Below are 61830 nucleotides of genomic sequence, written 5' to 3'. Positions count from 1 at the left end.
TTTGAAGCCCTCAAAAGACCATAAAATTTTACAGGAAACTCTTTTCCTGAAGCCAAAAATAAAAAAATACCGTAGCGACTATTTCTGTTTAATATATTAATATATTCTTTTAAAATAATTGCAATAATAGTTCTTATATTTTTAATTCAAATGTTTTGAATCAGATGGTAACTACATGTATTAATTTTTTCTTAATAACTAAAAAATGCGCATCTTAGGATCAGGAGAATAATTTTCATAAAGATTATAGGATTCCTAAGCCCCACGCATTTTGAAAGAAAGAGACAGGAATTGTCAGGATATATTACATATTTCACTAATGGCAACATATACGTGAACCTAAGGTTGGAAAATTAAGCCGAGACCTATTTCCAATAAGGAATGAAACCAGACAACATAACGCAAAAGCAATCATCGCGTTTAATGCAATTAACTTTAGTATTAATGATTCACAACTGGCAAATTAGTTTGATTGTTTCAACGGTTTTGCTGCGGCGGTTTTGTAAGAGCAGTTCAACATACCTATAGGAATTAATTTGTCAGAAATCGACAAAAATCAATAACGATTTTACGAATATGCTCCATTTGCTTTCACACACCTGTATCAAACGTCCATGTTATTTATGTAAATGGGATGTTTTTCTCTGCATTTGAATAAGCCGCGTAAAAATACACCAATCAAAGTACACAATTTAGAAAAATATCGGATGAGAATTAACGTATACTATGCAGAAATTGTTTTAATCTCAGTTCAAATTCTTAAACTCATTGTTTTTTGTTTGTTCCGAGGCAATTTGAATATTAAAATACGTATTTTTAAATATTGCTGCTGAAATCTGTTAGGCGTTAATAAATTTTACGAAGAAGAATGAAAAAACAAAAGAAAAAAATAACTGAGAATGCCATAAATAAATAAATAATTATAGGCAGTATCATAATACTACGTATCTAAGATGTCAATTTTTTCTATAAAACAAGTTGTTACTTGAGATTAAAATAATCTGGTTTAAAGGATTATCTTGTTAAAAATATTTTGAAAAAACATAGAGAATTGAAATATTGGATTGAAATTAATCAGAAGATCGCGATCTGGAAATACATCCTTAAAAAGAGCAGCCTTCGAACTTCAGAAGTCTAAAAGATATTTTCAAAAATGTTAAAAAAACGGAAAGGGAACCTTTTAAAATATTGCCAGTCAAGTCGAATTAAAAAAGAGGCCAGACAAAATTTATACTATTTGATTGCGTATATGTGTAGTATGACGCAGTATATCGGTAGATTTAGTAACTATCTAAAAAATTTACAGTATACAGTAAAATTATAGGGTGAAAATGAGAAACAGATTAAGTTCATCAGTTAATTTGTTACTGACTAAAACACGAAGCAAAAGGAAAATCGATCATGTTTTGAGCGCTCTTAAAAGTTGTAAGCCTTTCTAACATGGGCCTTCTTTATTGGACGCATTTATATTTTTTATCGGTATCGGCAGCCCAAGTAGCAATTTATACCACATAACATGTCAGCTTGATAGAGATGGCTGTATCGGCACTCATGTAAACTAATGGTTCTGCCAAGAAAATCCGGGAGATATTGCTAGAACAATTTTTTTACTATCTATTGTATGATATTATATCTTATAGAGTGTGTGAAATATCGAAGTGACGATACGTTATTATGAAAAATTGCTGCTATTTTATAAACGACATTTCAAAAAGACGCCTACACTCTGTTTTCTGTTATACTTTATACTAAGGCAGAAGTGGGCAATGCTGAATTACAAGAAAATATCTTTTGATGTTCAGACAATGTGATTTTATATATGTATTTTTACTCAGTTTTATTTTGTTTACACTCTAATTCTTCGCCGAATTTAACGAGTGGAGGAAAAAACAGAGAGTAATGACAATAAATGAAGAAGTCATGCTATCGTATTTTTTAAATTTGAAGAAAAAATAAGCAATTTCATCTATGTGGTTGAAGTATTCGATGTTGAAGGCTACTTTAAAGGTCTACAAAAATATAGATACTGGAAAATATAACAAGCTAACTGCTTATTTGAAGAGTGAATCGAGAGGATACAAAGCAAGAAAAGTTGCAGTATTGGAAAGAGCACATATTGAAGAATTTTTGACTGGGACATCCGATAAAGAGTATTTAATGACTAAGGTCTTATTTCTTTACCTTTTACATGTAGTTAGGTATATTGTGAACTTTGACTTATTTTAGGTTGCACTAATAATGGGGGTTGTCGATGTTGCAAATTGATAAATTTGAAAATTAGTGACGTACACGACGTTGGTAGTTACCTACTTGTTTCAGTACCTGACATCAAGACGGCATTTCAAGAAAATGTGCAATTATAGAAGGATTTTGCGTGAATGGTGTTGAAATATGAAGGAAAATATAATTTCTCTGCGTCCAATTCGCCTAATACAAGACATATGCTTTTTAAGGTACATCAATCAAAAATGTACTTCTTGTTGTTATTAACGGAAAGGAGGCTAAATGTGATAAAACAAAAAACGAAATGTCTATTACTATAAATATAAATGTTAATGTTAATAAGTAAATAAATTAAATTTGATTTATTATGTTTATTATTTTTTCATTATTCTACTAGTGAAATAAAGTTACATTATTTATTTTATGTAAGATTTCCTTTTTGGTTTTGGTCTTATTCAAAAAGATGTTTCATACAACTGGACACTTCCATTATTTTTTAATCTTTGATCCAATATACTTCTGTCCACGTTAATGTATGTTAGCTATGTGACAAACGGGATTTTCGGTCGCCTCCCTCATCACACCAACCTCAACAAGCTTGGGGGTGTAGACGTTGCGTTGGCCGATTGTCCTCCATCGAAAGCGAGGCAAGCAACTGAAAATGTCAACGATCTAATTTATTTCGCTTTTCTCCACTTATGATACACCCTCGGTACAGCACGGAATTGGAGGCTTTGAAATAAGCCTACTTGAACCAAATATGTTTTGTAGAGACTTTGAGTATGTTACTCCCGTGTCTAGATCGTTGCCTTTTAGACTTCGCCTTGACTAGCATTGGTTTTAAGAGTTTGGGAGTACCTATGGATTTGTAAACTTCAAGGAGTTTGCTGTATCCATTGGGATCATCAGCGTAGGTTGGACAATGCGTGAGGGGTTGGTGGATTTATTGAAATTCTATTGACTACAATAAATAAGTTTGATGTACGTCACTTGATTGGCCAAGTTCCGCTCCTGGTTAATACATTGCAAGACACTAGAGTAGACGTTCGATCACTTTCATTGATGGACCCGCAGTGATCCTATAGCGGAGTCCGCTTTGAGTACAATCGGCCTATCTGCGTTTTGTATGTCCTTGGATTGTAGTTGCCTGGAATGGGTAATGATGAATAAATATTAGTTGACTTGTGTCGAAAACGAACATAATTTGATATGAGAAGTAGCACAGACACCTTCAAAGATATCCATGAATTTTATGCCTTCAGGTTTATACTGTGGACGAACAAAGAAACTATCTCCCGAAGTCACAGGATTAGGAAACATCTTATAAATTATTAGATTAGCGAAATTATGTAGGGATAAGAATGTAATTTGGTTACATGCAGATTCCACAAGTAATCCACGGATCTGCGTGAAGCGAAGTTTAATTTCTTGATAATTACTGAAGTGCTTGAAAACACTGGGTTGGGTGACAGAGAAGAATACGACGCGGTCGTGTAATATTAACCTCATGCACATTAAACGTACTTTGTCTTTGTTAAATTCTTCATGGTGCTGATAATTCGCTTGAGTTGATTCATTGGGTGTAATTGCAGATACTTTAACCTCAACGTTGATTTAGCAACCTATAAAGGGCTATTACGGCGAATAATTTGTTTTGTTTACGAACAGGGAGAATCGTAAATCTATTTTGATTGCAGTTTCCTCCGATCTTAATTTTAAGATATTAAAATATACTGTGAGGCCTAATTTCGAGTACCACTAGAGAATTATACAAGAATTGATTGAGTTTTATGTCAAATAAAAATAATTTAATAATTATTTTGTAACCATTCGATTTGTAATACAACAGTTTTACTTTCAAATTTCATCGTAGGTATAAGGCAACAAGTGGGAGATATCTAGAAGAAAAAGTAACTTTCAAGAGACTACAGCCCTCTTAGAAAGTATTTTTCCTTGTGTTTTTATACATTTTTTTGTCTTATTTGTAATTGTAGATTGTAAAATATTGTACGATAATTTTAATAAATTCTCTGTGTATACAGGGTGTTCATTTTATTTTTCTATTTAAATAACTTATTTCAATTCAATTCAAGCTCAATTGGTTAAAATTTTAATAAATGCGATAGTTATAAACAAATTAAAACATGGGCACTTTTCTGTTTTTTTTGCAATAACTTTTTTGTTTATTTACCGATTTTAATTTAACAAGTCTCATTTTGTAGATAATTTTACTCCCTCTAAGCTGTCTGTGAGTCACTTTTCGCTAAAAATGATGGTTTTCCCTGCAAAGTGAAAAAACTCTTTACCTCACTTATTTGTTTAAATAGAAAAGTTAGCTAATAAAAGTTTTTGACTCACGAGATGAGAGATGTCTTGTATTATGTTCCTTTAGACAATTTTACAATAATCTAGCGGATAGGACTTTTTTCGAGTAAAAATTTTGTTTGCTTGGTCTATTACATTTATCGGCATGAATAAAGAGTACATAATTTTTTTTATATTGTTTCTCCTTTTAATAATGTTTAAATTTCTGTGATGTCCAGCATGAGAAAAAAGTTATGAACAACTAAATTTTGAGTTCTAGCGGCGCATAATGAAAGTTTTCTCTGACTTGTCCAATAGAGCTTGATCTACTTAGTGGGTGTGCCAAATGTGAGACTAATCGAACTCGAATTAAATAAGTTATTTAAATAGAAAAATTAAAAAAAATAAAATTTGACAAGCTATAACTTGCAAACAATTGACAATTCGAAAAAAATTTCATTACATACTGCTATTATTTTATTCCGTAGAATTACCTCCAGTAGTTTCCTAACGGACTTTCGGAACACCCTGTATAATGCTCAAGTTATATTTTTCATTATAATTTTGTAGTGTCAAAACACGTAATGGGAAAAACAATTGGACACCATGTTAAAAATTTGTGATTATTTAACTCATAACATGTAAAAAATAGATAAAATTCTACTCGATAAGAATAATCTTAGCAGGGAACAAGAATTACTACTCCTGAGACACGTTAAAAAAAGTGATATTCATATATTTCATCAATTTCGACAGTTACTATTATTTTGTCACCAATTTATAAATTATTACAAATAATTTTAGTACTACAACTACAGTATAATCTACTCAAATGAGAATTATTCATTGTACACACGAAATGAAATTGAGTTTTGATATATGATTTTAGAATAAATAAAATGAGTTTTTGCTCTATGTCAAAATTTCGATATATTCGATATATGTATATATTTAATTTTTTTTCAAGATTAGTAGTAGATTTATTCGATATATATGTAAATTGGAAGAAATATATTATTTTTATCAAAGTGTTGACACACAATGTTGGTAATAAAGTCAGAGCAAAATGAGACGGAAGGTTGCAAATGCTTTTCAAAAAGACATTTAATTCGGAGCCATATAGACGATGTCATAATATTGTGACCTGAGGGGTTATTTCTTTAATTATATATCTACCGTTGTGACCAGTATCACAACGAGTCTGGATTTCAAAAGAGTTTATTATTTAATTCTCGAAAGGGAGTTTATAATTATCATTATACTTTAATTAATACGTGGGAACTTAGAAATGTTGTATGTTCAGAGAATGAATTTCAAGCACTTACCCTCTATTGCTTATGTAGAATGTAATCCAGTGGCTGGCTATATACAGGGTGACACTGAAGTTGAGAGAAACAAAAAGAAACAGCAAAACTTTCAGCATGGGTTTTAATAACAATAAATACAAAACAAATAACCAAACTACACAACGGCTCGAAAAACATTATTAATTACTTTCTTTACACGCGACAACGTACCGAGATTCAGGGAATGCGCGATCCATAGCAAAATTTGGAATTACTTTATCCATTATTAAATTGAATTAATTAGCCCGAGACTCTAAAACTAAGTCGACTGCTCAATGTGGAACATAAGGAAGAACTGACTTTTTTCGTAGATCTCTCCTGAATTCGACACTTCGCTTCGACACGCCCATTTCTTTGGTCCAGACGTTTCTATTCTTATCTTACTGGCGGGAACCCTGGATATCGGGACTCTTTGGCATAACTATGCCATGTTAATAGTTATCTAAGTAATTTTGAGACTAAACTTACAAATAACCCCAACCTTCCTCTAGGGACTCCGTGTAGCGATACGGGACGGATTAGTCGATCTTATTTAATATATCCTTATAGCTTGGAAAATCCGCCAAAAAAAAACAGCTATTTGATCTGTTACTTTCTTTTCCAATTACTATCAATTTAACAAATTGATTTGATTCTACTTTGGAACCTCTACGCTCTTCTCGTGATTTCGCGCGTTATTAAAAATATCGATTTTTCTCTTTATACCGGCTCAACACAAGGCCCCGACTCTAAGTGAACTTGTCCAAAAAATATTGCTAAATTTCGTGAAGCCTTCCCCGAAGGACGGTCTTGGCGACGTTAAGCCTACTTGAAAACCAGTAACTTTCCAATAAATTAGTGTTGACTGAAATATTTTAATTTTTGGCCCATCCGTTCCGAGAACTAATAAATAAATTACTACGCGTCTCGGCTTTTGTTACAATGTCACTACTAACTTCTATAATTTTTTTCCCAATGTTCCTAATAACAGAAATATTTTCATCTTACCGAAATTAATGAAGAGTACTTTTTCAAAAGAAAATGTTAATATTATCTAAAAATAATATTTTTAGTTCAAAATCATGTGTAAAACTTTTGAAAAAATATGCAAGTTTGTTTCTACAAACCTTGTAATAGTAGCAAACCAATTTTAACATCAAATCACGCATACTTATTTGTAATTTATTGCGTTAAAAATTTTATCGAAATAAACTTACAAGGTGGATTTAAAGTTAGAACCCAAATCTTAAATTATTACGTATCTACATGTTTGGGGTTCGATCTCCGTTAGGGGCATCATTAGAAAAAAACAAGTGTTAATTGGACGTCTATACTTGAGGGTCCTGAGAGCAGATGCTTACCGCACACCCTGTATTTTTTAACCCTGCAGTTAGTAATAGGCTTTTAACGTAGTAGGCTTATGGGCAATACTTCCTGAAATCTGATTTGAATCTAAAAAGGTACTGATATATCCTCTTAGATGCCAATGCAATCTTTTCTGGATTACAGCAAAGACGTCCGCCTACCGATCCAGCTACAGCGAGCCATGGCAGCCGAAGCCGAGGCAGCCAGAGAAGCTCGTGCTAAGGTAATCGCCGCCGAGGGTGAACAAAAGGCCTCCAGAGCTCTGCGAGAAGCTTCTGAAGTGATCGGCGATTCCCCGGCAGCTTTACAGCTCCGCTATTTGCAGGTACTTTATTACTTTCTTTCAATCCCTGTTGCACTTCTGACTGGCATGCCGGCTTTTGAGATTCTCCGAATACATTCCTGCTACCGCCGCTTTCATTCAATATGGTGTATGTTACTTTATTATACTTGCAAATTTTAGATTTCGTATTCACACATCAGTCTGAACGTGGTTAACTAAAATAAAAAAATAACGTTGACAACATTTTTCCTGCATAAATAAGTTCGTGGTAAACTATTTCTTTCAAATAGAGGAACTTCGAAAAAGAAATTCATGGTTTTCAGATCTGGTCATCTCCACCTCCACCTCTCAGAAATTTTTCATCTAGGAAAATTTAACTTCAAATATTGAAAATACAAAGCTGAATTAATTAATTAATTAATTAATTAATTGTAAGTTGGCTAGCGATAAGAATTTAATTGAATGTTTTCGAAGATCTCAGGTGAAGGTTGTAACATTTGTACCCTTTGACATTGGTATGGATAAAACTGTTCCTGTCTTATCGTGTTCGTTACTTTACAGTGAACCACCCCAACTTGAATTGATATGAATTCATTGTTAGATTATTTTCGACTTATTCCAGATATATGCGATTTTGGATAAAATTATTAGGCCACTCATTATAGCTTTTTTTCGGGGAAAAATACTATTAGAAGTTTTTTTGCGGAATATTGTTTAGAAACGTGTTATAAACAAAATATCAAAAGATCAACTCTAGACTAGTTGGGAAAGTTTGTTGAAACAATGGTCAAAGTTATGGAAAAGTGGTTTTTTGACTCGCGTAAAAAAACTGTTATTCATAGAGAAAAAAGGTTTATATAAAAAAGGTAGGTATTAGATAAATCTGTAAAATAAGACAAGTCTGATTAAATTCCGATAATTTGTTTATGCGCAAGAGCTCAAAAATGGTCGAAAACGGCCGTTTTTTTAAATTGCTAATAATTAATGCAATTTTCATCACAGGCACTTGTAATTCAGGATGTTTGAAGGTCTTTGCATCCTTAATAAGTGGTAAAAATTTCAGCCCGAAAACTTCATTAGTTTGGCGTTGGCGGAATTTGTTATCTAAGATGCTATTTTCAATTGATTTTTCCTAAGCTCAAAGGCGTTGTAGAGTTTCAATCATTCATTGTTTTTGCACCTAAATAGTTGTTTTGACATATGTATTTACTGAGAATTTAATTATTCAAATTTAATTTGTTTAAAAATGACTAGTATATAGTTTAGTTAGTACTATTTTTCTTCGAATTAAAAAAAAATCATTGTTCTAAGTTGAGTAGAAGCTGAGACATTTTTTTTATTTAATCGCAGTGTTCTTAATTGTTAAGAGCCGAAATTTGGAGAGATTATACATTAAGAGCTATATTTTTACGTCCTACATTAACATTAAGGTGAATTCAACTATTTAATTACAAAGAAGAAGATAGCGGCGATGCGTTCTATTACTCGGTCTAGCGAACGAGTGGGAAGAGCGAGGCTAAATAAAAAATTAAATCTCGGGTTGAAATAATGTTAATACAATAGCTTCAATGCTCATGAATTTTCGCGCTACCACAAATTAAAAAAATAATCATCTCGATAGGTTCATTATTAACCGAGATATGGCTAATTTTTCCAGCTCCATCGATTTGAAGCCGCTCGATCATTTTCCTGCGCGCAACCAGGCGCGTAGCGCGCATGCTCCGCCTCGCTCTCCCCACGCGTTCGCTAGACCGAGTAATAGAACGCATCGCCGCTATCTTCTTTTTTGCAATTAAATAGTTGAATTCACCTTAATGTTAATGTAGGACATGAAAATATAGCTCTTAATGTATACTCTCTCCAAATTTCGGCTCTTAATATTAATAATTAAGGTCACTGCGATTAAATAAAAAAAAAAAATATCTAAGCTTCTAATCAACTTACAACAACGATTTTTTTTTAAATTCGAAGAAAACTAAAGTAAAGAGGTTACTATTTTATTTTATAATAATTACCTATCTTAACAATTCAATAAATATTAACATTTTTTCAGTAATTTTTAAACAAATTAAATTTGAAAAATTAAATTCTCAGTAAATGCATATGTTAATACAACTATTTAGGTACATAAACAACTAATGATCGAAACTATACAACGCCTTTGAGCTTGGGAAAAATGAATTGAAAATAGCATCTTCTTAGATAACAAATTCCGCCAACGCCAAACCAAGGAAGCTTTCGGGTTGAAATTGTTACCACTTATGAGTGTAAAAAGTCTCAAAAATCCTGAATTCAAGTGTCTGCGATGAAAATTGCATTAATTATTAGCAATTTAAAAAAACGGCCGTTTTCGACCATTTTTGAGCTCTTGCGCATAAACAAATTATCGGAATTTAATCGGACTTGTCTCATTTTATAGGCTTATTTAATGCCTACCTTTTTTGTGTAAACTTTTTTTGCTATGAATAATAGTTTTTTTACGCGAGTCAAAAAACTACTTTTCCATAACTTTGACCATTGTTTAAACAAAGTTTCCCAACTAGCCTCGAGTTGATCTTTTGATATATTGTTTATAATATGTTTCCGGACAATATTCCGCAGAGAAACTTCTAATAGCATTTTTTTCCCGAAACAGGTTGTTTCATGTTTATAATGACTGGACTACATCTTATATTACGAGTTCCACATCGTGTTAAAAATTCCTAAATTTGGAGAACACTCATCATTTTAGATGATTTAAGAAGCATCCCGTATATTTCCGATTTTGTATCAGACGTACTTATTGGTTTGTTTCACTTTCTTGATGTTTGCTAAAAGTTTTTCTTGGTTCCTTTGTGTCTAAAAGAACCTTCCTAGTGTAATCCTCTATGCTAATACGTCTTCCAGTCCCTTTGGCGATTTAAGCGCGTTATATCTATTCCGCCATCTGTCGCAAATGCAGCCGTTGACCTATAAAAACAATTTCCTGCGTATAAGTAGGGGTCTGGTGAATTTAAATTATGTACGACACTCGTCTTAGAGATATATTCACAGAAGTGTGATATCATCGTTACGAATTTCCATGAAGCAAATATTACAAACAAAAACAAAATCCAATTCACAAAGTGTTAACAGCTATGATTTGATAAATTTTCGGGGATTTCTCACATCGAAGTATATACAAATAAAAAAGACTACTATTTCCTTCTAAGATGCTCCCTAAGAGTAGATTTTTAATAGTTATTCATGAACAGTTGATACAGACATTCATTCTCACGGAGAAGGTAGTTATTTATATGTAAATTTTGAACAAAATCTATTGCTGCTGATGTCAGAGAGATTCTTCTTGCACAGTTACAGTTAGACATACTTTTTCTAACTGAAATAATAATAACAACATTTTAAGATTCTTCTTTCAGCTTTATCTATATACTTTACTGCGAAAGAATCATGCATTCTGTAAAAATCTATCTATTTAAGTTCGGCCTAGAGTGCTATGTTTATACATTTGTTTCATGATGTTTCTTAGGCAATTATTTTTCGTTAGAGTTTTCTTTCATGTTTTTGCTGGTGTATCTTGTTTCATTGCCCTCGATGGTATTTCAAAACTAGATGGTATTTCAAAACTTGGTAATATTTATCATGTCAGCTTTCCGAATTGTGTAACTATCCCATTTCCATCTCGTATTTCTAATTTCTTTGCTTATGTGGTCTTGCTGCGTTCTCCTCCAGAATTCTTCGTTCAGAATCCTGTTTGACTAGAATATTCTCAATATTTTTTCTAGATTTCATATCTATACTTTTAACAAGATAGATGTTTTGCCTTGTTGTAGTTTTCCATGATCCATTCTATCGGAATAATAAATATCTTATTAATCAATTGGGAAGTTTTAACGTCGCAATCTATCCCCCATTATTTAAATTCTAAAGAATGTACAAATCTGAATCTATTCTTTTTAATTTTTCTCACATTCCCAAAAATAATGGTACTTATTGCTCAAACGAGCATAAGGTTCTAAGTACTAGGAAATGTCATTGTTGTCAAATCAAATAATTATATATCAAATTCTTTCATTATCTATAATTTCTTACATTTTAAGACCATTAAATTATGTACTTGTCTAATAGTAATGTGCTCTGATACACGAACTATTTCAAATCGATAAACTTTATTTGTCGTTATACAAAAATGTCAAACATAAATCTATTGTGGCAACTTTTGACATGAAAATAATGCGAATATAATTACCGTCCATTATTTTTTTATTGAAGTTTAACCTAAATGATAGTAAACAGCATTAGAATAGAAATATACTTTTTTGTGTGATTTTATGAGAAATCACCTCTACTATGACCTGTTAGAATATTAACAGATAAAATAACATACACCATATTCCTGCTGAATCTTTCTGCACGTACTCTTATCCTTTTCACATATATTTCTTTTAACATGACAAAGTAGGCAAATTCATTAAATAAAAGGTTTGATGACTTAGTATTGATGACAGTTAGTTGTCTTTGAGTTCTAATTTCATCATTATCAGTTTAACTTAGATCTTATACATAGTCTAGTAATTAGCTCCTGGGTTGAAATTTTGTACATATTTACGTATGGAAACCCTATAAAGAATCGTTAAACCCTATTGATAATTTCTTTTTCCTTAAACTGCGTAGATAAATGCTTCAGCTTTTCTGCAATGTTATTACGTAAAAAGCTAGAACATGAAAGTTCGTTGTGCGCTAAAATCTGTTTTACGTACACAAATAAGTTTGCTCCGCCCACAAGCGCGTATTGGCTACGACAAGGGAAACGCTTCTACCCCAAATCGTCGCATCTACTTCTTATTCTTTCTAGCCGATTGCGTTCTTTTTCAATCTCGCGCAGTCAGAAACTCAAACTTATTTGTGCCTATCTGTACTTTAATTAGTGCTTTAGCATATATCCCTTTAGGCGCATATATTGCGTTATATTGCAAGGAACTACTTTGAAGATACCATTCTTTACGAAATTAGTATATAAACCACTTAGACTAAGAGCCTGCGATACATTTTGCAAATTAAAATTTCGATTACATTGACAGTAACTAACTAATTGCTATATATTTTGTAAATATGACTCTGGTAATAAGCACATTAAAAAATATCTAATTTTGTTACAAGCAAACGGTTCTAGGAACCATACAATGCTTGAATAAACCATTGTTGACACCAATCACTTTAAAAAATCAAAATCAATGTCTTTAAAATTAAAGAATCATGCAGATTAGAGGAAGAAAGTGGCCATGTTATTATGGATGTACGATTGTAATACTAATATTAATAGAGTTCTCCGCATGTAGGATTAATGAAATCAGCTTAAGACACATTATTTTTTACGTACTCATGTCGAGACGGTTTGCAGAAATATTTATTATATTATTTTAAAGAAGCATAATAAGAGTTTAACAAAATTAACTTGTAGTGACCTAAAACCATAAGATAAAAAAGGACAGAGATACTAACCCGATCTCGTATTTCTAATATCTGACAGTCCCACAATCTACCCAGAGTTAAAAATGTGCTAACAGAAGAATGAACTAACAGAATCTACTAAGAACAGAATCTATTAGTTAATAGATTCTGTGGTTAGTCGTAAGAATCTACTTACTAAGAATAACAGAATCTACTACGTAACGAAATCTACTTATAAAATCGAATCTACTAATAGAACTAACGGAACAGATTCTACTAACCGAACATAATCTACTAACAGAACAGAATCTAGTAACAGAACACCATCTTCTAACAGAACAGAACAGAATCTACTAACACAACAGAACGGAACAAAAAAAAAGCAGATATAAACATAAACATAAAACATACCACAGAAATGAGACAACCCCCTACTCCAAAGCCAAAGGTTATGAGGAAGGAGGCTACACTTGAAAAAACTTGGACATACACCCATTATAAATCGACAATGCCACTGTCGAGGCCGGGGATCGAACCCGGACAAGAATAGGAACTCTGGCCGAGAAATGCTTGCCACCATATGCGCGACCGTCTACGCTACCGTAGTGACGAATCTACTAATTAAGATGAATAGAATCTACTAAGAAGGACAGAATCTACTAACTAAGAAGAACAGAGTCTACTAACAATACTACAGACTCTTCTAACTAAGAAGAACTAACAGAATCAGACTAAGTAAGAATCTATTAACTAAGAACCTACTAATAGAATCTACGAACTAAGAATCTACTAACAGAATCTACTAACAGAGTCTACTAACAGAATCTAAGAATCTATTAACAGAACTTTAAACGCAATATTTTGTAAATAACATTACGTTAGAGAAATTGTTGATAATAATTTGTCAATGATAATTTGCATGAGTGTTGAATAACGTATGCAATATAATAAGTATGCAACACATAATAAGGTACCTGTTAGGAATTAGGGTTAGGGCTTACGTCAGAAAGATGGAATGCAATGAGTTAGGTTGCAGGTTTGGGTTCAGCCAGTATATACTTTTTTCACATTGGTTGCCTATGTTTATTTATCAGTTGAATCAAGTATACTCTGAGTTAATTGTAAAAGGTAAAACATTGGTATGTTGATAAACAAATCATTTAACTAATTGATTAATTTCATCTAGTAAATTTTCAACTTTACTAACAGAGTCGTAATTGCGTAGAATCGACTCGTGTTAATAATGTGTCCCAAGCTTAACTGGGTACGGTAAACATACATTTATATTTTAATCTCCAATTTCAGTTACTTGTTTAACGTTACAAAACTCCCAAAGTGTACACATTCCCTGTTTCAGGGATATATACGTTCATATTTGGTAATTCATATCCCTATAGGCTGAAAACATTTAGGTTGAGAGAGCAAAGCGAAGTGCTAAGCAGCGAAAACCAACGATTCTTTTAAAGTTACGGAACATGCGGTGGTGATAGATTATTCTGCTTGCCTTGCTTATTGCTTTGCTTTATATCTCCAGCCGTACTATTTATTTCAAAAGTTTCCAGTCCTCAATGTTAATGAATATTCGACCACGTCATGGCTTAGTCGTGACTGTATCACCATAATTTTTTTACTGCGGTCATATTTCAAGATTATTATCTGTCCTTTATCGATATTAAAATCAAATATAAAAAATATTACTTAAGTCCTGTTTCATTACTAGGGCTCATAATTCAAAGACATTAGGCTAACTGGAGTGAATTCTTAATAAAAGTCGTAATTTCCCGTCAAAGGAAGTTATCTATTTATTTACTTGTTTACTTATTTAATACATATCCAATAGGCACTTGCCTAATTACAAGATACGGTAATTAATATTTATAATTAATAAGTAATAGACGAGCTAGTCATTGACAGTAATTTAAAGTATCCAATGTAGGTATTGTCAAAACACAGTGGAGTGAACATTTATCATTGTTTTTGTAGGAGTCGAGACACACATACTTTTTATTAAATATCACATGCTATAATTTTTTATGTAAAAAAGGATTCTGTCAGGAAAAGGACTTGAAAGTTATTCCTCCCTTAGGACGTGGGTGGAATTTAAAACATCTTATTTTTTCTTTTTCTCAGTATTAAAATTTCGCTGAAAGTTGTCCTTGTAAGATACGAGCTGAATTTTAAACCACTATCTTAAATCCTTATTTAAAGGTATTGACTGAATTACCAAAATATAATAGTACGAAATGTGATACATATTTTAGGTAATTAGTTTTGCTAATGTTGTGAAATACGCCTTTTAATTATAAACCATGACTGAAAAATTAACATATATACAATCTCGTAAAGAATGTTGAAATCAAAGCGAATCGAATCGAATTATTCTCCAGTAAATTGCTTCTAAAGCTAGTTTAATAACCGCGAGAGGTTGTATCAGCATTGTATTATGTATTAGATGTAGCTAAAGCTGTATGCCAGTAGCAAAATGTATTACAGAAACGAGGTACCAAAACTTTGGCTAAGCATTTCACTGATTGGGATCAATTCATACGTGTTAATTAATCATAATTAACTTTTATATATGACAGATACAGTTTTAGGTCAGTACAATAAACTGACTGATTTATGAAATTAAATTAATTCATGTTTGCGGTTTTGGTCGCTCGTTTCAGTTAATAAATATATGTGTTTTAGTGCTGATTCCCAAATTCCATTAGAGCTACAAAGTTACAATGATCCGTGACCTGACAAGAATATTTCAATGTTAATACGGTGGCAGTGAAACTTAAAGCCATAAGCATCATGTGTGAAAGTAAACAATCAAATTATTTATAACATTACTGAAGTAAAAAAAGTGATTCATCACAATGTCGGAAATAGTAAACCAATCCTTTTAGTTCTTTGGACTAACCGTCTTCGCTGTGTCAGCAGACGTAATTAAAATAGTACAATATTTAAGTGTATAGAACTTCTTTAAGAGCAACATCTAATGGAAATACTGTCTCTTTGGGGAAAGATGGACGGTTTTAGAAATGCTTGATGATGAACATGAAAATGTAAGGGTTGTAAGTTTGTTGTGCGTATATTTAAGACAACTAGGTGGAAAACTTTTATTCAAAAAGGAATTTAATATAATTTTGGGATATTTTACTTTTTTCGGAGACTAATCAATTTAATTTAAAAAAGATATCTGGACCTTGTACTCATATACAGGGTTTTTCGATTTAGAGGTCGTTGAATGGTTGAATGAGCAATGGTTAAATATTTTTTATAGACTATAGGAAATTGTAATAGCAGCTTTCCTGTCACAAAGCATTAAATGAGTTTTAATTTTGTGTTTTTCAATTTTTCACTACCAGCAAACAGAAAAATTCTTATGATTTATTTCATCAACTAAAGCTTTAATTTATGAATTTGTTCGTCATTAACTCCGATATATCGAGTTTTTCAAAAAGTATCATAGGAATTCATATCATTGCATCATTATTTTTATCACTTTGTATGTTATTTTAATTTTTTTGCTCATTTACTGTTTTTTGAATTAATGTGAAAAAATAGCAATTTTGTACTTGTGAAATTACTATTTAATTTAAAGTATCATAGGAATTCATATAATTGCATCATTATTTTTATCACTTTGTATGTTATTTTAATTTTTTTGCTCATTTACTGTTTTTTGAATTAATGTGAAAAAATGGCAATTTTGTACTTTAGTAAAAATAATTTACACTTTCCTTGTGAAATTACTATTTAATTTCTTAAGGGCCCCATATTCGTTAAATAGTGTTTTCCGCAAAGACAAATAATTTCAAACATTTAATAACTGAATAATCTAAAGCTTATCAAATAAAAGGAAGACGCCGCAGTAAAACGAATAAACAGGTGCAAAAAACGATCAAACAATCAAGGTTTTAGGTACTGAAATCTTCGAAAATACTAACTTTTTTTTATATATAATTCCATATGTAAATATTCTTATAACATTTACTTGCTTAGTCCTACATATAAAATTGTTTACTTTTATTTATAAGTACTTGAAAATAATTCTTAAAATGTGGGGTTAGAATAACAGCAAACGCATGTTTTACAAACGTTTTTTAGTTATTATTTTATTTGAGTAAATTTAAATGGTAACAATGAATAAACAAAACATCAAGGATTTTATTTTTGTGCTTACTTTTGTTCTACACGTTTTACTTTTAAAGATTTCAGTACCTAAAAACGCCAGAAATTTCACTGTATCTCGGCCAGGAATATGGCCACCTTAAAGCATCATAGGAATTCATATCGTTGCATCATTATTTTTATCACTTTATGAAAAAACCGAAATTTTGGAAATCCGTTTTTGTTTCATTTCAGCCTTGTTTGAGGTGATATTGAAACAAGAACACTTTCTCATGGCAACTTTTTGCCCTCTATCGAATGGCATCATTATTATATGTAACGTTGCGTCTCTCCAGGACCATCATCAACTTAATTTTTATTAAATACAACCCTGCAAAATTTATTACATTTTTGCTAGCTTTCGTGACCCCCAATACTATACTGCCTCAGCTCGAATCGGATTCAAACGTTTTGTCTCGAAAAATTAATCTTCAATGTATTCGTTCCAAATGTATTTACATTTTTTTTTTTAGTTTTCTATGTTTATTGAATTATCGTACACTCCAAGTGTCGTCAGACCTTGTGAAATCCACCTAGTTTTTCTCAAAATGTTGTTTTTCTTATGCCTTTTTGTTTCAAAATGAGGAAGAACAAAACAATCCAGTTGCACACTTTAGCAGTAGAATATGTGATGAGGTGATGGAAACCAAAATTTAATTGATCACTATTCCATTGAAAAATGTTTGCTTTATTAAATTCCGCTTAATAATAGGGACGGAAATCCAATTTATTATCGACTATATTTTTATATTCTGTTTGTTCATATCACGTTTATTAGAATTTCATAAAGGATTTGGAATATAATAGCCGTTGGAATTGATATGGAAATATTCAGTGAAATGTAAATGTGGGCTGCGTAAATTTTTCTAGAAAGGATAAACTTTTTCCCTAATATACTTAATTGTAATTGACCTAATATAAAAACTAACAATTCTATTTTTAATTAAAATTCCACTCATTGTATCGCGAAATCGCGAACATATTGGGCTTAAGACATTCTTTGCAATAAAAAGTAACCAGTCGTGGATCATACATATATACAGAGTTTTCTATTTAAGAATGATTCTTCCGAAGCTCTGTTAATACCAATGATACAAAAAAAAATCGCCTTGAGAAAAAGTCGCACCAATTCAATTTCTTTATATTCTAAAATTATTTTCGATTATACAGGATATTAAACTTCTATCGACACTACCTAATCGTATTTGAAGAGCATTAAATTACATGAACTTGATGTGAAACTTTTGTTCAGCATTGAAGAATAAGGAAACTATGTAATAGACATGATAAATATATTTTTTATTGCAGTATATCAATGAAAAAAATATTTATTACAATATACTGAAGTTACAAAATCAAGCAAAATAAATGAGCAATTTGATTACGAATGGCGGTACCTGATTCTTCCATTTCCATGACACTATTTCTTCAGTTACTACGTCAAAAAACGACATGTACCATCATATCAAATTTTATTTAAACTGGATAAAACAATTCAGTTTCATTTGGGAAAAAACACGTCAATATAGCTAAAAGGACTTATTTTGACTAATTAGAATAGGCCTATATCTACGAAATATTGGAAAATTCATTATATAGAACGGAAGGTAGATACATATGAGGCAAATGGAGAACTAAATTCCATTATTCTCAATTATGTAATTAATGATTTGATTAAATTGCCTATGCATTCTAGAGTTCATACGATTGCTATTAAATGGTTTACATGCTCATAATACCATTTGACGTTTCGTTAAAATATATTGAAACAATGATGGATAGTATCTATGCATAAACTCGACAAATACGCATAATAGTCTATTTAAAACATGTATAACCATTCTAATAATATTTTCCTCTTAACGATGTATATCAGAAATGGCATAAACTGCTTTTTTATATCCAAAAATAACTCGTTTAATGAATTGACCTAAAATTTTTTAAGTTGAATAATTTACTCTGGTAAACGAAATAAAAATAATTTGCTGTTCGTATTCATATTAGTATCACATGTTAATGAACAAAAAATGCGAACGCAATTATTTATCATATTTCCACATCTGCACTGATTGCGGTACAATTGCGTATAAAAAATTGCGCATTAAAATAAATTACATTTTAGCATATTCGTGTGCCAACAGGCGATATATATCACTATAATGATCCCCGAAGTCCCCCGTAGTGCAGAATTTATCTTCCTCAATCAGTTTCATCAGCGCAATATATTCTCACGTGCCGGAATTTCCATGGCAGACTAGATAAGGGATACCTTTGAAACGGACTGCGCATTTTTTTTTTAAATTGCGTTCAGCTTTGTACGGGTATTTCGTTGATACCTTTTAGTCTGGATTAAAAACTTAATCATAAAGATAAAAATGGCGTTCCATTTCATTTCATAGATATTAATTATAAACATTTATTAGAACCGCGTGGAAAATTTTACTTAATTAATATTCCGAGGCTTAAAAAGTACTCTCTTACATTTTTATCTTAATAATGGCAGAGCTAAAAACTATATTTTGCCTTGTGTGATACCAGTGATATTTTCGTATTACCTAAGTCGCTTTCTGTTGTAGGCTGTATTTAATTATATGTCTTCTCTATTCCTCTACTGCGAGAAATACTGAACAATTTACAATTAGATTTTCTTTGTCAAAACATACGTTGAGGCACTACTCTCTAGCAACCGAATACATTATTTTTAATTGCATTATGTGACTATGAAACTTTCTCGATCAAACTTGCTTGCGCTTCAAGTGTACGAATAAGTAATTTCGTTAATTTGAGAAACTAATTTTATTTATTTTAGTTTGCTTTAAATGTCAGCACTGGAATGAATTCATTTATTAAGAGGAAGAGAGAAATGCTTTTCAGTTCGAGGAAGTATAATATGTAGTCACTCTAACTGCAGTCGCTAACTTTGAGACCATTATTCATTTTCCTATTTGAGCCAACTTCCTTATTTGGCAATGAATAGCTTTTATTGTGTGATAATTCGTCGATCCGAAACTAAATGAAAGTGTACATACGTTCCGAATATTATGTGTGGGACAAAAACGAATAAGTTTCGTGAAAAACACCGAGCTTGGTCAGTTTCTGTTTGTTATTAAATTTTATGTTCAATTGTCTTTGAGCTACGAAGTGATATAGTGATAAGTGATTTTTATAGTACAAACCAGACTACCCGTTAGAAATTACGATGTGATTTTGCCTGTAAACCATATTCTACGATCACTACAAGAAGAAATCTTAATTTCAGAAAAATGTAATTTTAAAAGTAACGTTATTAAAATATTTAGATACTTACAATTAATGTTCAAATTGAGCACCACACCACCCTTAAAATGAATAAACTTATGTTCTTTTTTAAATCCATTTATTTCGGTGCCTTTTTCCATAAAAGAATATCATTAAACAATAAATATTATCATGTCTATCTCCCTTAATATCCGTTTTCGGAAAAATATTATAGAGAAAGATAAGGTAGCCCCAAAAATAGTGGAAAACAATTTAAACACACTGTGTGGGTCGGTACAACTCGAGGCATATTTCAAAATGGGTTTAGTTAGAATTAAATATAAACTCAAAGCAATAGATCAAAGTAAAGAACAAATAGGTATCATATATTATTTAATTACAAAATATATAGAGCGTGGCATGTATAATCTATAAAAATTAAACTATTTACTTTATTTTGATTATAAAATTAATGAATCTTTTCTAATTAGAGCTACTTACCTGATTTACTGACCGTGATGTAACATTTTATGTTAGATTGTCGTTTGATTAACATATTAGTTTATTAACCAAACCTGCCTTTAAAAATTTAGGGTTTATGTCGCGTAATTCTAAAGACTTTTAAAACGGAGATATTCTAAATATATTGTATGTAGCATTTGTGCGTTACAAATTACAACATCCATCGATTGTTTCGAGTCTCATTTATCATGTTTTGTAATGTTCAATTAGAGAAAGTAGATACAACGCAGATAGAGACTATTAACATTATTAGTTATAGAATTTATCCTCCTCGTAGTACACTTAAAGAATTATTGCTTTATTGTTTTAATTTTAAGTCTCTATCGTAGGCGAGTTATGTTTCCAATTAGACTCCTTTTTAAAATTATAAATAATACTTTAAATCCAGACTCATTAGTTTCAGAGATTTTATATCACATTCCTACACTTAATTCTAGATATCACTCTGCTTTACAATTACCCACACATCGTACAAATTTAGTAATGGCATCCCCTATATCAAATGATATTTAATTATCAAAAGTATGAAGACCGACCATACATTTTTTTACTATACACACAAATCATATTTGTTTTATTTACCAGTTATTGTTTATATCTGTTGTATGTATTGTATAGTACTTATGTATTTGGACTTAAAGTTAGGTATTTTTTTTAAATTTATTATTTTGAATCCGGAACAAAAACATAATTATGTATATGTGAACGTTTCATGATTGCATAAGTATTTACACCTAGAAACGAATTTCCTTCTCTGTATTCATTATTAACAATAGTTATTCATTGATAAAGTTTGTTATTGTACACCAACGAATACAAAATATTGACGGAGAAAATATTGAAGAAAATGGCGAATGCGCCAGGATGAAATATTTTTGTAGTATTTCTCATTTCAGCAGGCGCTGTACACGTTTCTCCAACAATTTGAATAATTCAGGCGGTAGGAGGCGAGCGCCATTTTATTAAATTAATAGACTGCTGCCATATTCATCATTCATCAAAAGGCACTTCAATCGTGGCATACCTCTAATCAGTTATTGTATTTATGGAGAATATATGTATTCCGAAATTACAATCAGCATGATGTTTCAGTCAAGAAATAGAGTCATGAGCAGTATACAGGGTGTAGTGTGTATAATCTATAAAAATTAAACTACGATTTCCTGATGATATTTGTAATAGAAAAGTCTTATTTATGCAGTCAACTGATTTTGTATTTGTATTGAATTCATTATTCACTTAATTATTAAATATTAAGCATCGTCCATCGACCCATCAATGTTAAAATGTGAAAGATTCCAGACAAAAGTTTTTATTTTGTAATTCCGCGATAGTGACAGTGTAATTTTTATAAAGAAGTAAAAAATAATAATAGCGTGCCGATTACATTAAACACGAGATTCTTATTTCTTACTTTGCTTAATTTTTTAGTTTGTGCACAAACTAGATTTTTGAATCGAAAAAACAATGCATTTACTATTTCCGAACGTGTCGATATGGTGTTAGTGTATGGTGCAACCCCCATGTGCAAATACAATCCTACAGGGGGTTCAGCGGCTGCGTGATACGGGAAGTGTTATTCTTCGAGCAGAAGGACACGGTCAGCAAGTGAACCTTAATGTTGAAGATGCAGTGTTGGAAAATTTTGACGTACAATTAGTACTCTACTACTCGCACAGCAAGTAGGAACCTCATCTCGTACCGTACATCGTATCTTAAGGCGCCAGCTGTTGCACTCCTATCATCTGCAACCAGTTCAACAGATTTTACCCCGGGATTGTGATCGACGAATGCGTTTCTGCAGATGGTTTTTATGGCAATGTGCCAATCAAGCAAGTAGACTTTCCTGCTTATGTTTGTGTAGCAGATGAGGCGACATTTACCTGTAATGAAATGGATTTCCATAATATGCACATATGGGCCTATGAAAATCCTCATACGATTAGGGAAACTCATTTTCAACATCGGTTCTCGGTAAATGTTTGGGCTGGCATAATAGGCGATGCACTTGTGGGTCCCGATTTCTTTGAAGAACGACTAAATGCACCAACATATGCTGACTTTTTGGGGAACCGGTTGCCTGAATTATGTATATGTATCCTCCGCAATGGTTTGGACGCTTTGGTCCTGTGCCGTGACCACGTCAGGCACCCGATCTAACTCTAATGGACTTTTATCTTTGGAGTCTCTTGAAGTCGTTGGTTTATAATACTCCAGTTGCCACGGTGGAAGAATTGCAAAACCGTATACTTGAAGCTGCCGACACAATTAGGGGAATACCTGGAATTTGGGAAAATATTTCCCAAAATTGGGTGCTTCGCTGCCATGCCTGTATCCGCGCTAATGGGGATCAATTTCAACATTTTCTCTAGAAATGGTAAGTTATGTTTCATTTTGTTCCATATTTTAATGGAGTTTGTTTAGTGCACGCAGTTGGTAGCTACAGATGCTTACGGATGTGGTTTTGTTTGCGATCTCTTGGAGTAAAACCAATGCATTTAAGAAAGTAATTACTAATAATTATTATTATAAGAATATATCAGTTTTTTTTAAATATCTATTTTTTCTTAATTTGTACTTTTGCATTGAAAAATTCCCCAAAAAGTGAGAAGTATCTTTCTATAAATTTGTTTACGCGACTCGTCTACAGCACGTAACTCATCGTACGGTACACGGACAGGACCGTTCCAGAGAAAATATTTTGGTCCATAATTGAACTTTACGAAAAAAAAGAACTTTTTCGTATAAGACTGTTTTATTACAAATATCGTTAGGAAGCTGTAGTCTAATTTTTATAGATGGTACACGCCACACCCTATGCATCTGCATTTTGCTATATATTCATGCAATGTACTGAATTTAATATTCTAGCGATAATTAATAATATATCCATGAATAAAATAGTACTGGCATTAAGGTAATACTCATTTAATCATTAAAATGCATTTAAAGGGATGAATTCAGTTGGGTACATCTACTAATTATATAATCAATATCCACAATGGATAGTTATTTTTAACTTTTATATTAAATGCGGATATAACTTTGAAGTTTTACATTTAATAAAACGTTTCCTCGTGCCTTTCCTATCATTACTAAAAGTGCAGCATTAAAATATCCATTTAAGATCATATTTTATTCTACCTCAAGGTTCTAGTAGATGGTTAAAAAACTGTTAAATATTCCTTTTCGTAATATCTGATGTTTATATCCTCTAGAGTAGATCATTATGACCTTTTACATTTTACGGTTCACTTCTTTCCAACTTATACTCCTAAAAGACACATCAATTTAATCCGCATTTTGTCATTTGATATGTTTTGATTTCAAAAGTCTCTCCTACTTCTCGATATTTACGAGTAATATTAAATTAATTTAAAAGGTCGTCTGACATCAAGGTTGTTCTATTAATATTTAAAAATCAACTCAAACTTGTTATATATAAAATTTAAAGAGTATAACGTTAGATATAGGCTACTGTTTAATACCAGAATGCGAAAATGTTTTGAAAAATTGCATATGGGCATCAAACGTTCATCAAATACAAAAAATGAAAAGAAAGCATTAAAGTTTTCTTAATGTAGAAAGACTGGCAGTTAGTGTTTGAAGCTAAGCCATTTCGCTTTGGCGTGAAAGAGATTTTTATCGCCGCTATAAAATTATATACCTTATTAAACCTTTAAATCATATAATATTTTACATTTCCGGGCAATAAAATTTTAAACGTCAAAGAGATTGGAGAGATATAACGGTTATGAAACTATAGGGATAATCTCTTTTATGAGGTATAAGATGCAAAGTTTTATTAGAATGCGAGTCTACTTTTCAATCCTTAAATTCCCCTTCTTTAATATAACAGAGAAAGTAAATTTGTCTTGACATCAGTTTTTGGTCTTTTAATATGAAAATCATAAAACAATAACAACTACTCTCTTCAGTTACTCTTTTCAGTAACCACAACAAGTCCGCCGTCATATTAACATCACAACAGCCCGGTATCTTACTTCAATTTGTTTCAGATCTCGATGAAAGCGTTCACCGTTATCAGAAAAGTAGTTTAGGATCATTAAACATCCCAAACGTTAGTAGTTTCTTATTATTTTTGCTACAATAGTGTCATAGTCATGGCTTCTGTAGTTCCCTAAAAAGTGTTGAACAACGATGCTCTCTCAATACATGCCATTGTCATGAAATGATATTCGTGGAACATTTTTCGTATTTTAGGTCCGTCGAAGATGTCTCCTTTCAATTATGCATCACTCAAGTTCAGAAATTGACTAGTTAATTTATTGGAAATGATTTTCGTTTTTGTTCAGTCTTGACAAATAACATCTTGGGTTAGTCATTTCTCCTGTTGATCATTGTTTCTTTTTGTAGTGATTGTTTCAGTTTCCACTATCCTATGGACACAAGAAGCAGAATACTTGGTAAATCCTGACTGCTGCCCCAAAATGATTCATATGATTCTCAAATCACTACAAACTCGTTGCTTTCTTTTAATGTGGTTGACTGCAATGAAAATACAGGCGAATTTATTTCCATTGTGTACCTAAGGTCTGTACAGTACACTGTTTTCTTTGTTGAAAACTCCTTTCCTTGATTTCTCGATCTTCTACTCTTCAGTTTGGTAGCCAAGAATTCAGCCGCATATTTTGGAAGACCTGCTTTTATAATCAGATCATTCAACTCTGGTACATATTCAATATCATTTCCTTCTGTTTCACTTTCTGTTTCAGTTTCACTCTTTTCCCTTTCAGCTTCAACATTGTTTCTGTTTCCGATCTTTTCTTCTTCAGACTCGACTCTAATGATAAGAATATCATCCACCAAAGAACTGACGTCGATCCTTACACATCAATCACTTCTAGTCTTCTTGCTTGTATCGCTGAAGAAATTTCAAGTTTTAAGTAACCCAACTGGGGTTTCAATAATTTCTGGCTTTTTTACTTGACTACGATTAAATCTACCCAGTGTCAGATTCGTGTTTAGTGTCTTAAAATACATTGCAATAAGACTTGTACTGGTCCAAATAAATTAGTTGATTTAGTGCAAAATTTGTTATGACTGGTTTTCTAGAGTATTTCGTATGTCATGAGTGATTTTTCTGGAATAACTTAACCTTGAGGCGCCAGGAAGACTAACCAGTGTTCAATTTATTAAAATATATAAGATTAAGGCTTTATCTAATACAAATAATAATTTCTTGGGATTTACACAAATCCTGTCAATGCTGGAGTAAAACTAACAATAGATTCGGATTCAAAATACATTTTAGATTCAATTTTGTTGGTTTTCTATGTTATATCCCTTATATTAATCAGTATAAACATGTTATGTAATGCACACTAAAAAATAATATATAAATTAATATTTTAGGATCATGTCTGTAGATATGCGCTTTGTATTTATTATAAACTAAAAAAATATTGAACGTATATTTGGTATCCACAAATCAGTTAAAAATTATTTTAGTAATGTCACAGATTCAAAGTAAAAGTATATTCTTGTTTACTTACTTCTCTTATTTGATGCGTGTTGTTGCATTTGACAAAATATTACATATATGTACCAACAAACTCATGTCGCATGTAAAAAATAGCAAATGGTGCTATATTATGTTCGTTACCACTTTTGGGAAGTATACAGTCAGGTCACGATTCATTTAACGCTGAAATGTGAACGAGTAATCCACATTATCGATGAGTACCTAAATTATCCAGAGATATTAATCGATACTTAACATTCCACTAGACACTCAACACAATATCCACTGAGAAGAATTCGACCATTGTATTTCCTCTACCGATTGACATACTATCTTATTTTATGAAGGCAATGGAAGCAAAGGAATAAGTTTCAATGCTAAAATAGTTCAAAAGTAACTCAAAAAGGTCTGTATCAAACGTAAAGTGACAAGGACCAATCATTTATCGTCGGTGTTTATGAACACATAATAAAAAAAAACATTAAATATCATGCTGATAAAAAATTAATATCTTAAAAGTTAATAAAAGCCTAATAAATAATTTAAATTTGTGTTTTGTATATGAAAATATGATAGATGTAGTGAGTGTAATCTACATTCTATAGCATATATATGGAAATTATCTGTCAAATAGTTTATGATCAACTGTACCGTGGACATTACAAGAATATTAATATTTGTTACTAAGCAGTATGAACGCATCTAAATGTATGTAGTATAAGGAATATACATTTTTTAATTATTTATCGTTATTTGTAAATGTAATATTAATATTAAAAAATGCATAAAAGAATTGTCAAAATCAATGTTTCTATATTTAGAAAACGAATTTAAATAAAAATGGTAAAATAAATTATAAATAAAATAAATTAAAGAATATTTTTAATTGGATTCTTCAATATAAAGTATTTACTTTTAGTAGTGCAGTGTGATTGGTTATTTATATGTAGGTATACAATGTGGTTAAAAGTTTGATATGTGTAGACAATGAATCTTAAAAATTTATAGACCAAACTCGTAGCCACCTTACGTGCACTACTCGCACATATTTCCAGCACAAGATATTGCAGTACACATCTAGCACATTCCTTATTTGATAACTTCGTTAATAACATTATATTGTTATTTTCAAATAAAAATACTCGAAACTAATAACAGGCTGTGGTCATGATAAAGCCATCAAATATTCTGTGTTATGTACAAATAAATGGACCTAAATAATAATATTACAGCGTTAAATATATATACACTAAAATAAATATATTGTTAAATGTAAACAGAATCAATTTTAATACAAGTTACCGCAAATACCCTGGCACTATAATATCAGTTTGGATATGGTAATTCTGGACAACGTATAGAATAAGAAGCTTTATTCGAATTATTTACATAGCTAAAATGTAATTTTAAACGGGACGGAGCCTATTAAAATTACATATTTTTATAGCATCATAGTTCATTAATATTAGGTTCAGATGCAACCATACTTATAACATTTAAATGTAATTTTGAATGTTTTGGTTGAAATGTCATTTTTAATTCACATGTCAGGTCACTGATTGCTGCCTCAAAATTTGAAGGATATATTTTACTTTAGCATGTGTATTATATAGTTTTTGATTTTATAAGTGTGCGGTGTGTAGGTAAAATTTTTGGTCAAACGATACAATAAAAATAATTCTCAAAAACGTCTAGTTTTCAAATTGTTCAAAATTAATAAAAATTCGGTTTAATGCAGGTTTAACGATAATTATACACAGTATAAATAAAGTCTGTGAATAACCAGATACTTAGGTTGCATACTAAATTTTTATGAAATTATTTCAGTTGTTTTCTTGTATTTGTTTTATATCAATCTGTAACACTCTTCAAACTGCACCTTTTTAAGTTTTATTTTTATTTTGTAGAACCATTCATTGAAGTTTGGCCAAGTATTTTACTTTGCTCTAAACCAATCCCTATCCTTAAAATACAAGATAACATTACACATATTTGTTGACCTCCTATTTGGCCAGTTTTATTTGTACTGTTGTTGTCCTAATTTGGCTGCTGCTTGATATGTTTTCTTAAATGATTAATTTGTTGTTTGAGAAGCACATTGCTTTTATTTTTAATAATAATATGTAATTATCTAAATTTTATAATAAAGACGCATGGTTTTAATTCTCAATTATTGTTTTTCCTTAGACACTCACCAAAATTTGTATAGGGAAGAGCTCAACCATAATATATCCTGTACCTCTAGGTTTCAAAGCATTTTGTAAACGTTAAGTACCTCCAAAAGGTATTTGATCATTCTATTGTCGTAGGAACCTGTTACATGTAAAATTTAGAGTACCTAAAATCTTTATTGCTTAAGGACATATCAGAATTGATACTGCTAACTATTAAAGCTTTATGTAAACTGCTGTGCTCGATATATTCTTTGCCTACAAGAAAAACATCGATAAAATAACAAAAAAAATTGACAGAATTCCTTTTGTCGTGGTTAGTAGAAATTTAGAATTAGATGTACGATTTAAAATATACCATAAAACCAGATATGGCATTCCTTCAGCAGGAAAAAAGCAGAATATAGTGTTTTCAATATGAGAAACTTTGAAACATGGTCATGAAAAGTTGATGATCTGCTTTTGACTGCAAGAAGAGATAAATGAAAGATGAACTGCAGTACGGGACACACTGAATTCATCTTTCAAAACTGATGAAAAGGATATTACTTAGAAATGAAACGTATTATATTGAACAAACCCAAAGCGAAAATTATTAAAATAAAGGCTGGACAAACTTGAAACTCGTGTGATTTTGATTCTATACAGATAGAACGATATAATTGAGAATTTATTGAAAGAGGTAAAATGAAACTTGAAAGACGTTTTAATTATACAGGGTGATTCAAAAAATCGCTGACAGACTTTTAGGGTAGATAATACATAAAAAATTAAGACGAAAAGTTTTAATAAACATAGGGTCGCAAATACCTCCTTAACGAGATACAGGGCGTCTAAATTTCTGTAAAATTAAACATTGTCTGCAATAATTCCAAAATGCCTGATCATTTCTATTTCAAATTTGTTATGCGTAGTTAGCACCTTAAGACCAACGTTTGATGTACTGCTCAAAATTTTATGAGCAGCAGTGTCGTAGAAACCGGGTCAATTTTGTCAAAAGGGCACTATTTTCGTGTAAAGTGTTCAATTGGCTATCGAATTGGTCTCTTGCAAAATTTGGATTAAAGCAACCATTTTTAAGAGAAACACCTTTGTAGAAAATTTGTAAATCTAATTTTATTTTCATTCATTTTAGTTTCACATAGTAGGCTTGTGCTATTCAAAATAAAATTAAACATCGCCTGTCACTAATGTCAATGTGTACATGTGAGTTAAGTAAACTAGATTATAGCTTCTTTTTGTCATTTTTACGCTTTAATTTTACGGAAACTTTGACGCCCTGTATCTCGTTAATGAGGCATTTGCGACCCTATGTTTATTAAGACTTTTCGTCTTAATTTTTCATGTATTACTTACCCTAGAAGTCTGTCAGCGGTTTTTTTAAATCACCCTGTATAGAGCAATATTTAAAAAATTCGTTGGTACAACTTAATATAATCCGTAACATAGAAGTAGATTCCACATTTCCAAATTTTTTACTTTTTTGACACATTGATAATGCTGCTTAATAGTAATTTAAGTTTTGGGACCAAATATATTTTACGCTTTTGTTTCTGTAATAATTAAAGGACAACGGGTTCTAATCCAACCATGTCTGGGTCAAGTTTTATGTCTGAATTTTATAGGAAATTTTAAGAAATCTTATAGATTATAGGTAAATACAAAAAAGTAACAAGAAAGCAGAAGCATTGATCAAGACGTCATAGAATAATTTGAGAGTAAACACATAAGCCATAATTTTATATTATATACAATGCCAAAAGAGCTCGTGATTGGCGTTGATGTAATATCATTTTATCTTTTAATTATAGTGCCAAGAACTATAACAAGGCTGAATATACTTACAATAATGGTAATATAAAATTGTTAAATGTTAATAGTAAATTGGAGGTGTATTTGTAGTAACTTGTAAAGGAATAATGTTTTTAATAAAATTTATTTATTTCAAGTTGCACAAGTAGATAAGTTATAGATATTATTGTGTATATATATGAGTAATTACTATTTAATCCAATTTTATATGTACACGTGCAAAATGCCTACATAAATGGACACTCAAATGATGTTTGTGTATATCGACCGTATGATATTTCATGTTTTATTAATTGGTAGTCGATGTAAAAAAAAACAATGAACTAGTCATACAGTCTACTTTTGTATTATCGTTTAAAAAGATTTCTAACATTAATGTATTACAATGCGTAATACGTGCTTAGATGACAAACAGTATTTCTCAAAGCACTACATTATCTTTAGTTGAATTACTCTTCACATAAATACAATAACGAAGTTCATTTTCATGCTTCAGGGATAGCTCTATCATGCTTTCTACTCATTGTTCCTTCCCTTTCTTTCACACTTGTGTTTTATTAATTCTTTTCACAAAAGCTTACAGTGTATCACACAGATTGTAACCAAACATGAGATTCAATTGTCGTTTAATTGTACAGACCCTGAATACAATTTCTGCGGAGAAGAATTCTACTATAGTGTTTCCGTTGCCGATTGACCTGCTCACTTATTTTGTGAAAGCCAAAGAAGCTGCAGGGCAGTCAAATATGTTGTAAGGCATGTGTTTATAAATTATATATGAGATACTTGTTCGAAGATTTAAAGGGCACAAGACATTGATAATTTTAAACGACACATAAAGTTTGACTTGATGTTTTCAGCACGTCTCACATATTTTTGCATTATTAAGTATTATGTAAACATTTTAAAAATAAATGTTTCCTACTCTATACTGATTTTTATTGCTTTGTTTATGACGTTTCCCTAATATATATTTTACGGTGATGCAATAAGAAAAATTTAATTATCATGAAAAAACAAAGTTAAAAGCTTTCTGAAAATCAATTAAGAATAAGAAAATTATCTAATATAAAACATGTATGATTTTGAAAGTTCCTATGAAAAATTGATTGCTGTATATATTTTGCAACTATCGTTTCAAATAATTCCCTCAAATTTTGAGAACTCTATTTCTTTAAAATAAAAAGGAAAATCGCAATGATTCAGAAAGACATTACTATAATTTGAGAACACTATACGTTGCTGTTAACAATGGTTTCAAGAAGTTAGAATTACAAGGTAAGTTCGAAAATAATTATTTATTACATACAGGGTGCGGCAACAAGTTGGCCGTGAGCAAATGACAGTGTGACAAATTGTTATAAAACTTATAATATTAACCAACTTGTTAAAATATGATTTTTTTAAAAACTCTCTTTTTGTTATAAAATGGTAAATATTTCAGAAATTTATGATTTTAGCTATAGGGAATGCTTTATAAAAATGGAAGAACATAAAGTGTATTTTCAGTTTTTAAAATAAAATACAGGGCGATTCGTTTAAAAAAATTGAGAAAATTATGTGCTCGAGTATTGGCTCGCCCTATATTCAACTGTTACAATAATAAAGAAATATGACTTTCTCGTAAAACTATACCACTATCAAAAAGTTATACCTGCAAAAAATTATTGTTAAGTTGTTCTGTTTAGGGTATATAGGACGCTGAAATGGGAATGATTTTCACATACAATTGACCATAACTTTTGAAATAACATACTTAAACCCTATATTGTAGGCATGGGAGAGATGAACTTAATCTAAATTTGAAATAATATATGGGGTGTCCCATTTAAAAAATAGTATGGTTCACTCTGGTAATACGTAATATCCTGTATATACGAAAATGTGCAGTTTTAAGTTCGCTACAATTTTTGTCAATAACTTTTTTGATATTTTCTATAATAACGGAGATATCGTACTTCAAAGCACTAATGCCGCACCCTGTATATTTGGTGTCCCACAAGAAACGCAGGATTTTATATGAGTAAAAAATATTTTATTAATTAAAAAGTTGTCAAAATTTTTACATGTTCTTAGTGTTTTTAAAATTTGTCAATTTTTAGCAATTTTGAAAGAGAATTTGCACGAGGTAAATCATGTCAGGCTATTCAATTCACTCGGTAGGTATTATAACGGATTGTTTTCATTGACACGAAATATACAGGGTGTTAATGATAAGTTTGACCAAACTTTAATGGCATATTCTACCGATGAAAATAATCAACGTCTGCCCTATAAAAATTTTTGATAGGACGCTTCCCTACAAAGATACAGGGTGTTAAAAGTTTATTATTATTATATTATTTTTCCTGTAACGTCACTGGCATAAAAGGTTGAGTGATAAAATTTGGGCGATGACATTTTTTTAGTAGGGACTACTCTAAAATATACGCCAGTGATATAGTTATTGGGGAAGTAGGAGACCTTTTCTGAAAAAAAAAAAATCGTACGCCACTAATTTTAAATGTTTTTAAACTGTACAATCAATTTGTGGTAAGAAAATCTACTTGTAAAGTATTCGTAAAATTTACTGGTCTTTGGAAGATATTTAAGTACCAAGTACCAAGTTGCAAAAAGTACAAATCATATAAATTTTGAAACTGTTAACACCCTGTATCTCCGTAGGGAAGCGGCCTATCAAAAATTTTTATTGGGCAAAAGTTGATTAGTTTCATCGGTAGAATACGTCATTACAGTTAGGCAAAACTTATCATTAGCATTATCATTATCATGTATATATGTAGATATATTGATATAGATATTGATATAGATCCTTTAATTCGATTTCAAAATTCTAGAGTCAAAATTAATATAAAACTAACTTGGATATGACCTACTGACTGTATGTATATTTTTTCAAATATGTTCTAAACCAGTATATAGCAAATTTAGTATACGCATCGGTTATTAATGTTTTGTATTTATAAAAAAATGAGTTGCGCGAGGCCCACTTTTTCATAGTTACCTTTGTTAAGTCCTCACCCGTATGCAACCCAAAGCTCACCCTGTCCGCATTCCAATCCGAACCCAAACCAACCGTCCGCACCCTGTTCCCCTCTTACCAAGACAGTACGCCGACAAGCTGCGTCGGTCGAGCTTAAGGGTAGTTCCTAAAAAACAGTCTTGAGTATACGTGCACGTCGACGCTCCCACATCGAAAACCTCCAGTGTTAGGTAACCTAGAATTTCCGCCAACACCAACCCCAACAGTACAGGTGTCAAACTTCAGCCGCCAGCAGGTCTTACTACTACCCTTCAAAAATCAAAATTGCACCTAGCACCTATTATTCCTGTAGCTCCAGCCGAGGACAACAGCAGCCGCCATTTTACTTAATCGTGTATCATTAGATAGCGTTAATTTGTTAAATAGGTAGATTGAAATAAATCCATCTTTGTTTCAAAGGGCTATTTCTTGTCGTTTGCCGAGTTTGGTACACAGCCATTAAAATTCAATTTTAAGTCTTTGGGATTTACAACCCCAAAGAAGCGTGTACTAAACAACCTTGATAAACAAATACCGACGTTTTATTTTTTGGAAAATACAAGTTTTGACCATGTACCAGTGAAGAGTGTAATGACTGAAAAAGATATTACTCCTGAAAAATTTTTCTAAAGGACATAGATTTATTAGAGCACCATTAAAAAATATCACTGTGTAAGAACTACTCAGCTTTACAAACAGAAAAAAATGGGACAGACCAATGTATCCAGTGACCAGACCAGTGTATCCTGTAGTATTCTTTGATTCAATTTGACAATTTCATTCCAAAACCGACAGGGGATTTTTGATGTTACAGTGAAAAAAAAAAACGAACTGATACGGGAATTTACAACTTTACAATTCAGATTCAGTTGCTCAAAATACTGTGGGACACACTAGTCTAGTCCATGGCCTATCCCACGTTTTTTGTGGCACTGTGTTACTATTAGCAAGTACAAGTCGTCGAAAACAGTTCTGATAAATCATTTTCACATTTAAAGCATTATACTATTCATTAATTTATATGCATTACATGTTGAATACGTAATACTAGTAAATATAATACCTCCTTTAGAGGTTTTAAACAATAATCTGTGAAACACGTAAATCTGATCACAAACATAGCTTTCTTGGTAATAAATTTTTTCTGTGTTCCTCCAAATTTGGTATATTCAACTAGTTCAGAAGATATAAAAACAATATTTGTGGACAAGTTATCCTCAAGCTGCTATAGGTATGTATGTATCTTCGTATGAATCAGAGCCGGTCACTGGTTCATTTGAATTTTTGGTGTTAATTTTGGCGAAGAAACACTCCTCCCTGTGTATTATAAACAAAAAATTGCGCTGGCAACTTTTCGTGCGAAAATTTTGGAATTATAATTATTGTCGACGTTCATAATTATTACTATATTCTCTGAAATTTACGTAGATACACGATCGCGTATATGTCAGCTCACAACATTCTGTCAATTGATCCCAAACAGTGGGTGCAGAGTAACATCTCAGTTGCAGTAAAATACAGTTCAATTACAAACAAATGAAACTGCTGCACTTTGTGTCACATAATCAATGATAATTTGTCACGATTTCTCACTTCAGTTGATCTCAGCATTCCCAAACGAAAATCTAAATACGTAATGGTCGCAGAATAGCTAAGTAATTTATTTCGTTTACAGTACTGGGGTAGAATTATATGACTACAAGTGCGTTGGATATTAGTATAAACAGCAGCAAAACAGGCAAAAATATGATGGGTCAAATTGTAAAAATACGAGAAAAATAAGGAAACGTTATTTTTAAATGAATGTCCAGAAACTTTGAAATGCTTGTAATAAGAGTTTTGTTTGTTCGTTAAAAAATGTAGTTACTTCTGAGCTTCTGCAACATACGTTTAAATTATTTAAATGTTCTATAATTTATCTTTAAAAAAGTTCTAAGTAACCTATAGCGTGAGTTTAGTGTTATAGTAGATGCAGAGGTGTTTCTCATTAAAAAAAAACATCCTGTATATCAGCATTCTAACTAGAGATAATAAAAAAATCTTTACAATTGATGGTTTGAAAAGTACCTAATTTGAAATTTACCTAATGGTATATGATTATTCCTGTATAGCACTACCATGACACTGTCCATAATTGCCCTGGCATTAAATATGCAAGAAGCTAAAACGTTTTTCTATAATTAACCGCACGCAATGTTGCTCTTCGTGTAGCGGCTTGGAAACTACGTTAGTGTTATTTAGGTGTATACTTTAATAAAACTTTGTTTCAACCAAATTTGATTTTAGATTAATATATCATGTCGCAACAATTTGCTAATACAGTCAGAATATGTTATTACTAATTAATATAAATAATGGGTGCCCCAAAAAAAAGCAGGATTTCATATAAATAAATATTGATCTCTTTTTGAAAACAAAATTATACTATACCATATCCGTTCTTGAGTGTCATTTCAAACACTGAAATAAAAAAAATATCTATCTGCTAGATAATCCATACCTGCTGGATACTCAATAGCATTACATCAGAATTATAATTACTCAAAAGAAATTAAGCTGTCTACATTAAAATATAAGTAGTTGCAAAATATTCCAAATAATCAATTTAATTGAGTTTCTAGAGACATAATATAACATTTTAACAGAACCTCTAGGTGTAAACTAATTTTATAATTAAACAACTAATTAATTTCACTCATGCTTTGAATTCCTGTCAGTTAATTCCCAACAAGGGTAGGTTGTAGAAGCACAAGATGTTTTAAAGGGTATGAAATTTAATAAGATTTTTAAGAGGAAAATGGAAAATGCGCTGTTTATTTAAGAAGCCATTAGACCCTTAGTTTGCTCAAGGTTGATGCAATAAGAATATGTTCTATCTACACAAACACCAAACAGACTATGATCGTGATTGAATTGTTATTGTGGTAGCATTAACATAATGAACAATTTACATCTATTGTATCTTTAATTTTAGTTTGAAGTATGTGCCTTTTCCTAGGTATAAAGTAAAAACAGGAAAGAAAATAACAGTATAGATTAGTTTTTAATGAACGAATTTATTAAAATATTCTTATGAAATAAAAACGAAAGAAATTTTGCAACTGACCAAGTTTGTTTTATATGAGGAAAAAACATTTTATTAATTAAAAAGTTGATAAAGTTTTTACATATTTTTAAAAAGTGGACACACATATTGAAAGTCAAATGTATAAAAGAAATCTACCGTTAGCCTAATGATATAGACAAGATAAGCCCCAGCAAAAAAATATTTTTCAATTCCTGCTGGTGTACGGAAATGTGAAACTTTAGTAAGAAAAGTTCAAAATATTCACCACATTCTAAGTTAGGGCGTAAGTACTTTACGAATCCAATAGTTTTTAAGCTTTAAAGCTAGCTATTCTGACATTCCGGGAAATAGTACATTTTGTTTACTTCTTAACAGAGTACATGCAACAGGCCATCATTTAGTATTTAGTAGGTAGACAACAAAGGGCAGTACTTAAAAACGATATTTCGAATTATATTAGTACTAAATGTGGAGTGCCTCAAGGGTCCGCATTGGGACCTACGTTGTTCTCATTGTATACATCCTCGTCCCCTAATTTTCTAAAGCACTGTAAAATTCAAATGTATGCAGATGATACTCAACTATTCTATTCGTTTCATCCTAATGATATTCAAAATAGGTGTATGATAATTAATAGTGAACTCGAAACACTTCGTCGAATTTGGGCATTGAAAAATAATAGCAATCTTAGTTTTAGTGACGACTTTTTGTTAGTACGTACTATTAATATGCCCCCAACTATTTTTTTCTTTTTTCCAAGATTATTTAATTATTTCGCTATTAATATTATTAACGAGCAAATAACGATGAACATAAAATTTTGCATTGAGGAGATCCAACCCACGCGCTGTACGCATTGATTGAACTGTATTTAATTTTTAAAAAGTTTACATATCCTCCAATCCTTTATTTGATCGATGGATTAAAGCAAATTCAAATAGAATTTTATAGGACGTATGCCTACACAAAACAAACAATAAGTTTGATAAAGGATATGCTTTTTTTGCTTTGTCAGTTCAATATCGTTTCTCCCTCCCTTAATTATCCAACTGTGGCTTTCAATGACCGATATTTATATAATTTCACCACGCTTGGTTTAATTGCGATTAGCTCACCATCTCTGAACAATTAATATCTTCATCATGACATACAATGGAGTGGAAATGACAAAGTAAATACTGAAATATTGACCAATTGCTTTTCAGTGGAGGATAAAGTTTAAAGTACCTAAATGTTCAAAGAAATATAATTAAATTATAACTTTACCTACAATGTAACTTCCAAGTTTCCTTCTGAACATAAAAAAACTTCCCAGAAAGGAGAAAATCCATAAATATCAAAAATGAAGCCGGTTGTTTATTTATCGAATATTTTCTCCGCTTTGATATAAAACTTCCAAATTTTGCTTGCTTGAATATTTTCAAACAAAATATACAGGGTGTCCCATATAAAACTTTCCACCTGAACATTTCGTTTAATATGGTGTTTTGAAAAAATTTCAAAAACACGTCAATTCTTAATTTGAGGGGGACATCGATTTACATCATTACTTATTTTGTAGTTGCCACCCCTTTGTAGATCGAGGTATCAACTTTGAAATTTCAAATGGCACTACAGGGCGTGTGATATATCGTTTGAAAGCTCTTTTGATACTGACTGAATCCGTAAAAAAATTAAAAAATCGTTATTCGTTTTCAAGGAAAAAAAATTGAAATTAAATTTTTGGAATTGTGTTTTTTTACATTTAAAATTGTTTTATTTTAATTTATAGCATGTGTTAACCACTGAAAAGATTTTCATGCACCAAAACATTAATTATTAAACAGCAGAAAGGTTTCTACTTCAGATGATAAAAACAATAATAAACGAAACGTAAAGAAGGTTGAAGTTCTTATCATAATTTTTTATGAATTCCATTGCATTCCATTCCATTTCATTTTTTTGTTTGATATCATTTCATCGGAAATATGTTATTGTTGAAACCTCGAATTTTCAATGAGTTGCAACTTGATCACCAAACAAGTACGTGAGCCAGATTGTTAAGAAAATTCGGGAAACTGGGTCCGTAGCGAATCTTAAGAAAACCAATCCTCCTAACGAATTAGTGGAAGTAGGAATTTTTGACGAACTGGCAATGAATCCACACCAATCCGTGCGAGCGTTAGAGCGTACTACAGGGATCCCTAAGTAGAACGTTCATCGGATTCTGCAAAAACATAAATGTCATCTGTACAAAATACATCTTGTGTATTGTTTGAACGAGGATGATCCGGATCGAAGAATATAATTTTGTGATATCATGTCTAACAGAATTACAGAAAATCAAAATGTACTTTACAATATCTGCTTCAGTGATGAGTGTACGTTTTTTCTTAATGGTACAGTGAATAGGCATAATATTTGTTATTGGTCGGGTGAAAACCCTCATTGTATTAGGGAATTGCACACTCAGTATCCAGAAAAGCTGAACGTATAGGCAGGAGTATTGGGTAATCACATAGTTGGTCCATTTTTTTTAGATGGTACTTTAACTGGAGCCAGCTATTTACGTTTGTTGGAAGATCATATTTATCCCATGATCAATGGTTTTTGCAAGTTAACCAGAAAATGTTGAAGATTTAAGACGACGTATTGTAAACGAATGTCGGAATTTAACTCCAAAAGTTTTTGCAAATGTAAGGAGATGTTTCGTAGACAGGCTACATATTTGCCAAGAACAACTGGGTGCACAATTTGAGAATCTATTATAAACAATTTTAAATGTGAAAATACAAAATTCCAAAAATTTAATTTCAATGTGTTTTTCTTGAAAACGAATAACGAGTTTTAGTTTTATATGGGACACCCTGTATAAATTTTTAAAATTTACTTTCAAATGATTTATAAAATGTGAAAAAATCCCAAATTATCTTTTAATATATTCAGGTTAATAACCTAGCGCAAGTAATGCCTAAGGGATTTCTTTCGTTATTTTAAAGCTTATCCATCATCAAAAACATAAAAACGGAAGACGTTTTGCAAGCCCTGCATAAACTCACGTCACACAGTGATTGCCAATGCATTACATTGTGATTGATGTAGTGAGGGATATTGAATGGAATATTTTGGGTTATATATTGTTATGGATATATATTTTTGGTTTTTTGAATATTGAATTTAATTTTAGTTTTTAATTTTAATTTATGTGTTTAATGTATTGAGTGTTGTGTTTTTGCTTTTGTTTTATTTCTGTAATTATTATTTAGATTTTACTGTACATTGTTTAAATACAACTTTCTTTTCTTTCTTACCTCGTATATCTAATTATTTTTTTTTTATATACCCTTGCTAGCTGCCACTTAGATTTTGCTTTAAGTCTTATCTCAGGAGTCGGTTCACTTTCTTTACTTCAGGACTTGTAGCATACAGAACAAGAAAAAATAGAATTTTTAAGAATTTACAATATTTATATTTTTCTTTAAAAAAATTTATCAGTTATCGTGATTATATCATAACAAAAACAAAACAGAAGAAAATTTTTAACTTGATTGGCTTTTCCTTCAGAAATATTTTCATATAATTTAATTTCTAATTGAACAAAAATAAAGAATATTTTATTTGCTATTACTTTTCCTTATCCTATTACACTTTTTACAATACAAGAGCTTGGTAGTTTTTTAATTTCTTTTCAAAAATTTTTTTATCTGACTTACTTATGAATACTACTTTCAACACTCGCTCGTATATTGTATTGCATAACTTAAATATCTACCCTTAATAGTATAAAACTGACATTTAATTACAAATGGCCGTCAATGTTCGAGATTAATTTGAGCTCATTCAAATTAGGATGGTTTTAAAAGCTGGTTTTGGGATTTATTTATCTTTGGCCTTTTCCAGGTAAGTCCTGTTATTTAGTTTGACCTTTTTTTTCTTTTATAAGGTAAACTATATCACAATTTAATTGTTTAAGCTATAGCATTTAATTTTTATTTATTTTGTGCACTTTATTTTTATTTTTAAAGGTACCTGTTGATCGTTGGATTCGGCTTTCCTTGCTGGAACGATGGGTTTTTTATTACCAATTATGGGCCACTGGAATACTCTTGATACTGCCTTTTAATGGGTTACAAAAATTTTCTTGCCTGATGAATTTCTTTGTAGATTTTGAAGATAAACGATTTTTAAGATCACTGGTAAGTTTTATTTTACTTTCTGCCTGTTATATCTTAAATATTCTATGATTTTTCTGAGCTACTTCTAATATCTGGCTTCTTCCCAATAAAAAAACCAAGCCGTAACTATCAATAAACAATTGTTTTTTCGCCTTCTGGAAGTTTCTAGTGTTTCCTTTTTTATTAAGGTCCCTTCATATAGTTTCCAGTTTTTGGGCATACCTTTTTCACTACACTTTCACCTCACTACTTACATCTAATACATTTGTGACAATGTCTTTCTATTTCTAACATATAAATTTAGTACTTTTTGTGAAATATTCTTTATTTATGTTCTTTCTTTTGTAGGTCATATTCTGGTTCTTGTAAAGCCAACCTTAGTTTTGACATGTGCTAAATTTTATAATTTAATTTGACATTTGATATTAAAATTTCATCATTGTATTCAGTTGATTGAAAATATCTTCTCTACATCTAATCGTCTACCTAATTTATGCATATCATATTCATCTATGGATATTTGTCTTTCTTTTGATATATGTCACACTGGGTTTAAATTCTGTTTTCTTACTATACTGGGTCTGGCAATTATCGATGTCATGTTTTTTTTTTTAAATTATTTTTGCACTTATGAGTTAAATTTAAAATTATCTCCTTTATACTATATGATATTCTTATTTGATACTTATTTTATATTCAGAGTCTTTGTATTAACAATTTTATGCTATTTTATTGTCTGCTATATTTTAATTAATTTTATTTTTGATCTAAAGTTCGGTCAGGTAATATTTCCATTGTGATAAATTTTTTGTGTATTTCCAATTTGTTACAATATATTGTATTCAATGGGTTGCTCCTACCAGCCGTAAGAGTAGGAAATATACATAAGTACATATATCAATATATACTCATCACTTTTGTACAGACGTATTAAAATATTAAAAAATTATGGTAATTCAAAACATTTATTTTAAACACGTGGCTTACCTATAAACAGAAATGCCATTAGTGCCGGACTCATTGCTGACATCGTTTAAAAGTCATCGATCATTTTGGATATTCAGAGATACACCTGTCAATTAGTGCACCCTACGGTTTCAGTAATTACTCTTTTACATATACAGAATGACTCTAGTGCCATAGTGACGGTGCCCCTATGCGGCCCGCTACGATTTTTTTTGAGGGGATGACTATTCGTGAAGTCATATGAGTATCTCAAGCTTGGTTTCTATGACTGCAGGTGCTACATCGGAATACCATCGACCAAAGCACAGACCAAATACAAACACCAGTCGAGAGACTTAATCTATAAGTAAATATTTATTTACTTATCTACGTATCTGTCAAATTTCATTCAAATCCCATAAACCATTAAAAATAATTAGAAAGAAATCGTTTTCTATCACCTATTTCAATTTAGAAACCTATTAAAAATTTACAAAAGATCTAAAGAACACTGCTGGTGCATTTCCTTTTTCCATTAATTTGCACTCTAGTTCTATAATATCTCATTTATTTGAGTAACAGCTTCTGAGTAAAAGAACAATCAATTTCTTATATTAATTTCACTCCGCAAAAAAATTCTATTTGATTAAAGTACATTAAATTCCTGCTACCTTTCCGTGGGCGTACTGTTGTTTTTTTAACGAGTTGCCTGTGGTAAAATCTTATTGATTGCTTTTAAATTATGTTTACGTAACTTTTTGTTTGTAAAATACTGCTCTTGCTAAGCCCCGAAGTTATTTATCTAGTTCGATTCCCTCACTTAATTTCAAATGAACCGAAATTTCAAACTGAAACAGAAGCACCAAATTAAAATCATATTGAAATATAGCGGGTTCAGGAAACGAAAATCTAGTTTAGAAAAAATTAATATTTATTAGGTACATCTTTCACATCATTTCTGACATGTGGACATATTATTTATTAAAACTCATATGACTAAATAAATAAGACCCGTGAAAGGATAGGACTAGCAGAATCATGAAAGTACAAGCGCCATCTCACGATCGTTATGCAAAACACTGACATTGTTAGCAATATTTATGTATCGAAAACTGTAACACTAACTTGAACTAACCAGAAAAGCAATGTTGGTATTAGAGTTCACTGGAAAAATTAAAAATATGATGATATTACATGTCTTCTTTCGTGCTGAGGCTGAACAAACTGATTGCAATCTGTAACTAGCCAATCATAATACAGCATTTTTAAAATTCTAAATCATTATTGGTTCTTTACTGATTTCACTCACTTTGTTCAATACGAAAGAATACGTGTATTGAAGATTAGATCACAAAGGGGGGTGTGTTCTGTGGATTAGGTTTGAGGTTACAATTTATTTCTTCTTTATGTTGTATTGTGAATAATTAACTCATAAGTTACCGCGCTTTTGAAAATAATTGTTTTCTATTTGAGACTAAAAATGTAACGCAAGAAGATCAGTCGATAGCCGCACGGTTTAAGGCGTCAGTACCTACTTAAATTGATGTGTGCTATCTGCCCGGGTTTCGAATCCCGCGGCCGGTAGACCGTAGATTAGCTATGCAGAGGATTGGCACCCTCTGTGCATGTATGGTAGGGTGGAAGAATGTTGGCTTGGGTCAATGTGAGAGATTGAAACCGGTTGGCATTTGACCACCCCCCTAATTAATGAGGTTTTCCAGGTTTCCCTCATTCCTGCACTGAATGGTGGTTAGGGCCTACCAACATAAGTCGTTCCTTAATAATAATATGCCGCCTCCTCTCCCGCACAAGTCTCCGACTTCTGGGCTAATTCTCGTAGTTAGAATGAGGAGTAGAGATATTATATTATTATTATTAAGATAATTATAATTGTTGAATCGATCATCTGAATTGTCTTACTGCTTTTGCATGTTTTGCTTTTTAATATAAAATTTCTGGAAGGAACACACATCACTGTTGCGCATCAAACTGCAAGAATACATATTATTTATGTTCCACAGATACTTCTTACAGGAAAAAAAAGCTTTTTCAGTAAGAATAGTTACTGCAGACAGGAAAATGATTTGGATAGAATCAGTTCGCAAATTATGTAAACCAGATTTCAATTTCGGTTCAATGCTGGGCGGTGTTTTGTCAGTGAATTTTTACACGACTCTGACCCTGTGGAGACACAAACATGGTCCATCTAAACTTGTAAAAGAAGAATACACAGTTGAAATCATAGTAATATATATTTTTTAATCTGACACAGAGGTAGCAATTAAGATTAAGTAAAATGAAATTTCATTGCATCAACAATAGTTCCCAAGTAATTTAAAAAAAATGTGTATCAAATACAATTTTTAAAGGATCCTAGTCCTTTGAAAATACTTTAGGAAAATATTCTCAATTTTTTATTCGCTTTGTGGAGAAGAATCGACCCTTATGAAAGTTGGTCGCAAAGTCGTTGGAATACTGTATAATATGAACAAGAAATCAGTAAAGGAATAATTACTAAGGACAAACTAAATGGTTAGTTTTGAAGAACCAAATTACAATTGATGTGTCCATATCCAAAATATACATATTCCCAGCATCGATTAAAATAAAAGATTATAGATTGAAATTCTATTCCATGCAACACAAAAATATCAAGTGCAGTATTTTAATAATAATAAGGTTTACTTTTAAATCTAATAAATTTATTTTATACGCCTGCTAAAGGTGTGCATAACGTTTACCCAATTTTACAGGTATGTGTGTGCTTCTCTTAAATTAATATTCATATATTTTAAAGAAATGCTTGGCGTCCTATTATTAGTTTACTCTCTACTGTTTGGGTTTCAGGGTACCCTTAACCCTTGTAGTTCATACCATAAATTACAAAATAATTCGTTTTGTTTATGCTTAAGGTTTCTGGGGATAAGAAAATGTGTGCTTTATTAGTTATAATGGAATTATAATACCTGAGATAGAAATCAGTTACAGTCCGTACGATATTTGTTAAGGAACTAAAGAAACGAGGTTCCTTAGAGTCTGTGTTTATTTTTATAACTTTTGAGTTGTAAGATGCAATTGAAAGAATGCACATTGAAGTTATCTAATGTCATTTCTGGCAAAATACCGACGATAGATGCTACTCTCCCCTATACCTTCTAAATTTCATTCAGTTAAACGAATCAATACTTTATTCAGTTTTGTATAAAAATGGATTTAAAGAGAGTATCTACACGAAAATATAGGTTATCATTTAATATCAAAAATGAAGCACTAAATTAACCTCATTAACACAACTTGTTTTAAAATAGAAATTAAAAATTATGCGTTTCACTTTAGTCAGAAAGAAACGGAAAACAATAAAGTACAATTAGAAGATGAAAGATATGCGTTGTCCTCGAAAAATAATGTATTCTGGGTGTAAGAGAAAAAATACTTAAAACCCTCATTTCCCTGAGGGTTCACCCTAACTGCTTTTGTACACGACTTCACGCCTCTATTTAATAATTCCCGAAAGGAATACAACCTGTGGTGACAATCTGAGTTTAAACGTGATGTATTTAGTCATGTGAAGATAATATGTCAACATCGGAAATGTAATATTCAGCTCCACTGGTTTTTACGTATAAATGTCGGATCAATATGCAGACATTGAGTCAAAACCTGCTTGCAATTTCTCATACAGATTTATTTAAAAAAATTATTCGTGTGTCATATACAGAGTGTGACGTGTATAATCTACAAAAAATTAAACTACAGCTTCCTAACAATATTTGTAGTAGAAAAGTCTTATACAAAAAAGCTATTCTATTTTTGCATTTTTTTCATAAATTAAAGTTCAATTATGGATCAAAATATTTTCCCTGGAACGGTCCTGTCCGTGTGTGATGTACTATGAGTTACGTGCTGTAGACCAGCCGCGTAAACAAATCGTCGTTGAGAGATAGAAAGATATTTCTCAATTTTTGGGGAATTTTTCAATGCAAAAGTACAAACTAAGAAAAATAGTTATTTAAAAAAAGTGATATTTTCTTATTATAATAATTAATAGTAATTACTATCTTAAATGCATTGTTGTTACTGCAAGAGTTCGCAAACAAATCCGTAAGCATCTGCCAACTGTGTGCACTAAACAAACTCCATTAAAATATGGAACAAAATGAAATAAATCTTACCATTTCTAGAGAAAATGCGCGATACAGATATCACCGACGCACCCAATTTTGGCGAATATTTTCCCAAATTTCAGGTATTCCCCTAATAGAAGCTTCAAGTATACGGTTTCGCAATTCCTCCACCGTATCAATTGGACTTGAGGTCATTGTAAACCAATGACCTCAAGTGATTCCAAATATCCATTGGAGTTAGATCGGGTGACCGAGGTGGCCACGGCACAGGACCAAAGTATCCAATCCATCGCTGAGGAAACATTTCATTCAAAAGTGTCGTTACTTTTAGAGTACTGTGTGGAGGAGCTCCATCTTAAAGAAAGAACATGCGTGCCTGAATTTGTAATGCCATATCGTCCAATAATTCAGGCAACCGGTTCTCCAAAAAGTCAGCATATGTTGGTCCATTTAGTCGTCCTTCAAAGAAATAGGGACCCACAGGTACATCGCCTATTATGCCAGCCCAAGCATTTACCAAGAACTGATGTTGAAAATGAGTTTCCCTAATCACGTGAGGATTTTCATCGGTCCATGTGTGCATATTATGGGAGTTTATGTCATCACGGGTAAATATCGCCTCATCTGTTACACAAACATAAGCAGGAAAGTCTGCTTGATTGGCACATTGCCCTAAAAACCATCTGCAAAAACGCATTCGTTGATCACAAACCGGGGTTAAAATCTGTTGAACTGGTTGCAGATGATAGGGGTGCAACAGCTCGTGCCTTAAGATGTGATTTACGGTACGGGATGAGGTTCCTACTTGTGTGACTGTGCGAGTCGTGGAGTACTAATTGTGGGGTCTTCGTCAAGATTTTCCAATACTGCATCTTCAACATTACGGTTCACTTGCTGACCACGTCCTTCTCCTCGAGGAATAACACTTCCCGTATCTCGCAGCCGCTGAAGGATTGTATTTGCACATGGGGGGTGACGTTGTGGCCATGGTACAACCTAGTCGCCGCGAGCGCATTTTCTCCGGCTGCACCATACACTAACACCATATCGACACGTTCGGAAGTAGTAAATGCATTGTCTTCTCGGTAAAACTAGTTTGCGCACAAACTAAAAAATTAAGCAAAGTAAGAAATAAGGATCTCGTTTTTAATGTAATCGGCAAGCTATTCTTATTTTTTACTTCTTTATAAAAATTACACTGTCACTATCGTGGAAATACAAAATAAAAACTTTTGTCTGGAATTTTTCACTTTTTAACACTGATGGGTCGATGGATGATTCTTAATATTTAATAATTAAGTGAATAATGAATTCAATACTAATACAAAATCCGTTGAGTGCATAAAGTTTTTGACAATGTAACGTAAACTTAAGTTATAAGGCTACATCTCGGGTCGCATAAAATTTCCAAAGTTTTTAATAAATAACACTGGGTCGGCCATTTTCGTTGAATTCATGAATTTTAACTTACAAAAAAAGCGAAGATAGAACTTTTTCGTATAAGACTTTTCTGTTACAAATATCATCAGGAAGTTGTAGTTTAATTTTTATAGATTATACACGCCACACCCTGTATACTGCTCATGACTCTATTTCTTGACTGAAACATCATGCTGATTGTAATTTCGGATTATGTTCTCCATAAATACAATACCTGATTAGAGGTATGCCATGATTGAAGTGCATTTTGATGAATGATGAATATGGCAGCAGTCTATTAATTTAATAAAATGGCGCTAGCCTCCTACCGCCTGAATTATTCAAATTGTTGGAGAAACGCGTACAGCACCTGCTGAAATGAGGAAGACTACAAAAATATCGAATCCTGGCGCATTCGCCATTTTCTTTAACAATTTTTCAGTCAATACTTGTAATCGAGTTTTCTATTACAAATATCATCAGGAAACTGTAGTTTAATTTTTACAGATTATACACGCCGCACCCTGTATAGTTAATAATACTTTTTTGTGTTTCGATTTCATTAACATATTGAGTACTACGTTTAACTTTTTCTTGGAAATATACCAATATGAGGAAACTGACGTCCCAACATAACATTTTTAACGGACATGCTAATATGGAATTTTGACAACATAAAGAAATAAGATTTGGAGAGTGATTATTTCTTATGTTATAATTTGTAATATAGTTTAAAGAAAAGAGGTTTTTTGTAAACGGCATCCTCAATATTCGAACGAAAAAACCAGGGAAACTATGTCGAAAAATAATTCCTGCTAAATTTATTCTTCTATGTTCCTCTAACTGTGAGAAGGGGGTGTAACTCCGATAGTAAGCGTATTTGGAAATAAGTTTATATTGACAACGATCCTACCTTACTTAATGACAAGATACCGCTCGTTTGGCAATATTAAAGAAACACCTTGCATACAAGTATGTATGCATTATGCATTTCACAGGAGTTGCAGATCTAATATCGTCTTTCAACTATGATCCTTAAATGGACTTTCCAACCAAGGGTACAGACAGTATTTGTATACAGACCGAGTAATTTCTGCCGCATTCAGTACCCTGAATGTCCGGATCCCCAGGCAGGTTAATAACTCCGTTTTAATTACGGAACCCTTTGCCCATCACGTGTGCGGTTTCTGAATAACCGAGAATCAGGAAAACACAGTTTTGTTTATTGTAACTTCAGTGACCGCATGAGAGAAGTTCCTCTTTAAATTGGTATTTCTCCCATACTGAAAAGAAAAATGTAAATATACCTATGTATTTTTATTTTTTTTGTCCATTTTTATCCACGTGTTTTACGTTTCCTCTTACTTTTATAATAAAATTATTAAACTATTTCATTACATGTTAATGTGAGAATGACAGGCGTTAATTATACTATTTCGTACAAATAACTTAAAACTTTCAGCTTGGCAGAAGTCCACGAGCCACATAAAGATTTACGACTTCGTGTCATTAACATAAAGTTTAGGCCTGTCACGCTCTTAATAAACATCTTACACCGCCGAACTTTATTTCCTCTTAGTGGGTAATGAAAAATAACGGTCCGTCAGGATTAATAACTGACAGCCCAAATCCGTCATTCAAAATCCGCTTAAAAACTGTACTGTGTGACATTAGATAGATAATATTTATAAGAGTATTACTTCCTGTGAAAAGGGTGACTGACAACAAAAATAATACAGGGATTTCATTAAGAATTGGATATAGTGTGCTATACAAATCCCGAGCGAACTACACAAAATCGTTACAGTTTCCAAATTCCAAATCCTTGGGCGCGACAGATGACAGCTAGAGGCTTCAAAGAAGCTAGCGAGCGAGCTAGGGCGAGAATCGAAAATTTCACCCAACTTTGGAATTCTCGAATCAATCCACCCGAGTATTCCTGACACCGCTCCATAAGTCCTAGTAGAAGCTGCCGAGGTTCCAAGAGATAAAAAAAGCAATGTTGATCAGTCGAAAGTCGACAGGGCACTTTGAAGAACGAAATTTTTACCAATGTTTCGGGTCTAGCTAACCGCCAAAGCACAATAGCAAGTATTGCATATCATATGTGTCCCATCCCATTCGACTAATGCTGATATATTATTTGTCTATAGTCCGTAAATAATTGTTAAAATTGAAATTGCCCTGTCCAAACGATACTATGAAATGAATATTGCAAACCACTAAATAAATTAACTGTCCTAGATAAGACTAATCGCTTTAACTATTACGTGACATAAAATTTCATGAATCTGTATTTGTTTTCTCCGTTTCGCGGTAATAAATTAATTTGTCGTAAAACCCTGCTGACGTAGGGTTTTAGTCAGCGATGGCAGCCAGTCATTTGCACACTCTGGCAATTCCAACAATAGGGTGCAATCAATGGTAGGAAGCACAGGCGACTCGAACTTCTGTCAAGCAGATTACCTTATCATTCTCATGGCATCAAACGTTCGCAGGCATGCAACTGGGCTTCCCAAAAGCGCCGATAGGATTTGTGGGGGGTTTTAAGTGCAGATGTTACATCTACGCCGACGACTTTGAGATGCAAGTTCTAATTACGCTACAAGAAACTTCCTCCTTAGTATAGTACGAGGAAGACGCTACGGAGGACTATACTTTACTATGGTTTTCATCATTTTCTCATTCGTTTAAAAATTATATTTGACAGTTTTTAAATCTTAAAACAAATTAAAAAAATGTATATAAAAATAAATTTCTGAGCGCTTAAAAGATAGGTATTTAGGATGTGACGTGTATAGTCTATAAAAATTAAACTACAGCTTCCTAACGATATTTGTAATAGAAAAGTCTTATACGAAAAAGTTCTATATTTGCGTTTTTTTTTTTCGTAAATTAAAGTTCAATTATGGATCAAAGTATTTTCTCTGGAACGGTCCAGTCCGTGTGCTGTACGATGAGTTACGTGCTGTAGACCAGCCGCGTAAACAAATCGTCGTTGAAAGATAGAAAGATACTTCTCAATTTTTGAGGAATTTTTCAATGCAAAAGTGCAAAATAAGAAAAATAGATATTTAAAAAAACTGATATTTTCTTATTATAATAATTAATAGTAATTACTATCTTAAATGCATTGTTGTTACTGCAAATAAAACCAAATCCTTAAGCATCTGTAGTTGCCAACTGCGTGCACTAAACAAACTCCATTAAGATATGGAACAAAATGAAATAAAACATACCATATCTAGAGAAAATGTTGAAATTGATCCCCATTAGAGCGGATACAGGCATGGCACCGACGCAAAACAATTTTGGTGAATATTTTCTCAAATTCCAGGTATTCCCCTAATTGTGTCAGCAGAGGTTTTAAAATTGCAGGTTATATTGATTGAATTATTTCAGTACATATGTCATAAGTATTGTAAACCAATGACTTCAAGTGACTCCAAATATAAAAGTCCATTGGAGTTAGATCGGGTGATCGAGGTGGCCACGGCATAGGACCAAAACGTCCCCATCGCTGAGGAAACATTTCATTCAAAAGTGTCGTTACTTCTCGAGTACTGTGTGCAGGAGCCCCATCTTGAAGATAAAATATGAACTTGTAATGCCACATCGTCCAATAATTCCGGCATCCGGTTTTCCAAAAAGTCAGCATATGTTGATACATTTAGTCGTCCTTCAAAGAAATAGGGACCCCCAAGTACATCGCCTATTATACCAGCCCAAACATTTACCGAGAACCGATGTTGAAAATGAGTTTACCTAATCGCGTGAGTATTTTCATCGGCCCATATGTGTATATTATGGAAATTCACTTCATCACGGGTAAATGTCGTCTAATCTGTTACACAAACATAAGCAGGGAAATCTACTTGATTGGCACATTGCCGTAAAAACCATCTGCAAAAACGCATTCGTTGATCACAATCCGGGGATAAAATCTGTTGAACTGGTTGCAGGTGATGGCGTCTTAAGACTTGCTATGCGATGTACGGTACGAGATGAGGTTCTTACTTGCTGTGCGAGTCATCGAGTACTAATTGTGGGGCCTTCGTCAAGATTTTCCAACACTACATCTTCAACATTAGGGTTCACTTGCTGACCACGTCCTTTTCCTCGAGGAATAACACTTCCCGTATCTTGCAACCGCTGAACGCACTGTAGGATTGTATTTGCACATGGGAGTGACGTTGTGGTCATCGTTCCCGGTACCACTTAGTCGCCGCGACACGTTCGGAAATAGTAGATGCATTGTTTTCTCGGTTCATTGTAAAACTAGTTTGTGCACAAACTAAAAAATTAAGCAAAGTAAGAAAAAAAAACGCGAAGATAGAACTTTTTCGTATAAGAGTTTTCTATTACAAATATCACCAGGAAGCTGTAGTTTGCGAGAAAATTTTCAGTTTATTTGAATTTTTCGATGGTACAGATTCTGACAATCAAAAGTGTTGTTAATTCCTTTAAAGTTTTCCATTATAGGTGTGATATTTTACAATGTCTTTAAACTGTACGATTCCCATAATAAGAAATTTAATATAATTTAAAAAATCAACCCTTTTACTATGTTAGCGTCCTTAAGGTCCCTCTGACTCTTAAGGTAATTTATACCTATCGTATTAAAATTTAATGTCCAAAGTTTTGTTTTATTGCTTTTTTTAATGGAACTAATTAAATGCAGTACCGTATTTCGTTTATTACAAATTGCCGCAAGCGTCAGAATACTTTGTGCTAGCGAATTACTCTTCCAAGCAAGCTAAAGAAGTACCTCAAAGGAGTCCTGAAATAAATTATAAATAAGGGTAAATATGCTGCATGCTAAAGACGTCACAAAGAAATGAATACAAAATGCCATTTAGAAAATGACGTCTTACAAGGATAAGAACTAAAGCAAGTTTTAATATGAAAAGTTTAGGTGACAGCAACTTTAACCCTTGCATAAAGTACATTCAACTCTTTCAGCTAAAATGGGCATTTAAGGAGCAGCGCTAGGATTCCTTTTAGGGTAAAATATGTTAATTGAAATGAGTAGCTTCAGTCATTAGCTAAGTAACGCTTCAAGTGTTTTTATTTAAACATAGCCGTGCAACTACTAAATAGCATTATACAATGCCGAGATATCGTAGTAAGTATAATGAAGTTTTAAATCAAAATGAAAGTAGAAACAGCTTGAACATCAAAGGAAAACACATTTACTTCAATTTCGGTGTTATACTATAGGATATTTGTGTCAAAGGTGATACTAGAACAAGAATACAAGACATTTCTATGAAAGATTTTTGCAAATTCTTTAAATTAATTAAGTGTAATTTGCCCCTCGGTACTGTTTGCTGCGTAGTTAAATCTTTTCGTTTACGGTTTCACACTGATAGATTGATGTGAGGACTTTACCTCGATTATGTACAACTGCCATGTATCAGCAATTTATCTTAAACTCAAACGCTCTAATAGCTTTGTTGTCTGGGATTACGTAGGTAGAGGAAAGTTTGATTACTCTTATTGGGTACAAACAAAAGGATAATTACTAAAGTTAACTTAACTAATTTGAACGATGGGGAGGTACAAAGTATGTATAAATTGACGAATGTTTTGCTTTCATCAGGTATACTTAAATAAGAGGAAAACTTTGAACAGTTCAGAGGTCAAATTATATAAAAATTGTAAAAACTTTTTTTTAATTAATAAAATATTTTTCCCTCATATTTGGGACACTACACAAATTGATGAATTTGCAAAATTTCTTTCGTTTTTATTTTATAACTGAATACTCCAGAATTTTGTAACTTGATGAAAATTTTAATTACATATACTTAAATTCGTTCATTAAAAAATCTTATCTAATTAATCTATACTGTTATTTTCTTTCCTGTTTTTACTTTTTACCTAGGAAAAGGCACATACTTCAAACTAAAATTAAAGATACAATAGATGTAAATTGTTCATTATGTTAATGCTGCCACAATAACAATTCGACCGCTCCACTTTAATCACGATCATAGTCTGTTTGGTGTTTGTGTATATAGAACATATTCTTATTGCATCAATCTTGAGTAAACTTAAGGGTCTAATGGCTTCCTAAATATACAGCGCATTTTCCATTTACCTCTTAAAAGATCTTATTAAATTCCATACCCTTTAAAATATCCTGTGGTTCCACAGCCTACCCTTGTTGGGAATTAACTGACAGGAATTCAAAGCATGAGAGAAATTAATTAGCTGTTTAATTATAAAATTAGTTTACACCTACAGGTTATGTTAGAATGTTATATTTTGTGATTCCAAACTCGAGAAACTCAATTAAATTGGAAATAGTTGCGAAACTCATAAACGTACTCAAACATAATTAAAAGGAATGCCGGTTTTTAATTTGGATTTAATTGACTATTTGGAATATTTTGTAACTTTCACCGGGCCAAATCGTTAATGTACAATTCTATCTTGGCATTTTGTAAGCATTTGGTGCATCGTATTCGTCGTATTTGGCCGGAATATCATGCAGAAGGAAGTCGGTGTTTGTTGCACGATAATGCGGCATCTCATCGGTCGACACTTGTGACCGAACAATGTCTAGATTTCACCTGAATTATTAAATAAAAATAGGGTAAGTCCAGAATTGGATGGCCCACGTTTCTATCCCCTTATCTTTTTACCTTTTTATCTAAGAAAAAATGGTGGAATTGTAGTAATCCACATTACAATTATTTTGTTGTAAAAAACTTCACTCAAATTTCACTCAATTCTACTCAATAATGTATCCATTTTTGTCCACAAACGATTGACTGAAATTTACACTCTTTAGTGTGACTAAACAAATGCAAAAAATTAAAGGGTCAAAAGAATTTCCGAAATTTTTATGTGATTTTTAGCAGACCGTATCGGGAATTAAAAAAAAGAATTTTGAAGTGTAAGATTCTAGTTTTTAGATCTTTCGGTCGAAATTTTTTAGGAGCGACGGTTATCATGCAATTTTAAGAAATAGCACCAAAAAAAATTTTTGCAAATTTCAATTTAAACATTATTTGCGGTAAAAATGTGAGAAAACTTCAAAATATTTTTTTTCCATTTTAATCATGATTATGAAGTGTTTAAGCTCAAAAAACGCGACCCTTTCATTTTTTTCAAAAGTTTGTTTGAAACAAAGAAACGGTTCGCTAGATCGAGATGAAACTTCAAAGAGTTCTTCTAGGTATATCTAACTGTAAAAGTCATGCTTAACATTAGTCATCTTTTTAATTCCCGATACGACCATTTTTCACCTAAATACAGTTTGTCAAAAATCTCGGAAAAATTTAGGAAATTCTTTTGACATTTTAATTTTTTGCATTAGTGTACAACTGAGTGAAACTATTGCATCAGAAATGAGTGAGTGTTACTCAAATCCGAGTTAATGCTAACTATCAATAACTGAGTGACTGTTGACTCTATTCTGAGTATATAAAACCAATTTAGAGCGGACTTTTACTCTAATATTATTAGTCATTTTTTACTCAGACTGGGTTTTTAATAAACTGAATATTGAGTTCAAAAATAAATCACTCATAAATGATTAATTAGGATATAGAGTGTTGAAGTTAATTAAGCGCTATACAGCGTGTTCTGCAAATGATAAACTTTCAAATTAGGAGATACTGTAAAAATACATTTTTTTGATAGTAGGTATACATATATTAACCCTTGTAGTTAAGAGATGAAAATCGGTATTTTGTAATAACTTTTTTGTAATTAATTAAATTTGTATAATTTTTGGGTAAAAGCCATGTTATTTGAAATTAGGTCTACTAATGTGTACAATTTACTTAATAAATGCTTCCATATTATTAACGTTTGGAGTGATTTTTCACCATTTTATCACAAGATAACTTAATGGGACGATGGGACCAGACAAAGACAATACATCTGGATATGAGAAAGAGGTGGGATCACTCAGTAATGAGGATATTTACTCTGATTTAGGTACAAGTGCACCAAATACGAGTTTACGTGAAGAATTTATGTAAGAAGTAAATTCAATACAAATACAAAATCAGTTGATTGCACAAATTTTTTGACAATGTAACCTAACCTTCTTTTGGTATTACTAGTATTAGATTATACCGACTTAAATTATAAGGTTGCATTTTCGTTGAATAAATGAATTTTACAAAAAAAAACGCGAATATAGAACTATTCTATTACAAATATCATCAGGAAGTTGTAGTTTAATTTTTATAGATTATACACGCCACACGAAGTTGTAGTTTAATTTTTATAGATTATACACGCCACACCCTGTATATCCGAATGACTATTTCTTGACTGAAACAGTTAACTGATTTTGATTTTTTCCCATCTTTCGGTTATATAATAATTAATTTTTCTTCAACCCTCTAACCCCCAGCTATCTCTACTTTCTATTTCAAATGGAAACCTAAGGCATGAGGGGGCTCGTTGAAAAGCTTATAGAAAACCGAATCCAACCATACTAAATAAACAAGTTTTATTTTTTCAATAGCAAGGTTTTTAGGGTTGTATAAAACACCTACTTAACAACTGAAATAAAACTTAATTTTATCTTCAGTGTTATCTTCTTATATATAAAATTCTCGTGTCACAATGTTCGTTCCCGTACTCCTCCGAAACGGTTTTACCGATTCTCATGAAATTTTGTTAGCATATTGAGTAGGTCTGAGAATCGGCCAACATCTATTTTTCATATCCCTAAATGTTAAGGGTGGTCCACCCCAAAATTTTTTTTTTATTTTTTGGACAAAATTTTCTGTTTTTATTTTTTCATGATTCAGCATTGAAAAATACATATAGTTTTAAATTTTGACCCTTATACGATCAACTCCTGATTTTTAATCGCGATTTTTATATTATTTTGTTCCATCCACAGTTCCACAAGATGGCAACACAACGTTTGCCGGGTCAGCTAGTCCTCTATGAATTTGCACAAAATAAAATAATGAATTTGAAACTGTACCTATCGCTGCTAACGCAAAAAAGATATATTTTTTATGTTACGTACTTTTTTCGGATGAAGCTACGTTTTATGGAGTGGTTAAACAGTGGTTAAATGGAGTGGTTAACAGGCACAACTATCACTTTTGGTCCCAGGAATATCCACACTGGACATGCGAATCGCATGTAAGTATCATCAACAACAGAATCTTGGGCCCATTCTTTTTTGAAGAAAATCTTACTGCCGCACGCTACCTGGATTTCCTAACATTTGACCTGATACCTGCTCTAGCTCTGATTTTCCCTCATGAAATTGATCCAAATGTACCGAATGAAAGAATTTGGTTCCAACAAGATGGCGCTCCCCCACATTTTGGTACTGATGTTCGAAGATACTTAGATGAATTGTTTCCAAATCGCTGGATTGGTAGACGGGGTACAGTTGAATGGCCGCCAAGATCCCCCGACTTAACACCCCTAGATTATTCTTTAGGGATATTTGAAAGAGAGAGTCTACCAGGACAGACCGGATAATATTGAGAATTTAAAGAACAAGATTAGGACGGAGATGCATAATATTCCAGCTGAAGTCATTCAGAATGCTGTGGACAGCTTTTACTATCGTCTTACCAAATAGTGAATGGAGGACATTTTCAGCATTTGCGACATTGAGTTTATTTTTGTAAATTATCTAGTTGTTTCAATTTCTAAATGAAAAAAAACTTGTTATTGAAAAACTAAAACTTTATTTGGTATGGCTGGATTCGGTTTTCTATAAGCTTTTCAACGAGCCCCCTCATGCCTTATGTTTCCATTCGAAAAATAAGTAGGGGTAGCTGGGGGTTAGGTGGTTGAAGAAAAATTAATTATTATATAACCGAAATATGGAAAAAATCAAAATCAGTTAAAAAAATTAACTCATTCAAAAGACATAAATTTTATTCCGTACTTCTGGCCATACCTGTATAATCACAAATGAGTAAATGATCAAAATGTCCAATATTGAGTGAAAGTGTCCTCAATAATTTCACTCAGTGGATTCACTCCTAACCTTTATTGATTCCACTCGCACCGATTTTTTTACAGTGTACGTACGCCAAATTTTAACGACAGCATACAATTTATCCCAATTAGAATTAATTATTTAAACCATTTCGTAAATTTAATACAATATTTTACTGGGATTTTATTCATGTTCGAGAACATATAAACCATTACTCCTAATTTGAGTTAAATTATTAAAATGATATTTCATGGAGTAATTTACGGACAGTAAATGACTTGTAATTTTGAGGAAGAATAATATATTTGTGGAGAAGGTTCTCTGGCTAAGCGCACACAATCAATTTTATATATTGAATTTGATAAATTTACAGATGTTTGTATGTCAGTATGTTTAATGACATTTACGAACGAGGTAAATAGAATTGAAGCACATTTGTAGGTTAAACATTTATTGTAAATTAATTTCATTTAGTTTATTTCATACTTATTTGAGGAAATTAATTATTAGTAAGGTCCGTGGATGAACCGTACATAAATAAAAAAATTGTCTACGTATAATATTATCTTATCATTAGGTACATATTTAGTCAAGTCTGTATTAAATTGTTTTATATTTTTCTTAGCACTCGTGATATATTGTGTAACGCGCTTTTTCATAAATCACAATAACGCTACATCACACAAGTTAGCGTCAAAATTTACATTAACCGAATAATCTCACGCTATTACATCAGATGCTGTTACAGAATGTAAAGGATTCTGCTGGCTGTATGATAAATACAATATTATAATCATATTCAATTAACTTGCGGAAGAGTTGTAATTTAATATTTAAGACCTGTTTTAATTATGTCAGACCATGTTTTGTATTTGTTTTCAAAAGAAGTGGTCAGTATTATCACATTTTTAAATTTAAACACCGAGATTTCACTGAACTGAAGTACTATTTAAATAAATTTTGCAGTGTTTAAAGTGTTAAGACCTATAATGTCCATCTCATCATTAGCAATTAATTCAAAAAATTATATTCAACTCTAGGGAACATGTGCGATTTACTGCAATAATAAATGTTTTTAAATTAGGTACACGAAACGATATCACCGATTGGGACTAGTAGAAATGTTACGCTGTAATAGTCCATAGTTTACCTTCGAATAAAAAATAAAATATAATTTTCCTTTACTTCAGAAAAAAATTACACTATATGTGTCGTAAATAAACATATCGACTGTTGGGAAAAGTAAAGATGAGGAATGTGTGAATTTATGTGTGTTGCGTGGGAAAGCTTACAAATGCTGACTGAACTGGCTACCACTAATACGTTAGACTGTGTTGACTGATAGTAATACATATTTATAACTTTAATGGTTATAAAAATTAATAGATTTGTCATTACATCGACTATGCTGCATTTTCACGTGTGTTTTCAATATTTTAACCAGAACAATAACATAGCTGTAATTAATTACTTTTGGAAGGCGGAATCCTTTAAATTAAAACCATGGCAAACTTAAATTATTTCACATTAGATTCGCTACAGTCCACGTGGTCTTCGTAATCGATACTACATACATTTTTCAAGTAGTTCTCAGAAAATATCAGCATATTAAAAAGTATTTTTCTTTATCCAGATGTTACTTTTCCACATAAGCAACTTCGTTGTTAAGAAACGCAGCCTCCAGCAAACCTGTCACGTTGGTATCAGAGATTAATGGCTTCGAAGTTTCGAATTCCGAATTTACGCCGTTCACATGCAAAACAGATATTTCAACTCGGGCTTACAAAATACGTTTTTTGTCAATAGAGTGCCAGGCAAACGTCCTAGCATATCAACGACGATTACGTGGGCGTAACTTTTATTATTGCCCGCGAAGTGTTTTGAACTAAAGATTATCACATTGTTATGCAGTTCCTCAAATCTAACATAAATTATACACATATCTATTATCAAACTATCCGCAGTGTTAATGCAATGCTTCTCTCGCGTGTGATTACGATGTAATTGCTTTGGCTGAAACCTGGTTATGTTCCAGCATATTTAACAGCGAATTATTTCAATGACTATGTGAATAACGGAAAATGGTGCAATTTTTTTATAAAGTGGATTTACATGATAGAGTAGTGTTAATATATTATAATTTAAAGTTTATTATATCCATAATACATTTATTTACATTTATATCATCGCACAGCTAGCGTAGATTATATATTTTTGGGCATTTGAAAGAGCTTTGTGTAAGATCTAAGAAATCGTATTACAAAACCAAGTGATCTACGTTTCTGTAAATAATTTCCTTTTAATGAATCGACACGGTTTATTTCCCTACTATCAAACTTTCAATCTTGTGTTTTTTGTTTCAGCTACTCTAGATAGCCCTAGCCAAGTGGACATTTCAATTTTATTACAAAAACTATACGGTTTCAAAATCAAAACATATGAAGCTGCATCGGAAGTTTCTCAGGGTTCAATATTGAATTGAAGGCCAGTAAGCGTTACTAATGAAGAAAATTCTTCAATCTTACATCCATATAAAATTCATTCGTTACAAGACTTTAGTGATGACGATTATGATCTAGAATCGAGTTCTGAGAAGTTATTATGGACAAATAAACGGCCTTATAAAATAGAATTCCAAGGAAAATATTTGTTGTTTATTAAAACTTTTATCACTCTTTTTATTCTGGCATAACTATTGCTTTAATATATCCAGGACATTCATTACATACATTTTTTCATGCTTTTTATCAACTCTGAACTATTTATTACGATTTTTTCTTTTCTGTAACAAAACTAATAATAAAATTAAGTCATATTATTAATATTTACAATTTATACATCACAATTTATAAAATTTGTTAAATATTGCTCCATTCACATGTATGCTGATGACACTCAATTATATTACTCGTTTTATCCTAAAGATTATCAATCAGCTATGCATAAGGTAAATGATGATTTAAATACAATATTTGATATTTCCTTACAGCATTCTCTTAGTATAAATCCTTCTAAAACAGCCTTAATTTTATTCGGCAAGAAGACTAAAGCTTTTGATATCTCTAAATTAATTAAGATTAATATAAATGGGCATTTGCTAGAATTTTCTAAGAGTGCAAAAAATTTAGGTTTAATCTTAGATTCCAACTTAAGATTCAGGGAGCAAGTTAAAAAAATGGCCCAACGAGCATACCTAGGATTGCGGCTTCTATATCCCCATCGTAAATATCTAAACATAAATACTAAGAGAATGCTTTGTGAGACATTGATATTATCCCAGTTTTCATTTTGTGCCCCTGTATATGGACCTTGCCTAGATCTTGACAGCAGCAACCTCATCCAACGCGTTCAAAATGCGTGTATACGTTTTATTTTTGGTATTCGTAAATTTGATCATGTATCGCATAAGTTGCATGAACTTGGCTGGTTGGATATGTTCAAACGGAGAAAACTTTACTCACTTTGTTTCTTTCATAAACTTTTACTTACTAAGACTCCACCTTATCTATATAACAAAATTGTATTTCGCAGTGATGTGCATAATATTAATATTAGATCCAAAGGTTTACTCAGCCCTCCTCAACATAAAACGTCTTTTTTTGAGAGAGGTTTTAAATACAATATATACCGGTTGTACAACAGCGTCACACTCGGTGCAGGATATATTAGTTGTGCAAAGTTCAAAAAATTTGTTAGGACAATGTTATTTTCTTAGGTATGTTACTTATTTAATGCTACTATTGTTATTACTGTTGTAATTTATATTTACTGTGATGTAATACTGACTACGGTGCTTTATATATTAGATATATGGTATTCAAGGGTTAAGTGGTAGAGCACAATTATTGTGAACTTCCCCTTGAGATTTCCAAAACTATGGATAACCTTTTTATTTTTGTGCTGAATGACTTTTATTTTTCTTTTGGAAATAAAGACATTATTATTATTATATCCATATCCTCCACCTAATGTTATTTTGAAAATTAATGTCCATAATTTGGGGCCATTTTTCTTTTATAAAGAGAACAGTAAAAAGTTATATTCAAGAGATCAATATCTCGAAAACGGTAAAGTTTAGGTACATGATGTATATATATGAATTTTGTTTAGAATTTTGATGAGAATTGAAATATGGAATAATATACAGGGTCTTGACTTTTGACTGGTCCTTAATTTTTCTTTAATGTAATAGATTTTAAAAAACCTTCAAAAGGTTGTGTCTTCTGAGTTTTAGATAGATATTTTTAGGAGCTAATCGACTTTTTCCATACATATCGGCGACCCTATATTGTCAAGACAAATTTGAACGCTATATATTTTTATTTCTATAGTATAGGTGTTTTATAGATAATCTATGTTATATTTAAATGTAATTTAATCAATTCCAAGTGAAAATGTAGGTATTCAATAACCAAGTGGATTCAGTCAGTACCTGTATGTATGCACTGCCGCTTATACCAAATATTTATTGCACAGCTGAAGGTACGCTCGAATGAAATTCATACGGCTATTGATTCAAAGAATAGGTAATGGAGAAGTGTCCGATGATTTATGCAGTTGCCTATAAGCGGGAGCATGCTTAGTATGCCTCACAAAGTTCGGAGCTTACTGTCTTCTGATGATCCACCCCGACGTAGACGGACATGTTGGTATTCAGTACTTTCGCGACACGAAATGAAAAATTCCGTAATATATGACAAGGCATATAACAACAAACATTTAAAAATTTATTACACGATTTAGAATTTATGTTTTTCTGTAAATGACAACTGTTTTGCATTTGTAAAATTTTAGTTCCGTTGTATTCATAATGGCATTAATGATAATGGCGTACATAA

The 61830-nt window shown here is 31.7% G+C and overlaps 1 protein-coding gene across 1 annotated transcript; it reads left to right on the top strand.

Annotated features, from left to right (window-relative positions):
• The first annotated feature begins 7332 nt into the window (after nucleotides 1–7332).
• Nucleotides 7333–31247, top strand: LOC108907314 (band 7 protein AGAP004871-like). The gene is made up of 2 exons (XM_018710938.1): nucleotides 7333–7542; nucleotides 30957–31247. The coding sequence occupies exons 1-2, from the start codon at nucleotides 7333–7335 to the stop codon at nucleotides 31071–31073; spliced, it is 327 nt and encodes a 108-aa protein (XP_018566454.1). The 3' UTR covers nucleotides 31074–31247.
• The last annotated feature ends 30583 nt before the right edge of the window (nucleotides 31248–61830 follow it).

The sequence above is a fragment of the Anoplophora glabripennis genome, unplaced genomic scaffold (genome assembly GCF_000390285.2).
Source record: "Anoplophora glabripennis isolate ALB-LARVAE unplaced genomic scaffold, Agla_2.0 scaffold97, whole genome shotgun sequence".
In the NCBI taxonomy this organism is placed as follows: domain Eukaryota; kingdom Metazoa; phylum Arthropoda; class Insecta; order Coleoptera; family Cerambycidae; genus Anoplophora; species Anoplophora glabripennis.
Note: the sequence above shows the minus strand (reverse complement) of the source record. Positions and strands in the feature narration are given on the sequence as shown.

Coding starts and splice junctions, on each gene's coding strand:
- LOC108907314 (XM_018710938.1), top strand. CDS start 7,333: ATGCCAATGCAATCTTTTCTGGATTACAGCAAAGACGTCCGCCTACCG. Junction 7,543..30,956: donor TACAGCTCCGCTATTTGCAG/GTACTTTATTAC, acceptor TTAATTGTACAG/ACCCTGAATACAATTTCTGC.